Source organism: Palaemon carinicauda, chromosome 31, assembly GCF_036898095.1.
Source record: "Palaemon carinicauda isolate YSFRI2023 chromosome 31, ASM3689809v2, whole genome shotgun sequence".
NCBI classification, from domain to species: Eukaryota; Metazoa; Arthropoda; class Malacostraca; order Decapoda; family Palaemonidae; genus Palaemon; species Palaemon carinicauda.
In genome coordinates, this window is record NC_090755.1 from 30,463,930 (window position 1) to 30,536,018 (window position 72,089).

The following is a 72,089-nucleotide window of genomic DNA, read 5'->3' on the forward strand; positions in this document are numbered from 1 at the left end:
CAAGGTCAGTCAGATTTCCAAGACGCTAACAGGGAGAAGCTCTGAACTCTCCCCAAGAGCCTGGAGAAAATACGCATCAAACCCTTGAAGAGATCTAAAGAGACCGATATCGGTCCCTCTTTAATCGCTTCTCTAACAAAAGTCATAGCTCGAAAGTCCCATGACTATGCTGGTCCTGTCATGAGTGAGGAAGCTCTCTCCACACAGATCAGACTTCCTACGACTGATCTGGGACACCGAAGCGATAATGAGACAATGCTAAGGAACGTCTCATACAGTCTAGGTGAAGTTAACCATCCCTTTCTTAAAGTGACGGCACCTGTCAGCAGTTCATGTACAATTGATCCACAATGTGACAGTGGATGCTCTATTTCGGTTCAAGCCGATAAAGTTGGAATGGTCCATGGACGCAGACCTATTCCCTCCCAGATGGGAACAAGTCCCGGAACTGCAGATCGACCTCTTCATCATGAGCGTCTTCAAGAAACTACCTTGATATGTAGCCCCATACGAGGATCCTCTAGTGGAGTTTATAGACAGCATGTCTCTAGTATGGAAGGGATGGACTCTGGTATTCCCGTTCATCCCATCCAATCACCTGCTGAAGGTCCTCAACAGGCTCAGATACTCCCAAGAGGGAGTAGCTCTATTGGCTCCCAAGTAGCCCCAGAGCAATCTGTCCTCCTAAATGAAGGAACTGAAGCTGAGTCTGGCCCTAGTTCTGAACCTAGGTCTATTTCAGAAGTTTCAGAAATTAATTGCCTTCGTTTTATCACAGAGAACCCGAACCCTTCATTTCATGATTTTCTTCCCCCAGCGGTTAGAAAAAGATTTGGGATCTCAGAAGGCAATATGGAATTCTTAAAAGAATACAAGTCCAAGTCAACTAGAAGACAATATGAGTCTTCTTGGAAAAAGCGGATTGTGTTTGTGAAAGCAAAAAGACCGAAAGAAATTTCAATTAACCTCTGTCTGTTCCTCTTTGTCCACCTTCATAATCAAGGTCTGGCGGCCAACACGATAACTACGTGCAATTCAGCCTTGACTAGACCTCTTCTGTATACCTTTCAAGTGGAGCTGGTGAATGAAATCTTTAATAAGATTCTGAAGGCATGTGCAAGGCTTAGGCCTGCAGCACCACCAAAGCCCATCTCTTGGTCTTTGGACAAGGTCCTACATTATGCCTCATCGGTGAACAATGAAGATTGTTCCCTTGAGGATCTAACCCAAAAGGTTATCTTTCTGTTCGCTATAGCCTGCGGGGCTAGAGTTAGTGAAATATTGGCCCTATCTAGAGATGAGGGCCACATTCAGTTCACAGAAGTGGGAGAACTGAATCTTTTCCCTGATCCAACCTTTCTTGCTAAGAACGAGCTACCCACTAAGAGGTGGGGTCCCTGGAGAATCTGTCCTCTGAAGGAAGATGTCTCTCTATGTCCTGTAGAGTGTCTAAAGGTGTATCTTCGTAGAACTTCAGACTTCAGGGGAGGACAGCTCTTTAAAGGAGAAACATCTGGATCAAACTTATCCCTGAAACAACTGAGGGCGAAGCTCACCTACTTTATTCGTAGAGCGAATCCTGACAGTACTCCCGCAGGTCATGATCCAAGAAAAATTGCTTCATCACTGAATTTTTTTCAGTATATGGACTTCGAGCGTCTTCGCTCACATACTGGATGGAAATCATCCAGAGTGTTCTACAAACACTGTGCTAAGCAGGTCCATGAACTGAAGCATTATGTGGTGGCGGCAGGTAGTGTTTTAAAACCTGCCGTTTAATTCTGCGATGAACAGGTAATTGATTGGGACTGTCAATTAAAGGGAGAAGGGGTCATCACTTTTAGGGTGACCTCCTTTAAATGAGTGTTACCATGGTGACACTAATTCTCTTCAAATTCCCAGGTGTGGAATTATACGGATAGCACTAGTGCCGTGTGTACGTAGTACACAGTGTCGATAGAATGTAACCGGTACAGAGATCATGAAGAGAAATTTTTCAATATTAATCTTACCCGGTGATCATGTACTGTAGCTGCAGCTCTGCTGCCCGACAGAAAAAACCTACGGGCGGGATACGCCAGCGATCGCTATACAGGTGGGGGTGTACAACAACAGCGCCATCTGTCGAGCAGGTACTCCAGTACTTCTTGTCAACAAAGAACCAATTTTCTCTCTGTCGTGCCACCGGCAAGACCTACTTGATACGCTGTTGTTTCTGGAGTTGATTTTCACGCTATTTGGTGATGTATTCTCTCTAGTTATTAGCTTTCGCTGTACAGGAGTTATCATCAATACTTATCAAGCTTTCATTGATTAGATTTTGGATTATTTGTTGACGACTTGGATAGATTTTGGATTTCCCCCTTTGACTAATTCAAGATGTCTGACCCTACTCAAGTCCCCAAGTACAGGCAGTGTAGCGCTAGGGACTGTTCTAGGCGTCTTCCGAAGGCCTCTATAGATCCTCACACCGTTTGTTCCAATTGTAGGGGTAAAGCCTGTCAATTGGAAGATCGATGTGAGGAATGCGCTGGGCTTTCGGAATTCGATTTTCAAGAATTCCTTAAGAATGCACGTAGGCTAGAGAAGGATAGGATCAGGAGGAGTTCGTCTCGCTCTTTTGATTTTTCCTCTCCCCATGCCCCTCAACCTATTCCTTCCCCTGTAGTGGTTACACCCGACCCTTCTTCTAGCTCTCATCAACCCTCGATGGCGGATATGATGCGTGCCATTCAGGCTCTTGGTGACAGAGTTGAGTCATTAGCGAATGACCGCAATCAACTCTTGGCCGACGTCAAAGAGTTGAAGGAGAAAAGTGCAGTGGGAAGTGTAGTGAGTGCAAGTGCAGTGAAAAGTGTCAGTGTTACGCATGAGGGTGCATCTGTTCGTGCCAGTCGTCCTCCCAGTCCGGGACCTCTTGCAAGCTCCCAAGCCCAGGGGAGAAGCAATGTCGAAGGACCAAAGGGTTCGACAGGCCTTGATCAGCGTACAGATGTACCCTCAGTGGTTGAGGACGTATCTTGCAGAGATCGTCCCACCCACAAACAGACGAGTGAGCCCATTCATTCCTCGTCTGCGGAAGAAGTTTCTCGTCAGAAACGCTGGACCAAGGTCTCACGACCTCTCAAGCGCAAGGTCCCTTCCGAGCGAGTCCAACGGCCCAGGTGTAGCCACTGGGTCAGTTCGGACTCGCCGCAGTCTTCCGAAGACTGCACACCTCCCAAGAGAGGTAGAGTGGTTCCGCAGCAGGCAATCACTCCGTCTGTTGCCGCACCAACCGCTGTAGACCCTAAGTGGTCTTTGCTGCAGTCTATGCAGACTCAGCTAGCTTCCTTCATGCAGGAGTATCGTGCTGAGAAGGTTGACGCTGCACCCGTTAACCTACAACCTGCCACGGTTGTGCGCTCAGCTGACACTGCGGCTGCCTGCTCCCACACTCCGGCTGTGAGAGCTCCACCACCGATGCGCAGTCGACCCTGCCAGACGCATGTTGACGTTAGCCGACGTGCAGCACCCTCCGTTGACATGCGTGAGCTACCGCATCAGCAGTGGGAAGGTGCAGTCAAGCTGCCGTGTTTTGACGCAATGCGGCAGTCTCCGCAACCCACGGCAGTCCCCACCACGCACCACCACTCCGCTTTTGTTGTTGCCAGCTCTCAGACTGACCAGCAGCGGCATGATGTTGGATCCAGTGCAGCTACGCATGCACCCGTGCTGCCGGATTCAGCCGTTCAGCTTTCTTCTCCTCCTTTGCCGCTTCCTCCTCAGCATTCGGATGAAGGAATCTCTGATGACGACGAAGCTGCGCATTTGGACGATCAACACTCCGACATAGATGAACCCAAGACTACGCCTCCCTCCTTAGACTTTAGGAAAGTCCTTGCCCTGTTTAAGGAGTTGTATCCGGACCAGTTTGTGTCTGCAGCTCCACGCTCACCTCCCTCTGAGTTCGCTTTAGGCATGCAGTCAGCAGCTCCTGCCTTTACGAAGCTCGTACTCGCTCGCTCATCCAAGAGAGCTTTTAGGGTACTGGGAGAGTGGTTGCAGGCCAAGAAGCAACTTGGGAAGACATCCTTCATCTTTCCCCCGACCAAGCTTGCTTCCAAATCTAGCGTCTGGTATGCCACGGGAGAAGTTCTCGGCTTGGGAGTTCCTGCCTCTGCCCAGGGCGACTTCTCAAGTCTGGTAGACTCTCCCCGCAGACTGGCTATGAGACGCTCCAAGATTTGCTGGACCTTTTCGGACATGGACCATCTTTTGAAGGGAGTTTTCCGTGCGTTTGAGATCTTCAACTTCCTGGACTGGTGTTTGGGAGCGTTGAGCAGAAAGACCTCCCCTTCGGATAAGGACTCTGCCATGCTCATCATGTCCTGCATGGACAAAGCCATTCGGGATGGGTCTGGCGAGCTTGCGGCTTCTTTTGTGTCTGGAGTTCTTAAGAAGCGAGATCACCTTTGCTCATTCTTGTCGGCGGGGGTCACACCAGGTCAGAAGTCAGAGCTGATGTTTGCTCCGCTATCCAAGTGTCTCTTTCCTGAAGAGCTGATCAAGGGGATTGCCGCCTCGTTGATCCAGAAAGACACCCATGACCTGGTGGCGTCATCCGCACGTAAAGTCACAGCTTTACCTTCCGTGCCTAGACCTAGGATGGACACACCAGCGTCTAGGTTCATTCCGCCCTTTCGTGGCAGAACCTCCAGCAGAGGAGGTACCCGTGCCGATAGTCAACGTGGCAAAAAGAAGAAGGGTTCCAAGTCCTCAAAAGGCAGAGTCTGACTGCCATCTTCTCCAGACAGCAGTGGGAGCCAGGCTCAAGAACTACTGGCAGGCCTGGGAGAACAGGGGTGCAGACGCACAGTCTGTGAAGTTACTCAGAGAGGGGTACAGGATTCCATTCTTGCGCAAGCCCCCTCTAGCAACAACTCCCATCGACCTCTCTCCCAGGTACAGAGAGGAGGACAAGAGGCTAGCTTTACAGCAAGAGGTGTCTCTCTTGCTACAAAAGGGAGCGGTAGTCATAGTCCGGGACCATCAATCCCCGGGCTTCTACAACCGTCTCTTCTTAGTAGCGAAGAAGACAGGAGGGTGGAGACCGGTGCTGGACGTCAGTGCTCTAAATGTCTTTGTCACCAAGCAGACGTTCACCATGGAGACGACGAAGTCGGTGCTAGCATCGGTCAGGAAGGAAGACTGGATGGTCTCGTTAGACCTAAAGGACGCGTACTTTCACGTCCCCATCCACCCAGATTCCCAACCTTTCCTAAGGTTCGTCTTTGGGAAGGTGGTTTACCAGTTCCAAGCCCTGTGCTTTGGCCTAAGCACGGCACCTCTAGTGTTTACCAAACTGATGAGGAATATTGCCAAATTCCTGCATTTAGCAGACATCAGAGCCTCCCTCTATTTGGACGACTGGCTTTTAAGAGCTGCGTCAAGTCGTCGCTGTCTGGAGAATCTCAAATGGACTATGGATCTGACCAAGGAATTGGGTCTCCTGGTCAATATAGAAAAGTCCCAACTCGTCCCATCCCAAACTATAGTCTATCTAGGTATGGAGATTCAGAGTCAAGCTTTTCGGGCTTTTCCGTCGGCCCCCAGAATCAGTCAAGCCCAAGAATGCATCCAGAGCATGCTGAAAAGGAACCGATGTTCAGTCAGACAGTGGATGAGTCTAATAGGGACGCTTTCATCGCTGGACCAGTTCATCGCGTTAGGGAGACTCCACCTCCGACCCCTTCAGTATCACCTAGCTGCTCACTGGAGAAAGGACATGACGCTAGAAGCGGTCTCAGTTCCTATATCCGAGAAGATGAAGTCTGCACTGACTTGGTGGAAGAACAACATTCTTCTCAGGGAAGGTCTACCACTGGCTGTTCAGACCCCCGACCACCTTCTCTTCTCGGACGCATCGGACACGGGCTGGGGTGCGACACTGGACGGTCGGGAATGCTCGGGCACGTGGAATCCGGATCAAAGAGCACTACACATCAACTGCAAGGAGCTACTGGCAGTTCATCTGGCCTTGAGAAGCTTCAAGTCCCTCCTTCTAGGCAAGGTGGTGGAGGTGAACTCCGACAACACTACAGCCTTGGCGTACATCTCCAAGCAAGGAGGGACTCATTCGATGACGTTGTTCGAGATCGCAAGGGACCTCCTCACCTGGTCAAGAGATCGAAAGATATCGCTTGTAACGAGGTTCATTCAAGGCGACATGAATGTCATGGCAGACCGCCTCAGCCGGAAGGGTCAGATCATCCCTACAGAATGGACCCTTCACAAGAATGTTTGCAACAGACTATGGACCCTGTGGGGTCAGCCCACCATAGATCTGTTCGCTACCTCGATGACCAAGAGGCTCCCAAATTATTGCTCACCGATTCCGGACCCAGCAGCAGTTCACGTAGATGCCTTTCTTCTGGATTGGTCCCATCTAGACCTTTATGCGTTCCCCCCGTTCAAGATTGTCAACAAGGTACTGCAGAAGTTCGCCTCTCACGAAGGGACAAGGTTGACGTTGGTTGCTCCCCTCTGGCCCGCGAGAGAATGGTTCACCGAGGTACTGCAATGGCTAGTAGACGTTCCCAGGACTCTTCCTCTAAGAGTGGACCTTCTGCGTCAGCCGCACGTAAAGAAGGTACACCCAAGCCTCCACGCTCTTCGTCTGACTGCCTTCAGACTATCGAAAGACTCTCAAGAGCTAGAGGCTTTTCGAAGGAGGCAGCCAGAGCGATTGCCAGAGCAAGGAGGACATCCACTCTCAAGGTCTATCAGTCAAAATGGGAAGTCTTCCGAAGCTGGTGCAAGGCGAATTCAGTATCCTCAACCAGTACCTCTGTAACGCAGATAGCTGACTTCCTTTTACACCTAAGGAAGGTAAGATCCCTATCAGCTCCTACGATCAAAGGTTACAGAAGCATGTTGGCAGCAGTCTTCCGCCACAGAGGCTTAGATCTTTCCAACAACAAAGATCTACAGGACCTCCTTAAGTCTTTTGAGACCTCAAAGGAGCGTCGGTTAGCCACACCAGGTTGGAACTTAGACGTGGTTTTAAGGTTCCTGATGTCAGCAAGGTTCGAACCGCTTCAATCAGCCTCTTTTAAAGATCTCACTTTGAAGACTCTTTTCCTCGTTTGCTTAGCAACAGCTAAAAGAGTCAGTGAGATACACGCCTTCAGCAGGAACATAGGATTTACATCTGAAACGGCTACATGTTCCTTACAGCTTGGTTTTTTAGCTAAAAACGAACTCCCTTCTCGTCCTTGGCCCAAATCGTTCGAGATTCCAAGTCTGTCCAGTTTGGTTGGAAACGAACAAGAGAGAGTACTATGCCCAGTAAGAGCTCTTAAGTACTATTTAAGACGTACGAAGCCATTACGAGGACAATCAGAAGCTTTATGGTGTTCTATTAAGAAACCTGCTTTACCGATGTCGAAGAACGCAGTTTCTTATTACATCAGACTTTTGATTAGAGAAGCCCATTCTCATCTGAATGAGGAAGACCATGCTTTGCTGAAGGTAAGGACACATGAAGTTAGAGCTGTCGCTACTTCAGTGGCCTTCAAACAAAACAGATCTCTGCAGAGTGTAATGGATGCAACCTATTGGAGAAGCAAGTCAGTGTTCGCATCATTTTACCTTAAAGATGTCCAGTCTCTTTACGAGAACTGCTACACCCTGGGACCATTCGTAGCAGCGAGTGCAGTAGTAGGTGAGGGCTCAACCACTACATTCCCATAATCCCATAACCTTTTTTAATCTTTCTCTTGAAATGCTTTTTATTGTTGTTTTTGGGTTGTACGGAAGGCTAAGAAGCCTTTCGCATCCTGGTTGATTTGGCGGGTGGTCAAATTCTTTCTTGAGAAGCGCCTAGATTAGAGGTTGTGATGAGGTCCTTTAGTATGGGTTGCAGCCCTTCACACTTCAGCACCTAGGAGTCGCTCAGCATCCTAAGAGGATCGCGAGGCTCAGTAAGGAAGACGTACTTAAAAAGGCAGAGTAATGGTTCAAGTCGACTTCCTTACCAGGTACTTATTAATTTTATGTTTGTTATTTTGAATAACTGCTAAAATGAAATACGGGATACTTAGCTTCTAATGTTAACATGTATGCTGGTCTCCACCCACCCCCCTGGGTGTGAATCAGCTACATGATCACCGGGTAAGATTAATATTGAAAAATGTTATTTTCCTTAGTAAAATAAATTTTTGAATATACTTACCCGGTGATCATGAATTAAAGGACCCTCCCTTCCTCCCCATAGAGACCCAGTGGATCGAGGAGAAAATTGGTTCTTTGTTGACAAGAAGTACTGGAGTACCTGCTCGACAGATGGCGCTGTTGTTGTACACCCCCACCTGTATAGCGATCGCTGGCGTATCCCGCCCGTAGGTTTTTTCTGTCGGGCAGCAGAGCTGCAGCTACATGATCACCGGGTAAGTATATTCAAAAATTTATTTTACTAAGGAAAATAACATTTTTGAATATACTTACCCGGTGATCATGAATTAAAGGACCCTCCCTTCCTCCCCATAGAGACCCAGTGGATCGAGGAGAAAATTGGTTCTTTGTTGGCAAGAAGTACTGGAGTACCTGCTCGACAGATGGCGCTGTTGTTGTACACCCCCACCTGTATAGCGATCGCTGGCGTATCCCGCCCGTAGGTTTTTTCTGTCGGGCAGCAGAGCTGCAGCTACATGATCACCGGGTAAGTATATTCAAAAATTTATTTTACTAAGGAAAATAACATTTTATTATAAAAATTTTTCTTCAATCTGAGAGTGGCACTCATCATTTCTTTCCCTTTCAAGAAAGAAATAGTCTGTATTCGTTACGTGTATAATTCCATTGTCATGCTACATTTGTTTTACTGGTTAACTCATTTAGTCATTTATTAGGAATAAATGTCTATTAGAATGTATTGCGTCCGAATTCACCCGACAATTGCATGTATAAAATGCCAGAGTTCTTTGACTTACTAAAGTAAGTATTCTTCATATAGTTGTATGCTCACAAACAATAGATATAAGAGACACTGATATTGATTCGGCAATATATACAAACTATGAGACTGTTTGTATATTTATTAGTGTGCTACTGTTATTAACACACATTGAGTATGTGTTGTTTGAGATGTTGAGTCTTGAATTAAAGTCAAGCATGGTAACTTTAATATTTTTTATTCTCTAAAAACAACAGTGTTAAACATCTCCATCACAGGAGTATAGCTGGTTTGGTCGGATGACCAATTCAGGTGAAGTATAGATAAGAACTGCCTAAAATATCAATATCACAGATATCGTATATTTAGTTGTCTCAGCATTTAAACACAATATGTAAACTTTACATTAGTCTAGGAAGACACCTGCATCCGGTGGCGACACAATCTTTCACACGGTATGCATTTGTGTTTATGCTTCAGAAAAATGTTACATTGCTGAGAGATGCAAAATGCATCCTGTTATGATTTTGTCTGACTACAGCAAATCTCACGCTAGCTTCTTCTTCCACAATGACATATTACGTCATGTGTTTTAAACATGTAATAACTAACTATTACATATTCAGTGTATACTTATGTTTGTTCATACAATATTTGTTAACCTTGAGACCCCTTTTCTACTGGCTAGAATAACTCTTCCCTGTAGGGGGCAGGAAACACGAACATCGTTTATGATTAGTGATGATGACGGATAACGGTGACAACTTTTGTCCCAATTGGTCCACATGACTATAGAAATGTTGTCCCAAGGTTAAGGCACTGATGAAAATCCACAGATACATTAATACTCTAGTATGCTTCCATCGGGATGACATGGCTCGAGCCCAAAAAACGTATTTTGAAGCAAAGCGAAAATCTATTTTTGGGTGAGATGGCCATGTCGTCCTGATGGACCCACCCATCTTCTCTAAAAAAAAAAAGATCTTCACAGTATCCCTCCCGAAGTACTGTATCTGTAGCACCATGCTCAATGCTACAAGGAATGTCCGCCATCTTGGAGATGGCGCTGTTGTCATACCCAATAGTAGTACGAGAACGGGGGTAACCTTGATACAGCTCCCCTTCTATTCTGCCACACCCCCTTGAAGCGTAAACGCTATTAGGGGTGCAGATTGCTATGTGGCATGTCAAGAATACGTCCTCTGATATTATGCGATATCCTTGAGAGAAAATTTAAGGATATTCGCGCCAGGAGTTAGAATTCTGGATACCTAAAGGTAAAATTCTCTGGGAATATCACTGTAGTACATATATCCCTTAGGAAGCTACTTAAAGGAACTTCCATCAGGATGACATGGCCATCTCACCCAAAAATAGATTTTTCGCTTCGCTTCAAAATCCGTTAATTATACAGTCGCCAGTAATTTGCAATGCAGTATAGTATATACTGCAAACAGAAAACTATAGTATGATCATACAGTAGTTGATTTCTAACATATCTTGGGTACCCTTGTGCGAGCTTCTGCTGGTACCGTTCCTATATTGAAAGATTGGTATTCCTTCAATATTCTGGTTGAGAAATCAGTCATCTTTACCCCACAGTGTTAAAAATAAAAAGGGACAGTGACTTGTACACTTCTCTGCCCCTAGGGGTTAGAACCCTTTTAGTTGGAGTTCCCTTGATAGAGGAATCTCCTTATAATAATACTGAGGGGAGGGAACAGAATTTGCTTGCAGGGGATACACAGGTATGTGTCTCCCACTATCCCTTTATAGCTTACTATCCTAAGCTATTTTGTCAAAAGATGACTTTTATATATTGCTTATCAGTGAGATAATCAATTGTATACTCATCCTGTTTTCCTTTCTTTACAGGAGGAACACCAGATTACATGTATTGCAGTCTTCTGCAAGATCAAGAGTAAGTGTTTTTACGGTCATAATACATGCAGGTTTCATGCCCCCTGCAATATTATTCCCGAATCCCTGCATTATTGGGACCCGCAGGTTTGCAATCTATGTCGGACCTTAGTGTCCGAGGGTTTCGAGAATCCCAGTCGATAGAGTCTAGAGATGCAGCTCGTAACAAATTATGCAATTGAGTGAGAGGTTTCCAGAAAATCTCTCCGGGACCATACCTACCTAATGATAGGTTGCGTAACCTACTATTCCTGAAATCAAGTAAGGAAATAGTGGTGCCCCAGGCACGATTCACACCTCCCCGCAGCCTGATAGCCTTTGGGATGGAGGGCAGGAAGCCCTCACGGGAAGAGGGGGAGAAGGTCGTGTTGGAACCGTCTGTGCCGGCTCTAGAGCCATTGACATCGACATCTTCACCCCCTACCCCTCCATTAGATGGAATGGATCAATTATGGGCCCAAATGAAAGGTTTAATAGAAAACCTTCACAAACAAGATGAAAAAGGGTCATACAAATGACCCATAGACCAAGACCTTCTGACATGCTCCAAAACCAATCCCTGGAGGTTTGCGGAGCTTATACTGATTTTAAACGGCAAACTCTACATCTCGGAGAAGATGGATGCTGTTCCTTTGGACAAAATCCAATTTTGGCCAAGCTTTGATGCTTTCCCTAATTGCTTCATTCGTCTGAGACATGAACCAACGTCAAGAAAAGATACGGAACTTAAGGAAGTCATGGTTCTTGACCATGATAAGGCACAGGCTATTTTGTCAAATAGCCTGAGAAAGGCGGGTTACTCGGTGTTGAAAGTATTCACACCAGGTAACAAACACTCTTCCTTCTCAATAGGAAGATTAGATGCAGATGTTGCTAGTTGACAGTTTAGTGGGAATCTCCCTAAACTACCGGAGTTTCTTTTGTATAACGAACAAGAAACAAAGGAGAGACATTGCAGCCTCCCTATCCTTACAGAACTGCATAGAGTTGTGTTCAACCCACCAAACTACCCCAAACATGCTCATGGTCTTGGCCAAAATGCATATGGCCACCTTAGTAAAAGACCTTTATGCCTTTATGAAGGCTAGGAGAGCCTGTAGAGAGTTTGTATTCGCTGCCTCGACAGTGAAACACGAAACTAGGAAGCTAATATCTTCCGACATCTGGGGTAGAGACCTCTTTCCAAACGAGATAGTTAGAAAGACGATTAAGGAGGCCACCACGGAGAACATAAGGCTTCTCCAAAAGTGGGGCATCCTTTCAAAGAGAAAGTCTTCCGCAGTTGTGGGTAGTTTTCCTCGGGCTGTTCATCAACATCCCACAGTCACAATGACCGCGGTGCCACAGGCAAGCGGTCGCATATGTAAACCTTCTGATCATGCGAAGCAAAGAGATGCTTCTGGTAGGAGGGATGTTCCTTCAGGATCGCTGGACCTTAGATCCTTGGGTCCAAGGCCTAATCAAGATGGGACTAGGGCGGGAAGTAGACATACCTCCACCATCATTTCCTCAACTCTTCCTACATTCCAAAACCCCCCTAGAAGAGTATACCTTAGAGCTCTAGAGCATAGAAGCGGTAAGGAAAGTACAGTCCATCGAATTCCGGGGAAGGCTGTTTGGTGTTCACGAGGAGGACGCAAGAAAACTCAGAGTCATTCTGAACTTGTTGCCAATCAACAAGTTCAAATAAAACAGCAAGTTCAGAATGTTAAACCTTCTGAACATAAGGACCTTATTTCAATGAGGGGTGTTCGCAGTCTTGTCAGACCTGAAAGATGCCCGTTGGCAACTTCCAGTCAGTCACTCCCTCCCCTCCTACCTATAGTCCATTTCTTTTAGCGATGCATATTTGCACCGACTTGCAGCGGTGCCCTTTTAGCTCGGAAAAGTTTCCGGATCGCTGATTGGTTGAACAAGATAATTCTAACCAATCAGCGATCAGGAAACTTTTCCGAGCTAAAAGGGCACCGCCGCGAGTCGGTGCAAATATGCATCGCTAAAAGAAATGGATTATAGGATCCAACTAACAGAAGATAACGTATATCCTAGGCAAGATACTTGTCGGACTAGACACAGTCCTAAGTATCTTCACGGGATTAGCAGACAGTCAAGCAAAAACCAAGCCTAGAAATGGTTCAGGCAACAACGTACCTGGACGAAAGGCTGGGGTAGGCAGCACCCGAAGTGGCTGGTCTATGAGCATCCAAGGGAGTGATCCAGTTCCCGGAACATCGGGGATGCAAGATAAGCTTCAAGAAGTCTCGATTCTCTCCAGCTGAAAGGCTTCAGTGGTTAAAAAACCATTGAAACCTGTGGTCACCCCAACTATCCTTTCCCTTGGGGATATAAAAGGAGATCTCAGGGTCGGTCAAGAGACTAAGATAATCAGTCAGGATTCCAAGACGCTAACAGGGAGGAGTTCTGAACTCTCTCCAGCTCGCGATAATGACAAACCCAGTGCTAAAAGCACAGCTGAAAGATGTGTTAAGAGTCTGGAGAAGATATGCATCAAACGCTCGAAGAGATCTAAAAGGACCGATATCGGTCTTTCCTTATTCGCTTCCCTAACAATGGTCAAAGGCCAAAAGCCTGTAGGCCATGTTGGCCCTGTCATGGGTGGGGAAACTCTCCACGCAGATCAGACCTCCTCAGGCTGATCTGGGTCATCGAAGTAATAATGAGACGTCGAACCCGACGAGGCTAAAGAGCTTCTCATCTAATTTAGGTGATGTTAGCCATCCCTTACCTAAAGGAATGACACCTATCAGCAGTTCATGTATAACTGATATGCAAGGTGACAGTGGATGCTCTATTCGGGCTCAAGCCAATAGAATTAGAATGGTCCACGGACGCAGACCTATTCTCTCCCCGATGGGAATAAGTCTTGAGCTGCAGATCGACCTCGATATGTAGCCCCATACGAGGATCCTCTAGAGAGTGGAGATAAGACATCATGTCTAGTGTAGAGGGGATGGACTTAAGAATTCCTGTTCATCCCATCCAATCTCCTGCTGAAGGTCCTCAACGTGCTGAGATCCTTCTAGGGAGGAGTGGCTCTGTTGGCTCCCAAGTAGCCCAAGAGCAACCTGTTCCCTTTAATGAAGGAACTGAGGCTGAGGCTGGCCCTAGTTCTGAACCCAGGGCTATCTCTGAAGGTTCAGAAGTTGATTGCCTTCGGTTTATCACAGAGAACCTGAACCCTTCATTTTATGATTTTCTTGCCCTAGCGGTTAGGAAAAGGTTTGGGATCTCAGAAGGCAATATAGAATTCTTAGAAAAATACAAGTCTAAGTCAACTAAGAGACAATATGAGTCTTCTTGGGGAAAGTGGGTTGCTTTTGTAAAAGCAAAAAGACCGAAGGAAATTTCAATGGACTTCTGTCTGTCCTTCTTTGACCACCTTCATAATCAGGGTCTGGTGGCCAACACGATAACTACGTGCAAGTCAGCCTGGACTAGACCTCTTTTATATGCCTTTCAAGTGTATCTGGCGAATGAAATCTTTAATAAGATTCCGAAGGCATGTGCAAGGCTTAGACCTGCAGCACCACCAAAGCCCATCTCATGGTCTTTGAGAAGGTCCTACATTATGCCTCATCTGTGAACAATGAAGATTGTTCCCTCAAGGATCTAACCCAAAAGGTTATTTTTCTGTTCGCCATAGCCTCTGGGGCTAGAGTTAGTGAAATATTGGCCCTATCTAGAGATGAGGGCCACATTCAGTTCACAGAAGTGGGAGAACTGAATCTCTTTCCTGATCCAACCTTTCTCGCTAAGAACGAGCTACCCACTAAGAGGTGGGGTCCCTGGAGAATCTGCCCACTGAAGGAAGATGTCTCTCTATGTCCGGTAGAGTGTCTAAAGGTGTATCTTCGTAGAACTTCAGACTTCTGGGAAGGACAGCTCTTTAAAGGAGAAACCTCTGGATCAAACTTATCCCTAAAACAACTGAGGGCAAAGCTCACCTACTTTATTCGCAGAGCAGGTCCTGACAGTACTCCCGCAGGTCATGATCCGAGAAAAATTGCTTCATCACTGAACTTCTTCAGTATATAGACTTTGAGCGTCTTCGCTCATATACTGGATGGAAATCATCCAGAGTGTTCTACAAACACTATGCTAAGCAAGTCCATGAACAGAAGCATTATGTGGTGGCGGCAGGTGGTGTATTAAAACCTGTCGTCTAATTCTGCGATGAACAGGTAATTGATTGGGACTGTCAATTAAAGGGAGAAGGGGCCAGTACTTTTAGTGTGACCTCCTTTTGAATGAGTGTTACCAAGGTAACACTAAATCTGTTAAAAAATCTCAGGTGTGAAATTATACAGATAACACTGTGTGTACGTAGTACACAGTGTTGATAGAATATAACAGGTACAGAAATTTTGAAGAGAAATTTTATTAAAAAACTTTTCTTCAGTCTGAGAGTGGCACTCATCATTTCTTCCCTTTTCAAAAAAGGAAAAATAATTTCTGTATATCTCTCATGTATAATTCCTTTATCATGCTACATTCGTTTTACTTGTTAATCCATTTAGTCATTTATTAGAAATAAATGTCTATTGAAATGCAGTTGCATCCTAATTCGCTCGACAATTGCATGTTTAAGATGCCAGAGTTCTTTGACTTACTAAAGTAAGTATTTTTCATATCATTGTATGAAAACATATAAGGACATATGGATATAAGGACACTGATATTGGTTTGGCAATATATACAAACCTTTAGACTGTTTGTATACTTAGTGTATACTTATGTTTGTTCATACAATATATGCTAACCTTGAGGCCCCTTTTTCTACCGTCTAGGATGACTTCCCTGTAGGGGGCAGGAATCACTAACATTGTTTATGATTAGTGATGATGATGGATAACAGTAACATCATTTGTCTCAAACGGTCCAAATGACCATAGAAATATTGTCCCAAGGTTAAGGCACTGATGAAAATCCACAGATACATTAATTCTCTGGTATGCTTCCATCAGGACGACATGGCTTGAGCCCCAAAAAAGGATTTTGAGCGAAGCGAAAAATCTATTTTTGGGTGAGATGGCCATGTTGTTCTGATGGACCCACCCTTCTTTTCTAAAGAAAAGATCACAGTTTCCTTCCCGAACTACTGTATATGTAGCACCATGCTCAATGCTACAAGGAATGTCCGCCATATTGGATTGTCAGCCATATTGGATATGGCGCTGTTGTGATACTCAATAGTAGTAGGAGAACTAGGGTAACCTTGATACGGCTCCCGTTCTAATTCTGATACTTTCCCCCTCGAAGCGTAAACGCTATTCGGGGTACAGATTGCTATGTGGCGTGTTAAGAATACGTCCCCTGATATTATGCGATATCCTTTAGAGAAATTTAAGGGTATTCGCGCCAGGAGTTAGAATTCTGGAGACCTAAAGGTAAATTCTCTGGGAATATCACTGTAGTACATATATCCCTTAGGAAGCTACTCTTAGGAGCCTTCCGTCAGGACGAACATGGTCATCTCACCCAAAAATAGATTTTTTGCTTCGCTCAAAATCCGTTTTGTAGAAACTTTAAACTGCTTGCAACAACCTTCCACCAATTACATATAACCTCATCACATTCCACATCGCTGCCCTATCAACACTATCATATGCTTTCTCCAGGTCCATGAACGCAACAACGTACACCTTACCTTTTGCTAAATATTTCTCGCTTATCTGCCTAACTGTAAAAAACGGATTTTGAGCGAAGCGAAAAATCTATTTTTGGGTGAGATAGCCATGATGTCCTGATGGAAGGTTCCTTCAGTAGCTTCTTTGGGTATATTTAACTACAGGGATATTCCCAGAGAATTAAACTAAAGGTTATCACAGAATTCTAACTTCTGGTGCGAGTACCCTAAAGGTTTCCCTCTAGGATATCGTATATCAACAGGGGACGTATGTATTAACACGCCACATAGCTATCTGCACCCCATATATAGTTAACACTTCGATATGGAAAGATGGAGAATAACTGGGGAGCCGTTCCACAGTTACACTCGTCCGTGGCTGCTTTTGGTACTCGAAACGTAAACAAACGGGCGCCATTGCTAAATGACATCACGTCCGTCCTCATCCTGAGGCCAGCTCCTTGCTAATCTCCATGATACAGCAGGACAGGGCGGGGCCTGAAAGGCTGGACTAGAATAGACGGGAGGGTCCATCAGGACGTCATGGCTATCTCACCCAAAAATAGATTTTTCGCTTCGCTCAAAATCCGTTTTTTGGGCTTAAGCCATGACGTCCTGATGGAAGTGTACCAGAGAATTAATGTATCGTGGAAAATTTTCCCTTTTTAGTAAGTGCCAAGGGCTCCGAATAGAGGTATGTAATGTGTCCTCGCTAGAGTTTCCGTGGGGATCCAGCTTCCTGCCCCCCTGGCAGAGAAGTCCCGGCGGATCATACCAAAATCCGAAGTGATCATTGAAGGGCTACTCACCCTGCGGAGAGTTCGTGCAGGACTCGGAGAAAAAACAGAAGGTTAATATTCGGGTATGAATATTCTCAAGTATAGACAAGTGATAATTAATCACTACACTCCTTGGAGGAGAGATCAATCTGGTCTCGAAGGCAGGACGAAGGTAAGTATTCAAGTAGGAACATTACACAGCATGAGTGAGTATATAATACAGGTAAATTTATATTATTCTTCTCATTCCAAAGGGAAGGGGTTAAATGAAACTATGACAATCATGTATTTCATAATAATAATAGGAGCGGAGAGAGAGACGCACATGTAATAAAATACATTTTATTTCATAGATTGCAGATTATAGTGATAACAATTGCAATAAAAGTGTAAAGTTAATTTACAATAATAAAGAATAATGTACATAGAAAATAAAAGACTTCAATCTTGAATCTGAAAGAAATTTCACTTTTAGAAACACAAGTTCCGGAGGAACGTCAGTCTTTTTCAAAGAAAAACACATCATGCCCTAGGGCATGTGGCACTCATGTGAAGTCTATGACATTTCACCTTGATAAGAACAGTCTATTAGAAACTCTAAGTGTCCATGAAATCACTATGTATCACACAAGGGTCAACACAGGCACCCGTAGAGTTAAAGTCCCAAGTACAGTGAACCCTCGTTTATCGCGGTAGATAGGTTCCAGTCGCGGCCGCGATAGGTGAAAATCCGCGAAGTAGTGACACCATATTTACCTATTTATTCAACATGTATATTCAGACTTTTAAAACCTTCCCTTGTACGTAGTACTGTTAACAAACTACCCTTTAATGTACAGAACACTTAATGCATGTACTACAGTACCCTAAACTAAAACAGGCACAAATATTAAAGGTGATTTTATATCATGCATTTCCTAAACATGCTAAAAAGCACAATAAAAAATAGCAACCAATGTTTTGTTTACATTTATCTCTGATCATAATGTAGAAACAAACTGGAGGTAGAGCTTTGCTTATTACCCAGACATATTTCCCATACTTTTCCCTTAGAACTACATCACATCTTCCTACTTTAGATATATAGATATATATATATATATATATATATATATATATATATATATATATATATATATATATATATTTTATATGTATACACATATACATACCTACATATATACATAAATACATGCATACATATATATATATATATTACTGTATATATATGGGTTATGGAAAAAATCCGCGAAGTGGTGAATCCGCGATGGTCGAACCGCGAAGTAGCGAGGGTTCACTGTAACTCGCTGTTCTATGCAGAGTTAAACAGCAGGTTTCATAACACTACCTGGGGCTACCACGAAATGTTTAACTTCATGCACTTGCTTCGCGTAGTGCTTGAAGAAAACGCGCAACGATTTCCACCCTGTGAAGCTCTTGAGGCTTTCGAAATTCACGCTCTGGAAGAAATTCAGAAAAGACGCGACTTTTCTAGGATCATGACCTGTGGGTGTACTGTCAGGATCCGCTCTGCGAATGAAGTAGGTGATTTTCGCTCTTAGTTGTTTCAGTGACAGGTCACTACCCGATGTTTCTCCTTTGAAGAGTTGACCTCCACCGAAGTCTGAAGTTCTTCGAAGATAGACCTTAAGACTCTCCACTGGGCATAGAGAGACATCTTCCTTCAGGGGGCAGATTCTCCAAGGGCCCCATCTCTTGGTGGGTAATTCATTCTTTGCGAGAAACGTCGGATCAGGGAAGAGGGTAAGTTCTCCTGTATCTGTGAACAGGATATGACCCTCGTTTCTTGACAATGCCACTATTTCGCTGACTCGGGCTCCTGAGGCGAGAGCAAAAAGGAAGATAACTTTTTGAGTCAGGTCCTTTAGAGGGCACGAATCATTGTCCAGGTTAGAGGCAAAATGGAGCACCTTGTCCAGGGACCAGGAGATAGGTTTTGGCGGAGGTGCTGGGCGTAGTCTAGCGCATGCCTTTGGTAGTTTATTGAAGATATCGCTGGACAGATCAATCTGGAAAGCGTACAGTAGTGGTCTAGTCAAAGCCGATTTGCAGGTAGAAATCGTGTTGGCTGCTAAGCCTTGTCCATGAAGGTGAATGAAGAAGGACATGCAAAAATCAATGGTGATTTCCATAGGATTTTTTGCTTTGACGAACGAGACCCACTTTCTCCAGGAAGATTCGTATTGCCGTCGTGTGGATTCTGTCTTGTATTCCTCGAGGAAGTCTAGACTTTTCTTCGAGATCCCAAACCTTTTCTTTGCGGCCAGGGAGAGAAAATCATGAGATGAAGGTCCCTGACTTTCAGTGATGAAGCGAAGACAGTTGACTTCTGTACTTGTTGAGAGAGAACTGGGCCCGGGAGGGGGATCAGCGTGGGCTGCAGCTCCAGGACCAGAGGGTACCAATTGCTCCGGGGCCACTTGGGAGCCACTAGGGCCGCTGTCCCTTTGAAGGTTCTCAGTTTGGAGAGGACTTTCAGCAGAAGGTTGGGGGGAGGGAACAGGTATATCCTGGACCATCTGTTCCAATCCAGTGACATGGCATCCACTGCTTCTGCCTTGGGGTCCTCGTACGGGGCCACATATCGAGGAAGTTGATTGTTTTCGCTCGTTGCGAAGAGATCGATCTGAAGTTCCGAGACTTGGCGAGAGATGAAGGAGAATGATCTTGCGTCTAGAGACTATTCCGACTCTATTGGGCTTGTCCGTGATAGAGCGTCCGCCGTCACGTTGCGGAATCCTTGTAGGTGAACTGCAGACAGGTGCCATTTCTTCTTTTCTGCCAGACGAAAGATCGGAAGAAGTAACTGATTTTTCTGGGGCGATCTCGAGCCCTGACGATTGAGACATCTGACTACCACCGAGTTGTCCAGAGTCAGAAGGATGTGGATCGAGGGAGGCGGGGAGAGTTTCTTTAGGGTGAGAAGAACCGCCATGGCCTCCAAGATGTTGATGTGAAACGTCTTGAATAGGGGAGACCATGTTCCCTGAACCTGTCGTTGGTGGGAGTGACCTCCCCAACCCTCCAGTGAAGCGTCCGTGTGGATGTTGATCGATGGAGGCGGGTGTTGAAGAGGAATGGACCTTTTCAGGGCCTTTGCTTCCGACCACGGCTTTAATAGTAAGCGAAGTCTGTTTGGAAGCCGTCTCTTGAGGTCTCTTCGAGCGATGGATGCGGAACGTCTCCAGACTCCCGCGGCATCCTTTAGCTGTGCGCGAAGCACTGGGTTTGTCACTGTAGAGAGCCTAGAACTTGTTCCTGCTGTCGTCTGGAGATCCGTTTGGATTTCAGCAGTCTTCTGACAGACCCTGCTATTTCCTTCCTTTTCTTCTGCGGGATGGAAAGGCGGTGTGACTGAAGATCCCAATGGATTCCCAACCATTGGAACTTCTGAGCGAGAGAGAAGCGAAATTTCTCGGCCTTTATCTTGAATCCCAGATGTTCTAGGAACTGGGTGACTTTATTGCAGGCTCTTACACAATCTTCGGGCGATGTCGCCGAGACCAGCCAGTCGTCTAGGTAAGCCATCACTTGGACGCCGCGAAGGCGAAGCTGTTGGACGATGGCGTCTGCCAGCTTGGTGAAGATCCGTGGAGCCACGTTGAGCCCGAAGGGCATGGCCCTGAAGGCGTAACTTTTCCTTTGGAGTCGAAATCCTAGGTAGGAGGAAGCGTGATGATTCATTGGAACGTGCCAGTAGGCATCCGCCAGGTCTATGGAGACCGTGTAGGCCCCTTGAGGCAGAAGGGTCCTTATTTGTTGGAGAGTCAGCATCTTGAACTTGCTGTTCGCAATGAACTTGTTGAGAGGGGATAAGTCTAGAATGACTCTGAGTTTGTCGGAGTCCTTCTTGGGAACGCAAAATAGTCTCCCTTGGAACCTGGTTGACTTTACCCTCTTGATCACCTTCTTGTTCAAGAGTTCTAGGACGTATTCTTCCAGGAGGGAGGTTGACTGTTGGAAGAATTGCTGGAAGGCTGGGGGTGGTTGCGTCCAGCTCCAGCCTAGTCCCTTCTTGACGATGCTGTGTGCCCAGGGATCGAAGGTCCAACGATCCTGGAATTGGCGAAGTCTTCCTCCCACCGGAAGCACTTCATTGCTTCTGGTGTCCCGAGGGTTTGCCACCTCGGCCGCTAGCTCCCCTTCCTCCTCTGCCTCTGGAGGGGCGGCGAGACGAATCTCTGCCGGAACCTCTGCTTGAGCCCCTACCTCTGGGACGAGAGGTAGTAGCATGTTGCTCGAATGCAGGGGTAAAGACCGGTGACTGCGACACCACCGGCTGGATGACCAACTGAAAGGTCTGCTGTGGCTGTCCTGCCACTTGGGGAGTAGCGGAACCCGGAAACTGCCGTCTCTGTTGACGTTGCTGGGGTTTCGGTTTCTGGGACTTCCTCTTAGGTTGAGGGCCATCGTCCTGAGAGGATTTCCTTTTCCTTGACATGCCCCACTTGTGGAGAAGGTTCCTGTTCTCCGTGGCGGCCTTGTCAGCAATCTCTTTCACCAGGGAGGAGGGAAAGAGATATTTACCCCAGATATTGGAGGTAATCAGCCTCCGGGGTTCGTGTTTTACCGTCGCACTGGCAAACACGAATTCACGACAGGCTCTGCGAGCCTTAGTGAAGCTGTACAGGTCCTTAGTCACCGTTGCCAAATGTGTTTTGGCTAGGACCATGTAGAAGTCCGGGACTCTAGTGTCCCCGGCCATGAGTTCGAGCTGTACCTGGAGGGACAGCGATGCGGCAAGCCTCTCCTTCGTATCCTGTTCCCTACGAAGGAGGTGATCATTTAGCCTTGGGAGGTCCTCATTGAACTGACGACCGGCTACGTCAGGCTCTAACTTCCCCACCGTGAAGGTTGACTGGACGTCTTTCCAGTGTCTATCATCGGGAGGGACAGTAAGGGAGAAGGGTCTGCACTCCTCCAGTACAGGGCAAGGTTTTCCTTCTTCCACTGCTTTCAAGACCGCTGTGAAGGCCTTTTCTATAAAGGGGAAGGTCGCAGCATTCGGCGCAACGAAGGTTGGGTGCTTCTTGCTGAGCGCCGGCATCTTGGAGTTGGGGAAACCCCTACTCTTCACCGCATTGGCTAGCATAGCCTGGGCCTTCGCGAGATCGAACACGATTACTTCCTTCGGTTCGGTCTCTTCCTTTGAGGCTGGTTCGGACCTGAGCCGGACGTAACAGTCCGGATAAGCCTCGAAATTCGGGAAGAATTCCACTTCTTCCAACAAGATCGAGCCGACCTTCTCACTGATGAAGATCTTACCAGTTGTGATCAGCATATGCTCGGCATACCTCCATGGGTTAGTATCCGAGCAAGAGGGGAGGTCCTTAACCGAAATCCGTTTCGGTTGTTTAAAACTCACTAGGGTAGACCGGAATTGCTCATGGGTCTCACGAAGTTTTCTTTCCATGAGGGCTTCAAGCATCTTGAAGACCTCCTGAGTGCCTGATGGAAGAGGGTCCGGGGTGGCGGAAGTCGAAGGAACAGGTTCCTCGGACGGTGCAGGAGTCGATGCGGGAGTAGGAGTTGGAGCGACCTCAGACTCCGAATCAGGGTATTCCACCTGATCTTCCTCATAGTCGAGCTCCTCGCCCATGAGGTTCTTCTCCGTCTCTTCCGACACTTCCGACATACGTTCCACGTTATCGGAATCTAAGTGGCACTCATGCATGGACTGGGCCATGACGATATCAGGCTCCACCACGAGCTGGACGGTGGGGATCTGATCACTGGGGACCACGGAGTCTTTAGATGCCTTTGGAAACAGCAAGACCCTCAAATCTTCGCTGGCGAGATACGGTCTGGTGGCATTCTTCTGGAAGCTACGCACCCACTTGCGTAGCTTCTCTCGAGCGTTGTCCCTTGCCTCCGCTGAAGGAGGATCGTCGAACGCTTCGACCAGACGACTCTTGCAGACTGTACAGTGCTGCGGGTCCCAGTATTTCAGGTCGCCTCTCTTGGCGGCGCAGGGGGCGTGGGTCCGGCTCGCCTTGTGCACGTAGAAGTCCGGGCGCTTCACCCCACAAAAGTTGCTTTCGCACTTCATATACTCCTCCTGTAAAAGAAAGAGATCATGAGTACATGGAAGGCATAAGAATGACTTACATTACTCTAACATTAAGATAACTTAATCTAAGTTTTTTAAGCATTACAGTGAACCCTCGTTTATCGCGGTAGATAGGTTCCAGACGTGGCCGCGATAGGTGAAAATCCGCGAAGTAGTGACATCATATTTACCTATTTATTTAACATGTATATTCGGACTTTTAAAACCTTCCCTTGTACGTAGTACTGTTAACAAACCACCCTTTAATGTACAGAACACTTAATGCATGTACTACAGCACCCTAAACTAAAACAGGCACAAATATTAAAGGCGATTTTATATCATGCGTTTCCTAAACACCTAAAAAGCACGATAAAAAATGGCAACCAATGTTTTGTTTACGTTCATCTCTGATCATAATGAAGAAACAAACTCATTTAGTGTACACATATATGTATAGGTTAGTTTTTGCATCAATTATATTGATTATACAGTACTGTATGTTGATTTTTTTATTACCAATGTTTTAGTTTACGTATTTTTCTTAGGACTTCCAAATGAAATGTTTTTCTTTATGACGCCGCCTGAAACGACGGCGTCATAAAGTACTGTACGCTCAGTAAACAACCACGCTCAGAACAAACAAGGCATTTAACGCGCATGATGATAGTGATAAATAATGATACAGTACAGTAGTTACAGTAAAAGCATTTACAAAATATGTTACCTTACAAATATAATTTACCGTATCTACTGTATATAAAATCATACAGTACTGTACAGCACATACAGTATTGTACGTAGCAAAGCAGGAAAACAATTTACGAGAGAGAGAGAGAGAGAGAGAGAGAGAGAGAGAGAGAGAGAGAGAGAGAGAGAGAGAGAGAGAGAGATTGTATTACGTACGTACAGTAAATGTAAATTTTAAACATAAAAAATCAATTTACGAGAGAGAGAGAGAGAGAGAGAGAGAGAGAGAGAGAGAGAGAGAGAGAGAGAGAGAGAGAGATTGTTTTACGTACGTAAATGTAAATTTTAAACAAAAAAAATATGATAGGTTACAACATGTAGACTTTTAAAACCTTCCCTTTAACTTAATGCATACAGTACGTACAGTACTAAACTATAAAACAGGCACAAATACAGTTTTAGAATGTAAGAATATTAAAGTAAAAAATAAAGATTGTTACTGTACTCACCACGAAAGAAGTTGAAGAAAAACTTGAATGATGATGGCGATGAATTTGCTGCACAGTAGAAATGATGATGATGAAGCTGATGATGTGTTCTACTGGGCAGCCAGGTAGTATTTTACGTCTCTTCAGACGGAGGTGTCTTTTCCTGGGACACCTCTTCAACTTCTTCCTGGGAAACTTCTTCAATTTCTTCCGAAGGCGTACTAGCAGGAGGAACTGGCTCTTTTTTGCGAGGCTGGAAGAACATTGTGATCGGAAGTTGTTGCCGCTGCTTCTTTTTTCGATCCAAGAGCATTTTGTAGGGAGTCATGTCTTCATCGATCTTGTTGCAGAATTGCATCGAGCGAACCATATCCTCGTCCCACTCTTGCAACATTTCTTTCAACTCCTTCGCATGGTTGCAGGCCTTGGCAAGCCGTTCTAATGTTAAGCCCGTTTCTTCGACATTTTCTTGGGTCTCTTCCTGGGTTTCACTCTCTTCTTCGCTTGCCGATTTCGTCAGGTCTTCGAGGTCTGCGTCAGTTATGGGCTGGGAATGGCAGTCCAACAACTCGTCGACGTCTTCAGTCGTCATGTCGCCAAACCCGTCACCTCCAATTATGGCAGCTAACTGCACAGATTTGCGTATTGCAGAGTGTTGGATTTCCGACGGAGTAAATCCCTTGTCGTCGTAAACAATCTCGGGCCACAACTTCTTCCAGCTCGCATTCACGGTTGCAGGTTTCATCTCTTGAAGTGCCTTCTGAATATTCTGCAGGCACGTGGCTATGGTGTACTGCCGCCAGTACGCCTTCAAGTTAAAATCTTCATCCTCATCATCTTGGGCAGCATCCACACACGCAACGAGGTCCGCCAAGGTGTTCTTCGTGTAGAGGGCCTGGAACGCCCTGATAACCCCCTGGTCCATCGGTTGAATTAATGACGTGGTGTTGGGTGGCAGGAACTCAACCTGAATGCCCTCATGCGACAGGTCAGTTGCGTGTCCACCAGCGTTATCCATAAGGAGAAGGATCTTGAATGGCAAGCCCTTCTCTACGAGATATTTGCTGACTTGCGGGATAAAACACTGATGGAACCAGTTGGAGGTCAGCATCTTCGTAATCCATGCTTTTTGATTATGCATCCAGTACACGGGAAGGAGATTCTTATTTTTATTTTTCAAAGCGCGAGGATTTTTCGACTTATAAATAAGCCCCGGCTTTAGCAAAAATCCAGCAGCATTGCCACACATCACGAGGGTAACGCGATCCTTGAATGCTTTAAAGCCAGAGGCTTTGGCTTCCTCTTTGAACAGGAAAGTTCGCGACGGCATTCTCTTCCAAAACAAGCCGGTCTCATCCATATTAAAGACTTGTTCCGGCTTGTATCCACCTTCGGCGATAATATTCTTGAACGTCTGGTTCACGTAAGTTTCAGCAGCGGCAGTGTCAGCGGAAGAAGCCTCCCCATGCAGGGAAACGCTTTTCAGGGCGAAGCGTTTCTGAAACTTCGCGAACCATCCTTTGCTGGCGGAAAAACGTTTCTGAGGCTGGGAATCAGTGGATGTCCCTGGTTGAGGATCATCTGCATCATCATCATCTTCAGCATGGTTGCCGTCGTCGTCTTTAGGTTCCTTTGCAGCAAAATTCTCATATAAGCTCAAAGCCTTTGTTTGGATGGTGTTCGTATCCAACGCTATCTTCTTCTTCCGGCAGTCGGCAATCCACACAGCTAAAGCACCTTCCATGCGTACGATCGTTTTATTACGCGTTGTAACGACTCGCTTCGCTGATCTGCTAAAGGTGATTGCAGCCGTCTTTCTAATGTTCGCCTCGTCCTTCTTGATATAGCGAACAGTAGATTCGTTGATGCCAAAATGGCGCCCAGCGGCCGCGTAACTTCTACCATCTTTTAACATATCGAGAAGCGTAACCTTCTCAGCTATCGTCATCATCCTTCGGTGGCGTTTAGGCTCACTACCAGCCTTAAGAGAAGCAGAACGCTTGGGAGCCATTACAGTAGGATTTGACTAAAAGTTCAACTTAAAAAAGTCGCACACAGCACAGATTCACAAACTTAAGAACGTCTACTCAGCGATACGCGGGAACAGAGAGTGGACGATCCGTGCCCGCGAGAACCTAGATGCTGCGGGTTGGAGATGATGGCAAAACACCAATCACAGGCTAGATAACAAAACTTGAGTTCTGATTCGTCATCTATCAGCGCTTGAACCAATCACAACCCGTCTTACAGTATATGATGAGTAGGTTACCAACTCATAGAAGATGCCCCGCGCATACCGAACGTACGTAGATTAATAATACCGTAATACAGTGAACCCTCGTTTATCGCGGTAGATAGGTTCCAGACGCGGGCGCGATAGGTGAAAATCCGCGAAGTAGTGACATCATATTTACCTATTTATTTAACATGTATATTCGGACTTTTAAAACCTTCCCTTGTACGTAGTACTGTTAACAAACCACCCTTTAATGTACAGAACACTTAATGCATGTACTACAGCACCCTAAACTAAAACAGGCACAAATATTAAAGGCGATTTTATATCATGCGTTTCCTAAACACCTAAAAAGCACGATAAAAAATGGCAACCAATGTTTTGTTTACGTTCATCTCTGATCATAATGAAGAAACAAACTCATTTAGTGTACAGTACACATATATGTATAGGTTAGTTTTTGCATCGATTATATTGATTATACAGTACTGTATGTTGATTTTTTTATTACCAATGTTTTAGTTTACGTATTTTTCTTAGGACTTCCAAATGAAATGTTTTTCTTTATGACTCCGCCTGAAACGACGGCGTGTACACTCAGTAAACAACCATGCTCAGAACAAACAAGGCATTTAACGCGCATGATGATAGTGATAAATAATGATACAGTACATACAGTATTTACAGTAAAAGCATTTACAAAATATGTTACCTTACAAATATAAATTATACAGTATTGTACGTAGCAAAGCAGGAAAACAATTTACAAGAGAGAGAGAGAGAGAGAGAGAGAGAGAGAGAGAGAGAGAGAGAGAGAGTGAGAGAGAGAGATTGTTTTACCTACGTAAATGTAAATTTTAAACAAAAAAAATATGATAGGTTACAACATGTAGACTTTTAAAACCTTCCCTTTAACTTAATGCATACAGTACGTACAGTACTAAACTATAAAACAGGCACAAATACAGTTTTAGAATGTACAGTAAGAATATTAAAGTAAAAAATAAAGATTGTTACTGTACTCACCACGAAAGAAGTTGAAGAAAAACTTGAATGGTGATGGCGATGAATTTGCTGCACAGTAGAAATGATGATGATGAAGCTGATGATGTGTTCTACTGTGCAGCCAATGATAGTATTTTACGTCTCTTCAGACGGAGGTGTCTTTTCCTGGGACACCTCTTCAACTTCTTCCTGGGAAACTTCTTCAATTTCTTCCGAAGGCGTACTAGCAGGAGGAACTGGCTCTTTTTTGCGAGGCTGGAAGAACATTGTGATCGGAAGTTGTTGCCGCTGCTTCTTTTTTCGATCCAAGAGCATTTTGTAGGGAGTCATGTCTTCATCGATCTTGTTGCAGAATTGCATCGAGCGAACCATATCCTCGTCCCACTCTTGCAACATTTCTTTCAACTCCTTCGCATGGTTGCAGGCCTTGGCAAGCCGTTCTAATGTTAAGCCCGTTTCTTCGACATTTTCTTGGGTCTCTTCCTGGGTATCACTCTCTTCTTCACTTGCCGATTTCGTCAGGTCTTCGAGGTCTGCGTCAGTTAGGGGCTGGGAATGGCAGTCCAACAACTCGTCGACGTCTTCAGTCGTCATGTCGCCAAACCCGTCACCTCCAATTATGGCAGCCAACTGCACAGATTTGCGTATTGCAGAGTGTTGGATTTCCGACGGAGTAAATCCCTTGTCGTCGTAAACAATATCGGGCCACAACTTCTTCCAGCTCGCATTCACGGTTGCAGGTTTCATCTCTTGAAGTGCCTTCTGAATATTCTGCAGGCACGTGGCTATGGTGTACTGCCGCCAGTACGCCTTCAAGTTAAAATCTTCATCCTCGTCATCTTGGGCAGCATCCACACACGCAACGAGGTCCGCCAAGGTGTTCTTCGTGTAGAGGGCCTTGAACGCCCTGATAACCCCCTGGTCCATCGGTTGAATTAATGACGTGGTGTTGGGTGGCAGGAACTCAACCTGAACGCCCTCATGCGACAGGTCAGTTGCGTGTCCACCAGCGTTATCCATAAGGAGAAGGATCTTGAATGGCAAGCCCTTCTCTAAGAGATCTTTGCTGACTTGCGGGATAAAACACTGATGGAACCAGTTGGAGGTCAGCATCTTCGTAATCCATGCTTTTTGATTATGCATCCAGTACACGGGAAGGAGATTCTTATTTTTATTTTTCAAAGCGCGAGGATTTTTCGACTTATAAATAAGCCCCGGCTTTAACAAAAATCCAGCAGCATTGCCACACATCACGAGGGTAACGCGATCCTTGAATGCTTTAAAGCCAGAGGCTTTGGCTTCCTCTTTGAACAGGAAAGTTCGCGACGGCATTCTCTTCCAAAACAAGCCAGTCTCATCCATATTAAACACTTGTTCCGGCTTGTATCCACCTTCGGCGATAATATTCTTGAACGTCTGGTTCACGTAAGTTTCAGCAGCGGCAGTGTCAACGGAAGCAGACTCCCCATGCAGGGAAACGCTTTTCAGGGCGAAGCGTTTCTGAAACTTCGCGAACCATCCTTTGCTTGCGGAAAAACGTTTCTGAGGCTGGGAATCAGTGGATGTCCCTGGTTGAGGATCATCTGCATCATCATCATTTTCAGCATGGTTGACATCGTCGTCTTTAGGTTCCTTTGCAGCAAAATTCTCATATAAGCTCAAAGCCTCTGTTTGGATGGTGTTCGTATCCAACGCTATGTTCTTCTTCCGGCAGTCGGCAATCCACACAGCTAAAGCACCTTCCATGCGTACGATCGTTTTATTACGCGTTGTAACGACTCGCTTCGCTGATCTGCTAAAGGTGATTGCAGCCGTCTTTCTAATGTTCGCCTCGTCCTTCTTGATATAGCGAACAGTAGATTCGTTGATGCCAAAATGGCGGCCTGCGGCCGCGTAACTTCTACCATCTTTTAACATGTCGAGAAGCGTAACCTTCTCAGCTATCGTCATCATCCTTCGGTGGCGTTTAGGCTCACTACCAGCCTTAAGAGAAGCAGAACGCTTGGAAGCCATTACAGTAGGATTTACAGTAACAAGAAGTTCAACTTAAAAAAGTCGTACACAGCACAGATTCACACACTTAAGAACGTCTACTCAGCGATACGCGGTAACAGAGAGTGGACGATCCAGCCCCGCGAGAACTTTGATGCTGCGGGTAGGAGATGCGGGCAAAACACCAATCACAGGCTAGATAACAAAACTTGAGTTCTGATTCGTCATCTATCAGCGCTTGAACCAATCACAACCCGTCTTACAGTACTATGATGCGTTGGTTACCTACTCATAGAAGATGCCCCGCGCATACCGAACGTACATAGATTAAGTAAATACCGTAATAATAATAAATAATGATAATAATACTGTACAGTAATAATAATAATAATAATGATAATAATAATAACAATAATAATTTTATTAACAACAACAACAATAATAATAATAATAACAATAATAATAATACAGCTTTACGTACGCTATTTTACGCCTCTCTCTCTCTCTCTCTCTCTCTCTCTCTCTCTCTCTCGTACGCTTATTCGAAATGTGATTTTTGCAACAAAGAATATTATTGGATGCAGTACTACGTACGTATACATACAAAAGATTCATGGAAAAGAAGCACATCCATTACAGTACACACTATTCTAATATGGTATGACTGCATCTGATTTGCGTTTCATGGTCGATTTAATTTTACTACGTACTGTATACAGTACTGAATTATCGTATGATCACATTCTCTTTTCGTGTTTTATTTCTTTCTGTGCTGAATTATATATCATATGTAATGCAATGAACAATCAGTAAGAACAGATATTACTAATTACAGTATTAATGGAATTACAGGTAACAAAATATCGTATTTGGTTGTCTTCAGATTTCGCGGTATTTTCGAATTTTCCGGAAAATCCGCGATACGTATATATATATGGGTTATGGGAAAACCCCGCGAAGTGGTGAATCTGCGATTGTCGAACCGCGAAGTAACGAGGGTTCACTGTGATAATAAATAATGATAATAATACAGTACAGTACTGTAATAATAATAATAATAATGATAATAATAATAACAATCATAATTTTATTAACAACAACAACAATAATAATAACAATATTTAATAGCTTTACGTATGCTACAGTGTTTTATTCTTTTGTAGGATGTGTGTGTCTCTCTCTCTCTCTCTCTCTCTCTCTCTCTCTCTCTCTCTCGTACGCTTATTCGAAATGTGATTTTTGCAACAAAGAATATTATTGGATGCAGTACTGTACTACGTACGTATACATACAAAAGATTCATGGAAAAGAAGCACATCCATTACATTTGTAGTACTGTACGTACAGTAGTAGTCAACAGCAGCCTTACACCATTCTAATATTGTATGACTGCATCTGATTTGCGTTTCATGTTCGATTTAATTTTACTACGTACTGTATACAGTACTGAATTATCGTATGATAATACAGTACAGTACAGTAATACAGTAATAATAATAATAATAATGATAATAATAATAACAATAATAATTTTATTAACAACAACAACAATAATAATAATAATAACAATACAGTACTGTAATAATAATACAGCTTTACGTACGCTATTTTACGCTTTTGTTGTACTGTAGGATGTGTGTGTGTCTCTCTCTATCTCTCTATCTCTCTCTCTCGTACGCTTATTCGAAATGTGATTTTTGCAACAAAGAATATTATTGGATGCAGTACTACGTACGTATACATACAAAAGATTCATGGAAAAGAAGCACATCCATTACATTTGTAGTACTGTACGTACAGTAGTAGTCAACAGCAGCCTTACACCATTCTAATATGGTATGACTGCATCTGATTTGCGTTTCATGTTCGATTTAATTTTACTACGTACTGTATACAGTACTGTATTATCGTATGATCACATTCTCTTTTCGTGTTTTATTTCTTTCTGTGCTGAATTATATATCATATGTAATGCAATGAACAATCAGTAAGAGCAGATATTACTAATTACAGTATTAATGGAATTACAGGTAACAAAATATCGTATTTGGTTGTCTTCAGATTTCGCGGTATTTTCGAATTTTCCGGAAAATCCGCGATATGTATATATATATGGGTTATGGAAAAAACCCGCGAAGTGGTGAATCCGCGATTGTCGAACCGCGAAGTAGCGAGGGTTCACTGTAAAACGATTCATAAGGTATTATAATGCCTGAGAGTAGAGAGAGGGAAAGGAAGTAGATAGACACATACTTGTGAATCCCGCCCAGTCGGTTACCGTAACCTTATCAGTAGGCAATTCCTTTTGTGGCCGAAGGCCACAAAACGGATATCCATATGGATAAGCCGTGGTGGGTAGAAGCTAGGCCTCTAGCAGAAATTGCCTGCGAGGTGTAGCAGGGACTGAGACCACTCAGATCCCTGGTTAGAAGGGGAGTAGGGAACACCCCTTATTAGATATAGGTTCCGGCAATCGGCTGCGCGAAGACACACAGAGTATGCTGGAATATTGTAATGTGCAATCAGACAGCACAGCCACAATTTCAAAGGTAAGACAATACCTGTATGTGTAAGTGCCTAAGCCCTCTGGCTGCAGTATGTTGGCTGTCAGCATATTGTCGGCAGGTATGAGAAGGGGTGCATGTCCCTTAACATCTCCAGGGGGTGCCGGCAGACCGACGGCACGCCGGAGGCCGATCCTGCAGGGTGGAAGGCTTCAAGACAGACACATTGAGTATCTAAATTGTAATACCATCTTGGCGACCGCCAGCACAGCAGCAGGTTGCCGGCAGGAGGCGGGGGCTCCGGCAGCCGACGGCTGACGTCCTGGTGAGCTTGGATCAGTTCATGAGACGGATAAGCATATGGTTGTATACCTAGACCGCCGGCAATCAATGCCGGCACCCAGGTGGCCGGCACGGGGGGTCAGTCAGCTGTTACTAGGTAAAAGGAGGGGTGGGGCGACGGCTGTATGCCGACGGAAGGCGGCAGCCTCCGGAACACGGAAGGCTGACGTCTTAGAGGAGGGAGGGGATCTTATGAAAGAATGTCACCAGAGGTAAGGCGGTATCGCCGGCAGTGGAGGCGGCAAGGGACCGGCACCAGGATAGACGGAGAGAAAGGTAAGGAGGGATGGGAGGGGTAAGACCACATACCCCTCCGGCATCCCTCCGGAGAGAGTGCACTCATGATAGGAGTAGATACTCATAGCATCCGGCGGCAGGGGGCCGGCAGTCGGCCGGGTGCCTGGGGTAACCCAAGGGAGGGTTAGAGGGCACTCAAGAGGGGGAAACCCCCGCCGGCCGGACCGCTGCCGGCGACTACCCCCATAGAACGCTATGAAGGGTATGTGTACCAGAGCGGCCAGCTCAGCAGGAGAACAAGTTAGCCCTACCACTCCACCCAAGGGAGGAGTTGTAGGACTAAGGACAGATGTGTATAGGCAAGCCTACACCAAAGGGATAGGTGGGGAGGGAGAAGAAGAGGTGTCTTTCATAGGGGAGGCTCTGTACAAGAACGGCCACCAAGGAGAGGGAGAACGCTCCCTAACCTAGGTTAGGTAACCAGAATGTACCGTCTCAAACTATAAAAGTACAGAATCAGCCCCCAGAGCCTAACCTAGAGAAGGAGGGTTAACTCCTAGGCTAGGTAGGCTGAAAGACACATCGCAAGTTGCAGGGAGGGAGGAGTAACCCAACCGGATGCAACTGAGGAAGGGCAGAGCCGTTCCTTATTTCTCAGTCACAACCCTAAGGGGGGATCATTCCTTTAGGGTAGACAGAGAAGCGATAAATACTCTGATTGTAGACAAGATTCCCCTATATAGAAGTGAAAGCATGGCCACACAGAGGGAATGCCCGCAGGCAGGGGATTAGGGAGCATATAGGGGTTCCTACATTTAGGTTAGGGTGGAAAGATACGCAATCAACCCGGTCCCCTATATGGTCCCCGAAGGCGAAAAACACTTACATCACAGTTAACAGTATGTTTAATAATGCCACAATCTTCATAACTTAACCTAGGATCACTGGTATATATCATGCATGAACACAAGCACTAGGCTATCTAGCCTAGGGGCTAAGCTAGCTATCTAGTATGGGGTCAAACGACGACCGAGTAGATGAGCGCTAAAATACGATATAAGTAATTCCTAGCTATGAAGACTAAATAACTAATAATATAAATTAGTTAAGAGACCGGATAAGGCTGTTCTGGCTAGCTAAATAAGGCATGCAATAGAGCAGAGACGCCATAAAATGGCGCGTCCGGGATCGGCACAGCTCCGCCACAAAACACAATATTTTACGAAAAGTAGAAGTTACTATACGGCTAGAGCTTGTTTAAACAATACTGGGACCTGGTACTCAACTTTCCAGAAGAAGGCGAGGCTGAAGGTAACGACATAACGGCGATGTAAGTCGATGAAAATTGCACAAAGGGAAATCCGACCAAAGCAAGGGGCTACAGGCTGAAGGATGAGGACGGACGTGACGTCATTTAGCAATGGCGCCCGTTTGTTTACGTTTCGAGTACCAAAAGTAGCCACGGACGAGTGTAACTGTGGAACGGCTCCCCAGTTATTCTCCACCTTTCCATATCGAAGTGTTAACTCTATATGGGGTGCAGATAGCTAAGTGGCGAGTTAATACATACGTCCCATGTTGATATACGATATCCTAGAGGGAAACCTTTAGGGTACTCGCACCAGAAGTTAGAATTCTGTGATAACCTTTAGTTCAATTCTCTGGGAAAATCCCTGTAGTTAAATATACCCAAGGAAGCTACTGAAGGAACCTTCCATCAGGACGTCATGGCTTGAGCCCAAAAATCTGATTCATACACCCCCTACCTCTTCTAAAACCACGAATATGGTGAAAGTTGATGTTTGAAACCCTAAATGTTAATACGGTTATCCCAATGGGGGGGGGGGTGTCATTGCCCTATTTCTCCATAAGTTTAAATTCATTCCATACATTTAGGTAACACCATACATTTAAAAGAATTAATTCAATAAATCGTTAGATTTAAAACTAGAAGCTCGAGGATTATAGTAAGCTATGCCTTCAATTCCTTTAATATCAACTACCATGATAGGAATTGTTTACCCTGCAGATAATTTGGGATTCAAATGCATGCCCCACACTGGAAATGGTTAAGATACTGCTCCATTAATGAACTAAAAAAACATATTTTTGTAACATGGACATCAGTTGGTCTCATTCCTATCAACTTGTTCACAGCAATGCTGTAAGTGGTGCTGTTTCTTGGATGAAAGGGTTTAAATGAATTTAGATCGGCTGCTCTGCAGTTCCTTTTTTGGGCTCAAGCCATGGCGTCCTGATGGAAGGTTCCTTTTTGGTAGCTTCCTTGGGTAAATAACTACTAAGATATTCCCAGAGAATTTAACCACAGGTTATCACAGAATTCTAACTTCTGGAGCGAGTATCCTAAAGGTTTCCCTTTTAAGACATCGTATATCAACAGGGGACGCATGTATTAACGCGCCACATAGCTATCTACACCCCGAACAGAGTTAATGCTTCGGTGTGTAAAGGCGGAGAATAGCTGGGAGCCGTTCCATAGCTAATCTCATCCGTGGCTACTTTTGGTACTCGAGACGTAAACAAACGGGCGCCATTGCTTAAATGACGTCACGTCCGTCTTCATCCTTTGTACAGTAGCTCGCCTTACTTAGACGGATTTTCCCTGTGCTATCTTTATCGCCTTGCATCTTTATCATGTCGCTACCTTCGGCCTCGCCTTCTTCTGGAAAGTTGAGTACAAGGTTCCAGTATTGTTTAGTTAAGCTCTGACCGTAAAGTAAATTTTACTTTTCGAGATAATTGTTGTTTTGTGGCAGAGCTGTGCCTCTACCGGACCCGCCATTTTATGGCGTCGTTGTTGTTCTGCATGCCTTATTTAGTTAGCCACAAGAACGCTTCCGGCCTTATTTACTAATCGATAACATTAGTTTATTTAGTCTTCATAGCTAGGAACTTTTATATCGTGTTTTGACGCTTTTTTACCGGTCATCGATTGACCCCATACCAGTTGGCTACTATAGGCCCCAGGCCAGAGCGCCTATATATTAGTGTTCATGCATGATTTTATCAGTGATCCTAGGCTTACTTATGAAGATAGTGGCATTATTTTACAATACTATTGACTGTGATGCAAGTGTTTTCGCCTTCAGGGACCATATAGGGGATAGGTTAGTTAGTGTGCCTTCCTAACCTAACCTACATGTAGGACCCCTATATGCTTCCTTCATCCCCCTGCCCTTGGGCATTCCCTCTGTGTAGCCTTGCTCCCCTTACCACGTAAGGGGATCAAGCTCTTACCAGAGTATATTATCGCCTCTCTGTCCTCCCTAAGGGAATGAACCCCCCTTAGGGTTGCGCCTGAGAGTGAGGAACGGCTAGTCTTTCCTCTATTGCTAGGACTAAGTCTACGACTGTCCTGCGATAGCGATATGTCTTCTATCCTTCCTAGTTCAGGAAGTTAATCCCTGCTCTAGGTTAGGTTTTGGAAGGGTCATTCTGTTCCTTGCTGAAACTGTACCCATGCACCGTTTCAGTCAGGCTGCCTTACCTTAGGTTAGGGAGTGTCCTCCCTTCCTTAGTGGCCGCTCTGGTACAGAACCCCTTCCATGGAAGACTCTTCTCTTCTCCCCTCCCCACCTATCTCTTGTATAGCCTAGCCTATACTTAGGTTAGTCTATACCCTTCTGTCCCCTGTCCTACAACTCCTCCTTAGGGTGGAGTGATAGGGCTACCTTGAGCTTCTGTGTACAGTCCGCTCTGGTACATATACCCTTCATAGTGTCCTATGGGGTTAGCCACTGGATGTGTTCTGTATACAGGGGTCTCCCCCTCTTTGGGTGTCCCCTAGCCCTCCCTTGGGCTACCCTAGCTCCCGGTCCTCTGCGGCCCCTGCTTCTGGGTGATAGAGCCAGCCTCTATCATGGGTACACCCTCTCAGGGGGGGATGTCTGGGAGTCCATGGCTGGACTCCTTACATCCCTCCCTCTGTCTCTTTCACTATCTGGGTGCCGGTCCCTTGCCGCCTCCACTGTCGGCGATACCCACCTCCTACCTTGGTGACTCACCCCATACCCCCATGGCCGCCAGTCCTCTGTGTGCCGGGGGACTGCCGCCTGCCGCCGGCTTCCAGCCGATGGCTCTCCCCCTTCCTTATAGCTTGGCCGTCCGCCTGCCGGCCGGCCCCCGGAGTGCCGGCATCCACTGCCGGCAACCCGGTTCTGCTATAACCATCCTTGTTCCTGTCACCAATCTGGCATCCTCCGGCTGCCGGAGCCGCCGCTCCCTCTGCCGGCGTGCCGCCGTTGTGCCGGCGGCCGCCACCCTGGTATTACTCTTGACTTATATTGTCTGTCCTAATGCCAGAAACTCTGCTGGAGCGGCCTCCGGCGTGCCGGAGGTCTGCCGGAACCTTCCGGAGGCGTCAAGACGACTTGCACCCCCTTCTACTAGCTATCATCTGATACTGATAGCCCTACACTGCAACCAGATGGCCTGTTTACGTTAATGGATCAGTACCTTGGTACTGTTCTACTGGTAATCATGCTGTCTTTTTGCATTCTTCAGATTTCCAGCATGCTGCGTGTATCTTAGCGCGGCTGGTTGCCGGAAGCAGTTACCCTTGGGGATCCTTTAGCCCCCTAATTTGGGACTGAGTGACCTCAGTCCCAAACTTATCCTTGGCAATTCCCATGGAATTCCATTGCCCTATGGACTTCTACTGGAATTCTATCCTGCGCCTTCGGCCACCTCGGATTATCCAAGGATGAAGCTTACGGTAACCAGCCGGGCGGGATGCACGGAGTATGTTTCTTTACTATCTCAATCCTCTGTGCATCACACCCTTTATCAAGTTAAAATTAATGATTAATATTAACTTAGCTAAAGAGCCATTCTTATGACTCCCCCCATACTCATTTTCTCTTTCTTCCACAGGAGGAGCAGATGAAGTGTGACTTCGACTTCTGCGCTGTGAAACGCCCGCACTTCTACGGGCATACGGCTTGCAGGACTCACGCCCCTTGTGCTAACAAGAAAGGGGATTTGAAATTCTGGGACCCGCTGAACTGTACGGTCTGCCCGGCTCACCTAGTTGATGCCTTCCATAACCCTCCCTCAGCGGAGGTCAGGGACACTTCTCGGGAGAAGCTACGCAAGTGGGTGCGTGGCTTCCAGAAGAATGCCACCGGACCGTACCTGGCCACTGAAGAATTGAGGTCACATCTGTTCCCAAAGGCCTCCCCTGATTCTGTGGTGCCCAAGGATTTGATCCCCACTGTCCAAATTACGGTGGAACCAGATGTAGTCATGGCCCAGTCCATGCACGAGTGCCGCCTGGATTCCGAAGATGATGAACACATGTCGGATATTTCGGAGGACATGGAGAAGACCCTTATGGCTCAAGGTGCTGAAGATGATGAGGACCAGGTGGAATACACCGAGTCGGAGCAAGAGGTCGCTCCTCCTTCCATCACCGCCCCTACTCCTACACCGACGGAAGTGTCTCTCCCGTCTACCTCCACTACCCCGGAACCCATGCCATCCACCCAAGAGATGCTCCGGATGATCAAAGCCATCATGGACGACAGGCTGAAGGAAAATCAGGAGTTCATCAGGTCCATGATAGGATCCAAAGAACCGAAGAAGATCTCGGTTAAGGATCTCCCCGCTTGCTCACATGCCAACCCATGGAGGTATGCTGAGCATATGGTTATCGCGACCGGCAGGATCTTCGTCAGCGACAAGATCGGCACGGTCCCCCTGGAAGACGTGGAGTTCTTCCCAAACTTCGAGGCCTACCCGGACTGTTACGTCCGGCTTCGCTCTGAACCTGCCTCTAAAGAAGAGACCGAACCAAAAGAGGAGATAGTGTTCGATCTCGCGAAGGCCCAGGCTATGCTAGCCAACACGTTTAAAAGTAGGGGTTTTACCTGCTCTAAGCTTCCGGCCCTGAGCAAGAAGCACCCTACCTACGTCGCACCCGAGGATGCAGTCCTTCCATTCATGGAAAAGGCCTTCGCTGCGTGCCTCAAGGCTGTGGAAGAGGGAAAAGCCTGCCCTGCACTGGAGGAGTGCAGACCCTTCTCCATAGTGACTCCCCCCGACGCTCGACACTGGAAGGACATCCAGCATACTTTCGTGGTGGGAAAGCTAGATCCTGACGTCGCCGGACGTCAGTTTAATGAAGACCTCCCGAAACTCAACGATCACCTCCTTCGTCGGGAACAAGATACGAAGGAGAGGCTCGCAGCATCCATGTCCCACCAGGTCCAACTGGACATCATGGCCTGTGACACCAGAGTACCAGACCACTACATGGTACTTGCCAAATCCCACATGGCAACCCTGGTGAAGGATATGTACCACTTCATGAAGGCTCGGAGAGCCTGTCGTGAATTCGTGTTCGCAGGTGCCACTGTGAAACATGAACCCCGGAGGCTGATTTCCTCCAACATCTGGGGTAAACACCTCTTTCCTTCTGACCTTGTGAAGGAGATCACCGACAAAGCCGCCACGGAGAATAGGAACCTTCTCCACAAGTGGGGCATGTCAAAAAAGAGGAAATCCTCTCAGGACGACGGACCTCAACCTAAGAGGAAATCTTCCAAACAGAAACCCCAGCAACGTCAACCAAGACGTCAGTTTCCGGGACCCGCTACCTCCCAAGTGGCAGCTCAGCCACAGCAGACCTTTCAGCTGGTCACCCAACCGGTCTTGTCACAGTCACCGGTTTTCACCCCTGCTTTCGAGCAACAGACGACTACCTTTCGTCCCAAAGGTAGAGGCTCAAGCAGAGGTGCAGGCAGAGACGCGTCTCGCCGTCCCTCCAGAGGCAGAGGAGGAAAGGGAGCTAGCGGCCGAGGCAGTAAGCCCTCGGAACACCAGAAGCAATGAAGTGCTTCCGGTGGGAGGAAGACTCCGCCAATTCCAGGATCGTTGGACCTTCGATCCCTGGGCACACAGCATCGTCAAGAAGGGTCTAGGCTGGAGTTGGACTCAACCACCCCCAACCTTCCAGCAATTCTTCCAACAATCAACCCCCCTTCTGGAAGAATATGTCCTAGATCTCTTGAACAAGAAGGTGATAAGGAAGGTAAAGTCCACCAGGTTCCAAGGGAGACTGTTTTGTGTCCCCAAGAAAGACTCCGACAAACTCAGAGTCATTCTGGACTTATCCCCCCTCAACAAGTTCATAGCGAACGACAAGTTCAAGATGCTGACTCTTCAACAGATAAGGACCCTTCTGCCTCGAGGTTCTTACACGGTCTCCATAGACCTGGCGGATGCCTACTGGCACGTTCCAATGAACCATCACGCTTCCTCCTACCTAGGATTTCGACTCCAAAGGAAAAGCTACGCCTTCAGGGCGGTACACGGACGGGATGCCGAATGCATTTTTGCCGAAGGACAAGAAGCAGAAGCCAGGAAGCTGAACGGACAGAATGCCGAACAGACATAATGCCGAAAGGACACAATGCCTAACAGACGTTAAGTCGAACGGACAAAATGCCGAATAATGACTATATCTCTTTTTATATACTCTATATAAATATCTCTCTTGCAAATTGATAAATGATTTCTTTCATTTATCTATTCATTCTTTCAATCACTTAATCTTTCAGCCATAAATAAAAAAGAAAATTATTATGTAAATGATAAGTATCGTTAATGGATAAAAGAATAAGAAAATACCGTATTTAAGATTGTTTTCTTCTTCCAACTTTAACTTTTAACTAATTTGATAATTACTATTTAACTACTTCTTTAAGTAACAATATGCTAGTTTACTATTCATGCTCTGTAGTTATTTATATTTATATTTTTTTCCTTTACTCGAATTTCACTATGGAATTTATTTGTTTAAAAAAGCCAGTTTAACCATGGAATTTACCAAGACAGGACGTGGTGGCCGAAAGTTACTTCATAATGGATATTCATACGTTGTCGATAAAACTGTTAAAGCAACTACTTACTGGAGATGTGAGAGACGAAAAGAGTGCAATGCAAGAATTAGAACGATTAGTGATGTCGAACATGGACAGGCTTCAGAACATTCACATCCTCCTGACGGTGCTCATAATATAATTTTAAAATCTTTGGATGTAATGAAGAATTCAGCAGAACAAACAGAAGAGGTAACAAGCCGCATAATTAATAAAGTCTGGGAAGAACTGCCACTCAGCATTGCTGGTTCTATACCTAAAAGAGAAACACTTGCAAGAATGGTAAGACGAGCAAGAAAGAATGAAGAAAGTGAAGACTTGGATAAGACAAGCCGTGGCGAGAATTTTCGTCTTTATGAAACCACCTCCGTTACAATTTTATCGACAGAAACTAACTTGGAATTATTATCTAAAAAACGAGCATGGTTTGCCGATGGCACATTTGACTCCGCTCCTTTAGGCAAGCAGCTTTATACTTTACATGCCATTGTTTCAAAAAGTAAAACCTTGCCACTGGTATATTGTATTGCTAGTAACAAAGAAGAAAAAACGTATGACGAAATTTTTGGATTTTTAAAAAGCAAAGGTGTTCAGGATCCTGATTCAATAACTGTTGATTTTGAAAGAGCAACAATAAATAGCATTAAAAAAAACTTTCCTAATACATTTTTATCAGGTTGTTTTTTTTCATTTTGGCCAATGTTTATGGCGAAACATCCAGTCTTGTGGTCTACAGCAGTGGTATGTTGAACCCAATAACGCACTTTTTATCAAGCAGTTACAAGCACTTGCCTTCGTTCCACCCGCAGATGTACATGAATTATTTAACGAATTGGTAAATATCTTAGATGCTGAAACGGATGAATTGTTAAGTGATTTTTTGGTTTACTTTGAAAGTACATGGTTAGGGATAATCCAGCGAGGTCGAAGGAGGAAACCACTGTTTGATGTTGATTTGTGGTCTGTTCACACTCGCGTTAATAATGATTTACCGAGAACAAACAATTCCCTTGAAGGCTGGCATCAGGCATTTAAAAAGAGAATCAACATAACGCATCCAACATTCGCCAAATTACTAAAGGTTATCAGAAATGAACAAGCATGTAATGAAATTCTAATTGAACAAGCTTTTGCAGGGATTGATATAACACGACTTAACAAGAAATACGATGCCATTAACGATAGGATAAAATCCATATTTTGTTCTTATGATAAGGATGAAGGATTAATTTTTTTACGGTCTTTAGCTCACAATTTTTAAATATTCTTTTTTTCTCTTATACATTATACTATGTAGGTTTTTAACTTTTTTTTAACCCAGCCGACACATTTTATCTTTTAAATAAACACATATTATATGTAGTATATTGTAGAAATAAAATGATTATCAAGCATTTTACTTTTATTTCAGGCCTACGTCCTTTTGTCTTTTACAGGTGTTCTGAATAAAAAAAAATAATCATTGATTTTCTTACTGGACTAAAGGAAAAAATATGTATATATTTGCTTATAATTACATTTAGTCGTAGCAGTATTCGGCATTTTGTCCGTTCGACTTAACGTCTGTTAGGCATTGTGTCCTTTCGGCATTATGTCTGTTCGGCATTCTGTCCGTTCGGCTTCCTGGCTTCTGCTTCTTGTCCTTCGGCAAAAATGCATTCGGCATCCCGTCCGCGCACGTTCAGGGCCATGCCCTTCGGCCTCAATGTGGCCCCTCGGATCTTCACAAAGCTGGCGGACGCCATAGTACAACAGCTCCGCCTCCGAGACATCCAGGTGATGGCCTACCTCGACGATTGGCTAGTTTGGGCTCCATCGCCCGAGGATTGTGTAAAATCCTGCAGCAAAGTCACCCAGTACCTAGAACACCTGGGATTCAAGATAAACGTGAAGAAATCTTGCCTCTCTCCAGCTCAGAAGTTCCAATGGTTAGGAATCCAATGGAACCTTCAGTCACACCGCCTTTCCATTCCCCAGAAGAAAAGGAAGGAAATAGCAGGGTCTGTCAAGCGACTACTGAAATCCAAGCGGATCTCAAGACGCCAGCAGGAACGAGTTCTAGGCTCTCTACAGTTTGCCTCAGTAACAAACCCAGTGCTTCGTGCACAGCTAAAGGATGCCGCGGGAGTCTGGAGACGTTCTGCATCCATCACTCGAAGAGACCTCAAGAGACGGCTCCCAAACAGACTTTGACTTCTCCTCAAGCCGTGGTCGGAAGCAAAGGCCCTGAAAAGGTCCATTCCTCTTCAACACCCACCTCCATCACTCAACATCCACACGGACGCTTCGCTGGAGGGTTGGGGAGGTCACTCCCACCAAAAACAGGCTCAAGGCACATGGTCTCCCCTGTTCAAGACGTTTCACATCAACATCTTGGAGGCCATGGCGGTCCTTGTAACTCTGAAGAAACTCTCCCCGCCTCCCTCGATCCATATTCGTCTAACCCTAGACAACTCGGTGGTAGTTCGATGTCTCAATCGCCAAGGCTCAAGATCGCCCCAGATAAATCAGATGCTTCTCCCAATCTTCCGTCTGGCAGAGAAGAAGAAATGGCACCTGTCTGCAGTTCACCTACAAGGATTCCGCAACGTGACAGCGGATGCTCTATCTCGGACAAACCCGATAGAGTCGGAATGGTCTCTAGACGCAAGATCATTCTCCTTCATCTCTCACCAAGTCCCAGAACTTCAGATAGATCTCTTCGCAACGAGCGACAACAATCAACTTCCTCGGTACGTGGCCCCGTACGAGGACCCCAAGGCAGAAGCAGTGGATGCCATGTCACTGGACTGGAACAGATGGTCCAAGATCTACCTGTTCCCTCCCGCCAACCTTCTGCTGAAAGTCCTCTCCAAGCTGAGAACCTTCAAAGGGACAGCGGCCCTAGTGGCTCCCAAGTGGCCCCGGAGCAACTGGTACCCCCTGGTCCTGGAGCTGCAGCCCAAGCTGATCCCTCTCCCGGGCCCAGTTCTCTCCCAACAAGTACAGAAGTCGACTGTCTTCGCTTCATCATCGAAAATCAAGGACCTTCATCTCATGATTTTCTCTCCCTAGCCGCAAAGAAGAGGTTTGGGATCTCGAAGAAAAGTCTAGACTTCCTCGAGGAATACAAGACCGAATCCACAAGACGGCAATACGAATCATCTTGGAGAAAATGGGTCTCTTTCGTCAAGACAAAAAATCCTAAGGAAATCACAATTGATTTTTGCATGTCCTTCTTCATTCACCTTCATGGACAGGGATTAGCAGCCAATACGATTTCAACTTGCAAATCGGCCTTGACTAGACCACTATTGTATGCCTTCCAAATTGATCTGTCCAGCGACATCTTCAATAAACTGCCGAAAGCATGCGCTCGTCTACGCCCAGCACCCCCACCGAAACCGATCTCCTGGTCATTGGACAAGGTGCTCCATTTCGCCTCCAACTTGAATAATGATTCATGCCCTCTCAAGGATCTGACTCAGAAAGTTATATTTCTCTTTGCTCTTGCCTCAGGAGCCCGAGTCAGCGAAATAGTGGCATTGTCAAGAGAAGAGGGTCATATCCTGTTTACTGATTCAGGAGACATTACCCTCTCCCCGGATCCGACGTTTCTCGCCAAAAACGAATTACCCACCAAAAGATGGGGCCCCTGGAGAATATGCCCCCTGAAGGAAGATGCCTCTCTATGCCCAGTAGAGAGCCTCAAGGTCTATCTTCGCAGGACTTCGAACTTTGGTGGAGGTCAACTCTTCAAAGGAGAAACATCGGGCAGCGACCTATCACTGAAACAACTAAGAGCGAAAATCACCTACTTCATTCGCAGAGCGGATCCCGACAGTACACCCGCCGGTCACGATCCTAGAAAAGTTGCATCGTCTCTGAATTTCTTTCAGAGTATGGACTTCGAAAGCCTTAAAAGCTTCACAGGCTGGAAGTCCTCGCGTGTTTTCTTCAAACATTATGCGAAACAAGTGCACGAAGTCAAACATTTTGTGGTAGCCGCAGGTAGTGTTATGAAACCTGCACCTAACTCTGCATAGAACAGTGAGTTACTTGGGACTCTAACTCTTCGGGTGCCTATGTTGACCCTCGAGCGATACATAGTGATGTCGAAAACACTTAGTGCTTTCTTATAACTGTTCTTATCCCAGGTGAAATGTCATAGTCGTCACACAAGTGCCACATGCCTAGAGCATGATGTGTTTTAATTAAAGACTAACGTTCCTCGAGAACGAGTGCCTACTAATAAATTTGAAATTCCCTTTCAGATTCAAGAGCAAGTCTTTATTACTATGTACATTATAATTACTGTAAATTAACTTTACTTATTGCTGCAATTCATTTAATTTCTGCAACTGTGAAATAAAATTCCTATTTTATTACTTGTGCGTCTCAATCCGCTCCTACTTACTATGAAATACATGCCTGTCATAGTTTTATTATCCCCTTCCTTATGGTTCATGGAGATTTTAAGGTCCTAACCCTTATTTTATATTCACTCTTACAACGTAATATTCCAATACGAATACTTACTCTTCATACCCTGGAGACGAAACCAACCTTCTCAGCACACAGTGTCCAACCACCACTTGTCTGCCTTCCAGAATGTTCCGATACGAATGCCAACCATTCAGTCTCGTCTCCAAGTTCTTCAGGTTCTTCTAACAAGGTGAATAGCCCTTCAATAACCACTTTGATCTCGGCATGGCCCGTGGGAACTTCACTGCCAAGGGGGGCAGGAAGATTCTTCCCTACGGTTCTTTATTAAGATTACTATGCTATATTGTTCAAAGCCCTTGGCACTTACCAATAGGGGAAAATCTACCACGATACATTGATTCTCTGGTATTCTTCCATCAGGACGCCATGGCTTGAGCCCAAAAAACGGATTTTGGCTATTTTTGGGTGAGATAGCCATGGCGTCCTGATGGACCCTCCCTGCTACTTCGTCCAGTTTTTAGGTCCCACCCTGCTCTGCTGTATCATGGTGATCGGCAAGCAACTGGCTTCAGGATGAAGACGGACGTGACGTCATTTAAGCAATGGCGCCCGTTTGTTTACGTCTCGAGTACCAAAAGTAGCCACGGATGAGATTAGCTATGGAACGGCTCCCAGCTATTCTCCGCCTTTACACACCGAAGCATTAACTCTGTTCGGGGTGTAGATAGCTATGTGGTGCGTTAATACATGCGTCCCCTGTTGATATACGATGTCTTAAAAGGGAAACCTTTAGGATACTCGCTCCAGAAGTTAGAATTCTGTGATAACCTGTGGTTAAATTCTCTGGGAATATCTTAGTAGTTATTTACCCAAGGAAGCTACCAAAAAGGAACCTTCCATCAGGACGCCATGGCTATCTCACCCAAAAATAGATTTTTCGCTTCGCTCAAAATCCGTTTTGTTGTGCACTTGAGGAGGGTTGGGGGTTGAACTGAACAAAGGGCCTTATTTATATTGGAAACCACCAGGTGAGATTAATGTTTCTGGCATTGTGCTCAGGCCAAATTCCTTTATAATGCCAGCGCTAGGATTCCAAGTTTTTATATATACATATATGTGCTAATACGCGTGTATATATACATTCACATACATATATATACCAAGGCACCTCCCCCAATTTTGGGGGGCAGCCGACATCAAACAAATGAAACAAAAAAGGGGGTCCTCTCCTCTCTACGTTCCTCCCAGCCTGACAAGGGACTTAACCGAGTTTGGCTGGTACTGCTAGGGTGCCACAGCCCACCCTCCCCTGTTATCCACCACAGATAAAGCTTTATAACGCTGAATCCCCTACTACTGCAACCTCCACGGTCATCCAAGGCACCGGAGGAAGCAGCAGGGGCTACCGAAACTGTGTCACAATTGCTCGCCATTCATTCCCATTTCTAGTACGCTCTCTTGCCCCTCACATCTATCCCATCACCCAGAGCTTTTTTCACTCCATCCATCCACCCAAATCTTGGCCTTCCTCTTGTACTTCTCCCATCAACTCTTGCATTCATCACCTTCTTAAGCAGACAGCCATTTTCCATTCTCTCAACATGGCCAAACCACCTCAACACATTCATATCCACTCTAGCTGCTAATTCATTTCATACACCCGTTCTCACCCACACTACTTCGTTCCTAACCCTATCTACTCGAGATACACCAGCCATACTCCTTAGACACTTCATCTCAAACACATTCAATTTCTGTCTCTCCGTCACTTTCATGCCCCACAACTCCGATCCATACATCACAGTTGGTACAATCCCTTTCTCGTACAGAACTCTCTTTACATTCATGCTCAACCCTCTATTTTTTACTACTCCCTTAACTGCCCCCAACACTTTGCATCCTTCATTCACTCTGACATACATCTTCTTCCACTCCACCATTTGCTGCAACAACAGACCCCAAGTACTTAAACTGATCCATCTCCTCAAGTAACTCTCCATTCAACATGACATTTAACCTCGCACCACCTTCCCTTCTCGTACATCTCATAACCTTACCTTACCCACATTAACTCAACTTCCTTCTCTCGATACCCTTCCAAATTCTGTCACTAATCTGCCAAGATTCTCTTCCACGTCTGCAACGAGTGCAGTATCATTCACCTCTCTCACCACTCCATCAACATATAAGTTAAACAACCATGGCGACATCACACATCCCTGTCTCAGCCACACTCTCACCGGAAACCAATCGCTCACTTAATTTCCTATCCTAATACATGCTTTACTACCTTTGTAGAAACTTTAAATTGCTAGCAACAATCTTCCACCAATTACTTATAACCTCGTCACATTCCACATCGCCGTGGCAGTGCCTGTTCTATGTCTGCAGCTTCACTTCCTGAGTTATATCCTTCTTGCTATGGAGTCTTGACTCTCTTGCCGTGTTAGCCACCTACTTAATGTACATACTCTGACAGCTGCTGTTCCAGTCCAATACAGCAGGGGAACCCCACTCTCTACAGGATCCTTACTGTTGTTATATCTTGTTCTTTCAGAATATTCAAAATTTCATATCAAGTATAGTTCATTTACTGTTAAATCTTCACTGTCATACGACTCGCAGAATAAGAAAATCTTAGATTTACTCGAGGGCCTTAGTCTTCAATCATTCGGATGTCTTGGTGGAGCTTATTGCATAGTCACGGTGCTGCATATTTAAAGGCTCTGGAGCCTGCAGTAGACATATATATATATATATATATATATATATATATATATATATATATATATATATATATATAGGTTCCAATAGTTTGAAACCATCCGTAACTATTCTCGTGTCGACACGATTTGTTGGGTGCGCAATATGTAGCAATTCTCTTAAGTATTCTGGATGACAAGTTCTGATAACTTTGTGGGTTATTGTACATGTTCTAAATTCAATTCTTGCTTTAATTGGCAGCCAATGTAAATCAATTAGTATAGGGTTAGCCTCACACCGTGTATACATAATGCTCTGGTACACTTCCATCAGCACGACATGGCTTGAGCTCTAAAAAGGGATTTTGACAAGGGAAAAATCTATTTTTGGTTGAGATAGCCATGTCGTCCTGATGGCCCACCCATTACATCCTACTTCCCCCCCCCCCTTTTGCTCGTTGGAGGCATCTATTTCACAGTCGCGCAGCAGCGTCGTGCAATGAGAAGCGGGACCGTATTTGGGCATTGGAAAGTGATAGGATGTGGACTAGACTGGGAAGGGTCTGTTTCGGGTGCAGATATCTATGGTTATCTTAGGATACGTTCCTAATTATACACGATATCTTCGGATAGTCGTTTCCGGGGGTTGGAACCCCGTGATACCTGACAGTAATTCTCTTGTAATATCAATTGCAGAAATATTATACTGTAGAAGTTGCTAGAAGGAACTTCCATCAGGATGACATGGCTATCTCACACAAAAATAGATTTGTTCCAACACGGAGTACTTACCTCAAACTACTTTCTTAGGAGTATCGGGGATCTCCTCCCTAACCGACCAAGAATTTTGCGTAGTTCCCCCTATCTCTGTTTATCCTTGTCGGGTCCCTCTGTGGCGGATGGATACTCGCCGAGGCGACCCGGGGTCAGTGTGCGAGAGCGCGCTGCTAGGTCTGTGTCGCCAGTAAGCATCTGGTCGCGGCGTAGATAACACCTCTCCGCTCTCTCTCACATCCCTTCCGACCCACCATTGTGTTCCACGTGTTCCCTTTGTGCTTTCCCTTCCACATCCTTTCCTTGTGTTACTTGTGTTGCTTGTGTATTAGTGTATTCCCGTATGAAATCTCAACGTCGTTGTCCCGGGCCCAAGGCCGGTAAGTCTTGCCGGGCTTTGCTTTCTAAGTCCGATGTCGACCCGCACACGTTGTGCTCCTCGTGTAGAGGCAGAGTGTTGTCGCCTGCCTCCACGTGTTCGGAGTGTGCGTCCTGGCCGGAGTTGCAGTGGACCTTATACGCAACAAAGAAGAAAAAGGCGTCGAAGCAGTCTCCTAGGAAGCCGGGTATCAGCTCGCCCTTGACGTCGCCTTCAGCTCCTTCAGAGAGGGGTTCTCCTTCCCCTTCCCCTACCTAGAGAAGGGGACGAGGTAAGTCCGTTGCGCGGAAACGGCCCATTGCCGTTCCCCATGAGTCTGATGTCATTGATGCTAATTGTATTGTGCCTACGCAGACGAGTGGGGGATCTGCCAGTGTGGCGGAAGTGTGTTCCGTAGACGAGGTTCTGGTGCCCGCAGGACCTGTCTCGATTGAAGACCCGGTGTGGGGGAGGTCAGGAACAGCTCCTTCCCCCCATCGGGGCAGTGCTTTTCAGGAAGAGCGGTTTCCGGGGGCGGGCTAGACAAAGAAAGGCAGGCCATGTGCTCTTCAGACCCCAACTCCATTGTGTGGACGGCGCCAAGGACGTCCTTCAGGTCACCCATGCGCCAAGAGGAGGAGTTTGCGGACTGGTTTGCCTCTCGAGGGGCACTATGCACGCCCCTGGCGCCTTCGGCTTCTCTACCGCCGTACTTCATGCAGTCTGTCACCCCGGTAGCACAATTACAAGCCCCTAGGTTAGTGGCAGAGGACTCAGATAGCTCCTCTTCCTCTTCATCTACCTCGGACGTTTCCTCGTCCTACAGTTCGTCATCGTTGGAGGACTCCAGCGGCTGGGGGACGAGAAGGAAGAGAAAGAGGTCTAAGAGGAAGAAGTCGAGCTCATACGCAGGCCCTTCGAGGAAGAAGGCCAAGGTTACGAGGAGGAAGAATAAGAAGAGGAATTCTTCCAAGAGAATGTGGGTTAAAGTGGCTTTTCCCCCTTGCGGGTCGAACAGGGCTCCTGCCGCTTCAGTGCCTGCCTCGTTGGCCGCTGGAGCCGCTCCCGCGCCCTTGCCCAGTGTCTCTTTGGCTCCGTCCGCCCGTCGGATGCAGCTGTTGGCACACTTCAACTTTCCCTTGCCTTTGCCCGGCAAGTCCCCAGCTCCATCCGTCCAGCGGAGGCAGCCACTAGCTCGGCCCGGCAGCATGGTGCCCACGCTCATAGTCTCACCGGCTCCATCCAGGCATCAGATGCAGCCGCTGGCACAACAGGACAGTTACTCTCCGCAGATTCCCCCGGGAGGGGGTAGACCCATGATGGCTACCTACGCCCCGGCGGCTCCATCCGTGATGGAGGCAGCCGTTCCATCGAGCCGGCCGGAAGTAAGGGATACGGCCCCCCCACGGATCCATCCGTGATCCAGGATACAGCCGACACGGAGGATCAAGTGGTAGAGGGCTTATTGGACACTGGCGAGTGTTCCCCCGATGAAGTGTCCTCCTACAGGAAGGTCCTAGCACTGATCCGGCACCACCACAGGTTGGACGAGCCTAAACCGTCGTCAGAGCAGGCTTGGCTTTTGGGTTTGGGAAGGATGGTAGACAATTCGGTTCAACAGAAACTATCCTTGACCCTAGCTCTAGCTCTGGACGTGGCCCTGGGCATGGACCACGTTGACCGGTTTGTCGCAGGGCACAAGAACTCCCTAAGAGCCCAAGGGTCCTTCAAGCTCCTACCTTGACTGAGGGCCCAGAAAAAGTTTCATGTGCCGAACGGGCGTCATGCGGGACCTCGCACGTTAGAAGAAGCCGTTGCGACATTAAACCAGGGCAGTGCAGATGACAGGAGCCTTACTGCCCCAGTGGTCTTCTCTCAAGCGGAGGCTGCTATGATGGAGGACACTTCACAGCACATCATAAATGTGACCTCCTGGCTGGACTGGTGGGCGTGCACCCTGGCAGGGTTCCAGCTCTCCCACGATCTCTCAGTGCCGGAGAATCAGGCCCTACTACAGGAACTCATTCGTTCGGGAAGGAAGGCAATGAAGTTTCTTACTTTCCAGTCACTGACCCAGACGGCAAACTGGGTGTTAAGGAGGAGGGATACGATTCTTAACAGGCTCCCCCGTAGACTTCCAGAACGTAAGGCAAAGTTCCTAAGAAATGCTCCAGTGTGGGGTGAGACCATGTTCCCCCTTCAGGCAGTAGCAGAAACGATGGAGAGAGTGGGGAAGCTTAAAGACTCGACGGAGCCCAGACAGTAAGTGGCAAGACGTCCTCTCCATAGGAGACCATTGGTGGATGGGGCCTACCCACCTATGCCACCAGCTAGACAGGAGGCCCCCTCCCCTTCCTGGCATTAATCCCCACGGCCCTCCCGCAGAAATACGCTGGCTCAAGGCGAGGTCGCTCAAACCGTCTCCCCAGAAGGAGATAGGAAGGGAGGCCCCCTACACCTTCCCACGCCTCAGGTGGGGGGATGCCTCAAACATTATTGGAAAGCATGGCGGGACAACGGTGCGGACCCATGGTCTGCGACAGTCCTCAGGGAGGGATACAGGATTCCCTTCCTGACAGACCCGCCCCCTCTGATTCCCGATCATCAGGCAGAATGGCTGGCACCCAAGGACCACAAGAAGAGAGCAGCCTTGCCGGGAGAGGTGTCAGCCATGTTGAACAAGGGAGCACTGCAGCCCGTCCAGGAATCGTCCCCGGGGTTCTACAGCAGGCTCTTCCTGGTAGAGAAAGCTACGGGAGGTTGGAGACCAGTCATCGACCTCTCGGCCGTGAACAATTTCATCAAGAAGACGTCCTTCATGATGGACACGCCGAAGTCGGAGCTGGCAGCCTTGAGAGAAGGGGATTTCATGATGTCCCTGGATCTCAAGGACGCCTACTTTCAGATCCCCGTACACCCCTCCAGCAGGAAGTTCCTCAGAGTGACGTGGGGATCCCAGTCTCTGCAGTTCAGGACCCTCTGCTTCAGCTTGTCAACGGCCCCTCAGGTGTTCACGAGGGTGTTCATAGTAGTATCAGCCTGTGCACACAAGCAGGGCATCAGGCTGATCAGGTATCTAGATGACTGGTTGCTGCTTTCAGCCTCAGAGGCAGCCTTAAAGGAGCAGGGGGCGAAGCTTTTGCAGTTCTGCAGAGAACAGGGGGTCACCATCAACTTAGAGAAGTCCCAGTTAGTCCCCAGCACCAGGATGACGTACCTAGGGATGGTCCTGGACTCCCAGTTAGCGAGGGCATTCCACTCTCAAGAGAGGCTGAACAACCTGGATCATGTTATACGACCATTCCTGACAAATGCACCAATGAGAGCCAAGGATTGGCAGAGACTCGTGGACCACCTGGTCTCGCTGGAGAAGTTAGTTCTTCAGGGGAGGCTCAAGCTGAGGCCAGTCCAGTGGAACCTGAAGGACCTCTGGTCACCGGGAGACCCTCCTCAGAACTTAGTCAGGATGACTCCGACCTCCAGGAACATGCTCCTCTGGTGGTTCGACAGGGCGAACACCCTAAGGGGGTTACCATTCGCTTCCGCTCCTCCAGAGATGTTGCTCTTCACAGATGCATCAAAGGAAGGGTGGGGAGCCCATCTGCTTGAAGAGACAGCAGAGGGAAAGTGGTCCCCGGAGGAGAAGCCCCTCCACATAAACCTGCTCGAGCTGCTGGCAGTTCAAAAGGCCCTTGCAACATTCGCCCATCACCTTCAGGGAAACTCAGTAGCCCTCATGTGCCACAATGCCACCGTGCTGGCATACATAAAGAAACAGGGAGGCTTGAGATCAAGGGAACTGTGCGAGCTCACGTCTCAGATCCTGGAATGGGCCGAGAGGAAACACATCTTTCTCACAGCCAGGTTCATTCCGGGGAAGAGAAATGTTCTGGCCGACGTCCTCAGCAGGGCAGGGCAAGTAGTGGGGTCGGAGTGGTCCCTACACCCGCAAGTTGCACAGGAGGTCCTCCAGTTGTGGGGCTCACTGGTAATAGACCTGTTCGCCACGAGGCTCAACGCTCAGCTCCCCGTGTTCTGTTCTCCTGTGCCAGACCCGGCAGCAGCGTTCGAGGATGCCTTCCAGCGCTCGTGGGACGGACTCGACGCATATGCCTTTCCCCCCTTTGGGATTCTTAGGCAGGTGCTCAACAGGCTCAGACAATCAAGGGCTACAATGATGACTTTGGTAGCGCCCTGGTGGCCAGAGAGGGAGTGGTTTCGCGGATCTACAGGACCTGGCCACCCTTCCTCCACGGCCCCTGCCAGTAAGGGAAGATCTGCTGCACCAGCTTCACTTTCGAAGGTTTCACAAAAACCTTCAGTGCCTTCAGCTACATGCGTGGAGGTTATCGAGCGCCTATTAAGGAAGGAAGGATTCTCGGAGAAGACAGCTACGAGGATGTCAGGGTATCTTCGGAAGTCCTCGAGCGTGGTGTACCAGACCAAGTGGGCCACATTTGTGAAGTGGTGTGCCACACAGAACCTGAGACCCTTGGATGCATCAGTCCACAAGATTCCAGACTTCCTGGTCCACCTGAGGGTCTCCATTCCAGCTATCAAGGGGGTCCAAGCGGCCCTGGGGCAGGTTTTTCAACTCAGAGGCATCGACTTGAGGGCCTCTCGCCAGATCTCCATGCTCATCAGGACTTTTGAGCAATCTTGTTCCCCACGCGCCTCTAGGGACCCGCAGTGGGACGTGGACAAGGTTCTCAAGGTTTTGACAAGGCCTCCCTTCGAACCCCTTAAGGACATCCTGGATAAAGACCTCACTCTCAAGACAGTGTTCTTACTAGCTCTAGCCTCAGCCAAGCGTGTGAGTGAGCTCCACGGCTTGTCCTTCGAGGTCTCGCACTCGAAAGGGTGGAAGGAACTGTCCTTCAAGTTTCTGCCTGAATTTGTGGCCAAAACCCAGAACCCGGCAGTTGCGGACCCAAGGTTCGAGGAGTTCCGGCAATCCCTCACTCAAACAACCCGGAAGATTTGCTCTTGTGCCCAGTGAGAACAGTCAGGAAATACCTTAGTAGGACAGCCAGACTCAGGCCAGCCATCAAAAGTCTGTTTTTCTCTTCAGGCCCAGTAAAGAGGGCAGTGTCTAAGAACACGATCTCCTTCTGGCTTCGGCAAGTCATCAGGAGAGCTTACGACAGTCATCTGAAGGGCCCTGGTACCCCGCGACCCCATGATATTAGGGGCCTTAGCATTTCTTTGGCATTTGATAGCAACATGGCAGTGGGCCAAATCATGCGAGCAGGTACATGGTCCAGGCAGTCCACCTTTACAGCTCACTACCTGAAAGACTGTACGAGGAAATCCCTGGACTCCTTCTCCATTGGGCCAGTGATTTCTGCCATGCAACAAGTTTAAAGCTAAAAGCCCCGGGTAGCCCGAGGGAAGTAATCGCAAGCGACACAAGTTTCCTCCTTACTCTTCCTTTTCCTTGCTACCCTTTTTCCCTTTCCTTTCCTCCTCCCATGTGAGAGATGGATGCTGTGGAAGCCCATGTCCGGATTATGCATAAAGGTGAGTTATACAAAGGTAGACTTTTACGTACTTCCCCCGACTCTCCTACCCTGTCCACTGTGCCGTCTAGACCTAGCTGCCTATCTAGGTCTCGTGTCCTGGGATGGTAATGGGGGTCTTCCGGCCTGTAAGTACACCCCCTCCTCCTAAAGTGTAAGTCGCCTAAGAAAGTAGTTCGAGGTAAGTACTCCGTGTTGGAACAAATCACAAATTTTAAGTAATTTGTATTTTTCCTAACAGTACTTACCTCGAACTACTTTCGGGTTATTGCTCACCCATCTTGCCCCGAGTGTCTTACAGGAGTTCGAAAGAGTACTTAAACATATGCTTACGGGCGACACAGACCTAGCAGCGCACTCTCGCACGCTGACCCCGGGTCGCCTTAGGGCGAGTATCCATCCGCCACTGAGGGACCCGACAAGGGAAAACGGAGATAGGGGAACTATGCAAAATTCTTGGTCGGTTAGGGAGGAGATCCCAGATACTCCTAAAAAAGTAGTTCAAGGTAAGTACTGTTAGGAAAAATACAAAATACTTAAAATTTGTGATTTTTTCTTCGTCAAAATCTCTTAATTATCCTTTAGTTGTACTTTTGGTAAATTGTAATGGGAGTTGCAGTAGTCAATCCTAGTACTAACAGTTTATCACAAGTTTCTTTACAGAATTTTCATCCACAAACATTCTTATAAAAGCAATTTTTTCCAACACGGAGTACTTACCTCGAACTACTTTCTTAGGAGTATCTGGGATCTCCTCCCTATCCGACCAAGAATTTTGTGCAGTCCCCCCTATCTGCGTTTTCCCTTGTCGGGTCCCTCCGTGGCGGAGTGATACGTGCCCTGAGGCGACCAGGGGTCAGTGCGTGGGTATGCTACTGGGTCGTTGTCATCAGTAAGCATCTGGTCGCGGCGTAGATCACATCTCGCCGCTCTTTCTCACATCCCGTCCGACCCACCACGTGTTCCTTTGTGTTTTCCCGTTCTCCGATAACGTCTCCTTCAGCTCCTTCTGAGAGCGGTTCCCCTTCGCCTTCCCCTACCCAGAGTAGGGGACGAGGTAAGTCCGTTGCGGGGAAACAGCCCATTGCTGTTCCCCATGAGTCTGATATTGATAAATCCAAATGCATTGTGACTACACAGACGAGTGAGGAGTCCGCTAGTGTTCTGGGAGTGCTTTCGGTAGACGAGGTTCTGGTGCCCGCAGGACACGTCTCGAGTGAGGATCTGGTGTGGGGGAGCTCAGGGACACCAGCTCCTTCCCCACCACTTTGGCAGTGTTTTTCTGGTGCAGCGACTTTAGGGGGCGACCAGGACAGGAAAAGACAAGCCACGTGCTCTTCTGACCCGGATTCCATTGTGTGAACGGCGCCAAGGACACCCTTCAGGTCACCCATGCGGCAAGACAATGAGTTTTCTGGCTGGTTTGCCTCACATGGGTCACTGCTCACGCTTCCAGCGCCTTCTGTTTCGCTACCTCCTGATGTTATGCAACCCATCACCCTGGTAGCACAATTACAAGCCCCCATGTTGGTGGCAGAGGATTCAGGGTCCTTGGATAGCTCCTCTTCTTCTTCGTCTTCCTTGGACGATACCTCGTCCTCCAGCTCTTTGTCGTCGGAAGACTCCAGCGACCAGGAGATGAAGAAAAAGAAAAAGAAATCGAAGAGGAAGAAGTCAAGCGCGAACTCAGGCCCGTCCAGGAAGAAGGCCAGAGTTGCTAAGAAAAAGAGCAACAAGAAAAAGAGTTCCAAAAAGAAGAGGGCAAAATTGGATAAGTTAGTTTTTTCCCCTTGTGGGTCGAACATGGCTCTTGCCGTTCCAGTGCCTGCCTTGGCGGCTGCTGGAGTCGCTAACGTGCCTTTCATCATACATCATTTCAACCTTCAAAAATCCTTTGTTGGATGTAGGCCTTCCCCAGGTTTCTCCACAGACTTCTATCGCAAGCTATTCTGTGTCATCTCGCCAGTGGGTTTTTTGTCTTCCTCGGTTTCTTGTGTATCCTCGGGGTGTCCAGAAGGTTGTTCGTGATGTCCATCGGTTGTCTGTCATCCAGGCAATGTGCCCTGCCCAGTGGCATTTGAGCTTGCTAATGGTTTCAAGGATATCCATTACTTTAGTTTTTTGATGTATCCATTTAGCTGTTTTTCTATCCTTTCATGTTAGATTTAGCATAATTCTCTCATGTGCCCTCTGCATTGTTCGTAATTTAAGGGAAAGCTTTTTCGTTAGATTCCAAGTTTCGGCCCCATAGGTGACAGTGGGGAGGATACACTGATCATAGACTTTCCTTTTCAAGATGATAGGAATATTCTTATTTTTTAACACTGTACTGGCTCTTCCAAACGCTTGCCAACCGAGGGTTATTCTTCTTTTTATTTCGCTCTTAGAGAGATTCGTTGTCCTAGGTAGATGTAGTGGTCCACTACCTCAATTTGTTGATTTTCAATTTCAAGTATGTCATCTGCATTTTCAGTATATTTATTGCTCATGATTTCTGGTCTCTTGGAAGTTCATGTGGAGGCCTATTGATTTGCTTGGTTTATTTAGCTCCATGAGCATATGTTGAAGCTCTTCTTTGGTGTGAGCAATGATAATGATGTCATCAGCAAATCTTAGGTGACTTAGATATTCTCCATCTATTTTTATTCCTTTTTCTTGCCAGTTGAGTTGTCGGAAAGCTCTCTCCAGTCAGGCAGTAAACAGTTTGGGTGAGCTAGTGTCACCTTGTCTGACACCTCTCTTGAGTTGGAATGGTTCAGAGTCCTTGTGGAGGCGAATAAATGATGTTGCATGGTCATAGATGTGACAGAGTACATTAATGTAAACTGAGTCAACTCCATGTTCTTCCAGCGCTGACATGACCTCCTCAGTTTCAACCGAGTCAAATGCTTTGGTGTAATCTACATGTGCTACTACTAGTGGTATCTTATATTCATTTGTTTTCTCAATGATTTGGTTTACTGTTTGTAGATGGTCAATTGTGGAGTAGCCTCTTCTAAAACGGATTTTGAGCGAAGCAAAAATTCTATTTTTGGGTGAGATAGCCATGTCGTCCTGATGGAAGGTTTCTTCAGTAGCTTCCTAGGGTATATTTAACTACAGTGGATATTCCCAGCAAATTAAACTAAAGGTTATCACAGAATTCTAACTTCTGGTGCAAGTACCCTAAAGGTTTCCCTCTAGGATATCATATATCAGCAGGGGACGCATGTATTAACACGCCACATAGCTATCTGCATCCCATATAGAGTTAACGCTTCGATATGGGAAGGTGGCTGAGTAACTGAGGAGCCGTTCCAAAGTTACTCTCATTCGTGGCTACTTTTGGTACTCGAGACGTAAACAAACGGGCGCCATTGTTAAATGACGTCACGTCCGTCCTCATCCTGAGCTCAGCTCCTACCAATCTCCGCGATACAGTAGGTCAGGGAGGGGCCTGAAAGGCTGAACTAGAATAGACGGGAGGGTCCATCAGGACGACATGGCTATCTCACCCAAAAATAGATTTTTCGCTTCGCTCAAAATCCGTTTTTTGGGCTCAAGCCATGTCGTCCTGATGGAAGTGTACCAGAGAATTAATGTATCGTGGATTTTTTTTCCCCTTAATCCAAGTGCCTAGGGCTTCGAGCAATATTCCTATGGTCTGGAGACCGTAAAGACTATGACAATTTTAGTAATTGTCCTTACCATAGATTCTACGATGAACTGGCTTCCTGCCCCCCCCAGGCAGGAATATCTCGAAGTGATCGGTGAAGAACTACTAACCTGGTGGAGAGATCATGCAGGTCTCGGAGACAGATCAAAGGTTAATATTCGAGTAGGAATATTATCAAGACATAGGCGAGTATATAATATAAATACTTATATTATTCTTGTAATCAGATAGGAAAGGGGTAAATGAAACTATAACAATCGTATATTTCTTGATAAGGAATAGGAGCGAAAGGAGATGCACATGGTAAATAAAATGGACATTTTATTTCTAAGATTGCAAGTCATTATAAAAGTAATTACAATAGTGATTATAGAATTTATTTACAATAATAATAAATAATGTACATACGAAATTAAAGACGGTGATCTTGAGTCTGAAAAGGAAATTTTGCTTTTTAGAAACACAAGTTCCCAGGGGGAACGTCAGTCTCTTTATAGACCAAAAAACACTCCACGCTCGAAAGCATGTGGCACACGTATAAAATTTCTATGACATTTCACCTTGATAAAGAACAGTCTATGAGAAAGTGTCCATGAAATCACTATGTATCACGATAGGGTCAACACAGGCACCTGTAGAGTTAGAGTCCCGAATAACTCACTGTTCTATGCAGATTTAAGCAGCAGGTTTCATTACACTACCTGTAGCTACTACAAAATGCTTCACTTCGTGCACCTGTTTTGCGTAGTGCTTGAAGAACAGGCGTGATGATTTCCAGCCTGTAAAGCTCTTGAGGCTTTCGAAATCCATACTCTGGAAAAAGTTCAGAGAAGAGGCGACTTTCCTAGGATCGTGACCTGCGGGTGTACTGTCAGGATCCGCTTTGCGAATGAAGTAGGTGATTTTCGCTCTTAGTTGTTTCAGTGACAGGTCGCTACCCGATGTTTCTCCTTTGAAGAGTTGTCCTCCACCGAAGTCTGAAGTTCTCCGAAGATAGACCTTAAGACTCTCCACTGGGCATAGAGAGACATCTTCCTTCAGGGGGCAGATTCTCCAGGGGCCCCATCTCTTGGTGGGTAGTTCATTCTTGGCGAGAAACGTTGGGTCGGGGAAGAGGGTAAGATCTCCCGTATCGGTGAATAGGATATGACCCTCTTCTCTTGATAATGCCACTATTTCACTGACTCGGGCTCCCGAGGCAAGAGCAAAAAGGAAGATAACTTTTTGAGTCGGGTCTTTCAGAGGGCACGAATCGTTGTCCAGGCTAGAAGCAAAATGGAAGATAACTTTTTGAGTCAGGTCTTTCAGAGGGCACGAATCATTGTCCAGGCTAGAAGCAAAATGGAGCACCTTGTCCAGGGACCAGGAGATAGGTTTTGGTGGAGGTGCTGGGCGTAGTCTAGCGCATGCCTTTGGCAGTTTATTGAAGATGTCACTGGACAGATCAATCTGGAAGGCGTATAGGAGTGGTCTAGTCAAGGCCGATTTACAAGTGGAAATCGTGTTGGGCGCTAAGCCTTGTCCATGAAGGTGAATGAAGAAGGACATGCAAAAATCAATGGTGATCTCCGTAGGATTTTTTGCCTTGACGAAGGAAATCCACTTTTTCCAGGAAAATTCGTACTGCCTTCTGGTAGACTCTGTTTTGTACTCCTCGAGGAAGTCTAAGCTTTTCTTCGAGATCCCAAACCTTTTCTTTGTGGCTAAGGAGAGAAAAACATGAGATGAAGGTCCTTGACTTTCAGTGATGAAGCGAAGACAGTCGACTTCTGTACTTGTTGAGAGAGGACTGGGCCCGGTAGGGGAATCAGCGTGGGCTGCAGCTCCAGGACCAGGGGATACCAATTGCTCCGGGGCCACTTGGGAGCCACTAGGGCCACTGTCCCTTTGAAGGTTCTCAGTTTGGATAGGACTTTCAGCAGAAGGTTGGGTGTAGGGAACAGGTAGATCTTGGACCATCTGTTCCAATCCAGGGACATTGCGTCCACCACTTCTGCCTTGGGGTCCTCGTACGGGGCCACATATCGAGGAAGTTGATTGTTGTCGCTCGTCGCGAAGAGATCGATCTGAAGTTCCGGGACTTGGCGAGAGATGAAAGAGAATGATCTTGCGTCTAGAGACCATTCCGACTCTATTGGGCCTGTCCTTGATAGAGCGTCCGCTGTCACATTGCGGAATCCTTGTAGGTGAACTGCAGACAGGTGCCATTTCTTCCTGTCTGCCAAACGGAAGATAGGTAGAAGCACCTGATTTATCTAGGGCGATCTCGAGCCCTGACGATTGAGACATCTGACTACCACCTAGTTGTCCAGAGTCAGACGGATGTGGATTGAGAGAGGCGGGGAGAGTTTGTTCAGGGTGAGAAGAACCACCATGGCCTCCAAGATGTTGATGTGAAACGTCTTGAATAGGGGAGACCATGTTCCTTGAACCTGCTGTTGGTGGGAGTGACCTCTCCAACCCTCTAGTGAAGCGTCCGTGTGGATGTTGATCGATGGAGGCGGGTGTTGAAGAGGAATGGACCTTTTCAGGGCCTTTGCTTCCGACCACGGCTTTAGAAGTGAGCGAAGTCTGTTTGGAAGCCGTCTCTTGAGGTCTCTTTGAGCGATGGATGCGAATCGTCTCCAGACTCCCGCGGCATCCTTTAGCTGTGCACAAAGCATTGGGTTTGTCACTGAGGCGAACTGTAAAGAGCTGAGAACTTTTTCCTGTTGGCGTCTTGAGATCCGTTTGGATTTTAGAAGCCTTCTGACAGACCCTGCTATTTCCTTCCTTTTCTTTGGTGGAATGGAAAGGCGGCGTGACTGAAGGTCCCAATGGATTCCCAACCATTGGAACTTCTGAGCTGGAGTGAGGCGAGATTTCTCGGCGTTTATCTTGAAACCCAGATGCTCTAGGAACTGGGTGACTTTGTTGCAGGCTCTCAGACAATCTTTGGGCGATGTCGACCAGACTAGCCAGTCGTCTAGGTAGGCCATCACTTGGACGCCCTGAAGACGTAGCTGTTGGACGATTGCGTCAGCCAGCTTGGTGAAGATCCGTGGAACCACGTTGAGCCCGAAGGGCATGGCCCTGAAGGCGTAACTTTTCCTTTGGAGTCGAAATCCTAGGTAGGAGGAAGCGTAGCGATTCATTGGAATGTGCCAGTAGGCATCCGCCAGGTCTATGGAGACCGTGTAGGCCCTGTGAGGCAGAAGGGCCCTTATTTGTTGCAGAGTCAGCATCTTGAATTTGTTGTTCGCAATGAACTTGTTGAGAGGGGACAAGTCTAGAATGACTCTGAGTTTGTCTGAGTCTTTCTTGGGAACACAAAAGAGTCTCCCTTGGAACCTGGTTGACTTTACCCTCCTGATCCCCTTCTTGTTCAAGAGTTCCAGGACATATTCTTCCAGGAGGGGGGTTGACTGTTGGAAGAATTGCTGGAAGGCTGGGGGTGTTTGAGTTCAGCTCCAGCCCAGTCCTTTCTTGACAATGCTGTGTGCCCAAGGATCGAAGGTCCAACTATCCTGGAATTGGCGGAGTCTTCCTCCAACCGGAAGCACTTCATTGCTTCTGGTGTCGCGAGGGTTTGCCACCTCGGCCGCTAGCTCCCCTTCCTCCTCTGCCTCTGGAGGGACGGCGAGAAGAATCTCTGCCGGAGCCTCTGCCTGAGCCTCTACCCCTGGGACGAAAGGTAGTGGAATGCTGCTCATAGGCAGGGGTGAAGACCGGTGACTGCGACACCACTGGTTGGGGGACCAGTTGAAAGGTCTGTTGTGGCTGTGCGGCCACTTGGGGAGTAGCGGGAGCTGGAAACTGACGTCTTGGTTGACGTTGCTGGGGCCTAGGCTTCGAGGATTTCCTCTTAGGCTGAGGGCCATCGTCCTGAGAGGACTTCCTCTTTCGAGACATGCCCCACTTGTGGAGAAGGTTCCGATTCTCTGTGGCGGCTTTGTCCACTATCTCTTTCACCAAGGCGGATGGGAAGAGATGTTTGCCCCAGATGTTGGAGGAAATCAGTCTCCGGGGTTCGTGTTTCAACGTTGCGTTGGGAAACACGAATTCTCTACAGGCTCTGCGAGCCCTAGCGAAGCTGTACAAATCCTTGGTCACAGTCGCAAGGTGTGACTTTGCAAGGACCATGTAAAAGTCTGGGACTCTGGTGTCCCCGGCCATGACTTCTAGCTGTACCTGATGTGACAGCGAAGCAGCAAGGCTCTCCTTGGTATCCTGTTCCCTACGAAGGAGATGGTCGTTCAGTCGTGGGAGGTCCTCGTTGAACTGACGACCGGCCACATCAGGTTCTAGTTTCCCGACTGTAAAGGTAAGCTGGATGTCTTTCCAGTACCTGTCATCGGGGGGAAGAGTGAGGGAGAAGGGTCTGCACTCCTCCAGTGCAGGGCAAGGTTTCCCTTCCTCCACAGCCTTCATGACCGCTTGGAAGGCCTTTTCAACGAAGGGGAAGGTCGCAGTAGCTGGAGCAACAAAGGTTGGGTGTTTTTTGCTCAATGCTGGCATCTTGGAGTTGGTGAAACCCCGACTCTTCACTGCGTGAGCCAGCATAGCTTGGGCCTTTGCAAGATCGAACACTGTCACCTCCTTAGGTTCGGTCTCTTCTTTTGAGGCTGGTTCGGACCTGAGTCGGACGTAACAGTCCGGATAAGCCTCGAAGTTCGGGAAGAACTCCACTTCTTCCAGGAGAATAGAGCCGACCCTTTCACTGATGAAGATTTTGCCAGTTGTGATTGGCATGTGCTCGGCGTATCTCCAAGGGTTAGCTTCCGAGCAGTGGGGGAGGTCCTTAACCGAAATCCTTTTCGGTTGTTTGAAGCCGACGAGAGTCATCGGGAACTGCTCCTGAGTCTCTCTCAGCTTCTTGTCCATGAGGGCTTCTAACATCCTGAAGACCTCTTGAGTGGCCGATGGAAGTGGATCCGGGGTGGCGGAAGTCGAAGGAACAGGTTCCTCGGATACCACTGGGGCTACTGGGGGAGCTGGAGCGACCTCGTTCTCCGAATCAGGGTATTCCACCTGATCTTCCTCATAGTCGAGCTCTTCGCCCATGAGGGTCTTCTCCGTACCTTCTGACACCTCCGACATACGTTCCACCTCGTCGAAATCGATGTGGCACTTATGCATTGACTGTGCCATGAGACTGTCAGGTTCGACCACCAGTTGGACGGTGGGAATCTGGTCTTGAGGGATCACAAAGTCCTTGGATGCTTTTGGGAAAAGCAAGGCCCTCATATCTTCATTTGGAAGATAAGGTCCAGAGGCGTTCTTTTGGAAGCCTCACACCCATTTGCATAGCTTCTCTCTAGCAGTGTCCCTTACCTCCATGGTAGGAGGTTTGTTGAACGCGTCATCTAGGAGACTCTTGCAGACTGAACAGTTCTGCGGATCCCAGTATTTAAGGTCGCCTCTCTTGGCGACGCAGGAGGCGTGGGTCCGGCATGCCTTGTGCCCGTAGAAGTCCGGGCGTTTAACTCCACAGAAGTTGCTCTCACACTTCATATACTCCTCCTGTAAAAGAAAGAGATCATGAGTACATGGAAGGCATAAGAATGACTTACATTACTCTAGACTTAAGAATAACTTAATCTGTAAAATAGCATATTAATTATATGCTCAGGATAGATGAGCAGGAAGGGAAGTAGGTAGACACATAGTTGTGAAGCCCGTCCAGCCGGTTACCGTAACCTTATCTGTAGACAATTCCTTAGGACCCGAGGGTTCCAAAGGAGGGAGAATCCGTATGAATGAGCCATGCTAGGCCTCCTTATTAGAGGATCTGAGACCGCTCAGAGCCTAGTGAGGGAGAGGGGAAAATAGGATAAACCCCTTAGTAATATGTAGGTTCCGGCAAGAGACTGCACTGAGATGCACAGAGTATGCTGGAAATGTTGTAATGTGCAACCATACAGCATAGCCACTATATCAGATGGTATAATGATACCTATATGGAGGTGGCCAGGCTATCTGGCTGCATCAGATTGACTGCCGGCACGGTGCCGGCAGCCGAGGAAGGGGTGCATGTCCCTTAGTGCCTCATTAGGGGGCGCTGGCAGACTGACGGCACGCCGGAGACCGGTCCTGCAGGGTGAAAACATCAAGGAGGACACACTGAGCAACCGAGATGGATAACATCACAGAGGCGACCACCGGCACAGCGTCGGATCTCCGGCAGGGGCGGAGGGCTCCGGCAGCCGGCGGCTGACGGCATGGTGAACTTTAGTTCAACTCATAAGATGTATATATATATATATATATATATATATATATATATATATATATATATATATATATATATATATATATGTATATAGGGCGGATACCTAGAATGCCGGCAATCAATGTCGGCAGGTAAGGGGGCGGCAGCCTCCGGTAGTCGGCCGGCTGTCGCCAGGTAATCCTTGGGGAAATACGGGATGGGGACGGAAGGCGGCAGCCTCCGGCAGGCGGTAGGCTGACGTCTTAGAGGGGAGGTATCTTATGAATAGAGGTCACCTGAGGTAGTGGCGGCTGTCGCCGGCAGTAGAGGCGGCAAGGGACCGGCACCATAATAGAGAGAGAGAAAGGTAAGGAGGGAAGGGAGGGGTAATATCCTATACCCCGCCGGCATCCCTCCGGAGGGAGTGCACTCATGATAGGAGTAGGTACACCTATCATCCGGCGGCAGTGGGCCGGCAGACGGCCGGGAGCCTGAGGTAACCCAAGGGAGGGATAGAGAGCACTCAAAGAGGGGGAATCCTCCGCCGGCAGGACCGCCGCCGGCAACCACCCTTATAGAACACTATGAAGGGGAAGTGTACCAGAGCGGCCAGCTCAGCAGAAGAACAAGGCTAGCCCTACCCCTCCACCCGAGGGAGGAGTTGTAGGACAGAGGACAGGGGTGTGTAGGCAGGCCTACACCAAAGGGATAGAGTGGGGAGGGGAGTAGGGGGTCTTTCTAAGTGGGCAGACTCTGTATGAGAGAGGCCACCAAGGCAAGGGAGAACACTCCCTAACCTAGGATAGGTAGCTCAGATCAGGTACAGCACTGATGTACTGTCCTAAACTATAATAAAGCAGAATCTCCCCCCAGAGCCTAACCTAGATTAGGAGAACCATTCTCCTAGACTAGGGAGGCCTGGACAGACACATTGCTAGTTGCAGGGAGGAAGGAGTAACCCAACCAAGTGCAAACTGGGGAAGGGCAGAGCTCTTCCTAAGTTCTCAAGCACGACCCTAAGGGGGGTTCATTCCCTTAGGGTAGGCTGAGAAAGCGATAAATACTCTGGGTGAAGTCAAGATTCTCCCCAATATAGAATAATGGAGAAGCAAGGCTACCCAGAGGGAATTACCCGTAGGTAAGGGGAATAGGAAGCATACAAGGGTTCCTACATTAGGTTAGGGGAGTGTGGTACATGAACCAACACAGTCCCTTGTATGGTCCCCGAAGGCGAAAACACTTACAGCACAGTAAGTAGTATGTTTAAAAATGCCTAAATCTTCATAACTTAACTTGGGAGCACTATTATATCATGCAGTAATATGAGCACTAGGCTGTCCAGCCTAGGGGGCTAGCGATCTAGTATGGGGTCGGCCAACGACCGTTGCCTAACGAGCGCTAACACACGATATAAATACTTCCTAGCTATGAAGACTAAATAACTAATAATATTAATTAGTTAAAGGACCGGAGAAGGCTGTTCTGGCTAACTAAATAAAGCATGCAACATGAACAGCGGCGCCGTAAAATAGCGCATCCGGTTTCGGCACAGCTCCGCCACAAAACATAATATATTACGAAAAGTAGAAGTTACTTTACGGCCAGAGCTTATTTAAACAATACTAAGATCTGGTACTCAACTTTCCAGAAGAAGGCGAGGCTGAAGGTTGAGACATCACGGCGATGTAAGCAGATAAGGAAAGCACTTGGGAAAAATCCGAGTAAGCGTAGGAGCTACAGACAAAAGGATAAGGACGGACGTGACGTCATTTAACAATGGCGCCCGTTTGTTTACGTCTCGAGTACCAAAAGTAGCCACGAATGAGAGTAACTTTGGAACGGCTCCTCAGTTACTCAGCCACCTTCCCATATCGAAGCGTTAACTCTATATGGGGTGCAGATAGCTATGTGGCGTGTTAATACATGCGTCCCCTGTTGATATACGATATCCTAGAGGGAAACCTTTAGGGTACTCGCACCAGAAGTTAGAATTCTGTGATAACCTTTAGTTTAATTCTCTGGGAATATCCACTGTAGTTAAATATACCCTAGGAAGCTACTGAAGGAACCTTCCATCAGGACGACATAGCTTGAGCCCAAAAAGCCCGCTTGTTCCCTTGGCTGATTTTCATCAAGCTTTCCTACAATTCGGTAGGTGATAACTTTGGTGAAAATTTTATAAACAACATTAAGGAGGCTGATTGGATGTTGGTTGTTCATGTCCCTGGGGTCGCCTTTTTTGTAGAGTAGAATGAGGATAGCTTTATTCCACTCTTCTGGCATTTTGCTCCTCTTCAGACATTCATTGAATAGTCGCGCCAGTCTGACGTGGATTGGCTCATCAGCATCTGCTGTTAGGTCTAACATGATGTTATCTGGTCCCGGTGCTTTCCCCTTCTTCATTTGCTTGACAGCTAGTCGCACCTCGCCTGCTATCATCTCTGGAAAGTGATGAGATGGGTGTTGATTTGCTCTTTCACGAAGATGGTAACGAGGTCTTTCTGAGGAGTAAAGCTTTTGGTAGTACTCTCTTGCTCGCTTAGCTATTCCATCACGGTTGTTTGTAAGGGATCCGTCTTTTTCTAGCACCCCAGTGAATTGCAGCTTCCCTTGGCCAAGTTTTCTTTTTGCTGTTTTAAACCCTCTGCCTTGTTTGATAACATCTTCAATTGTTTTTGTCGTTCTATTGCGAAGGTCTTCTCGTTGCTTTTTCTGTATAGTTTTGTTTAGTTCTGCTGCTTCAATTTTCTCCCGCACTGTTGATGGGGGCTTGAGATTTCTTCGTTTTTTCATGAGGTTCTTTGTGTCTTCCGAGAATTTGCTATTGTCAGACGGTTTTGTGTCCTGGAATTTCTTTGCTACTTCCTTCAGGGGAATAATGATGTTATTATTCAAGTTTTCAAGATCAGTTTCATTACTGTTTTGGTCTTCTAAATTTCCAAGAATCTCGTAGCCGGTTTTTAACTCTATCTGAAATGTAGATTTGAGAGCTTCAGGTACTTTGATATGTTCTGGTCTTAAGGAGAATAGTTTTTGCCTTTCTTGTTTGATGTTGATTTGGACTTTGCATCTTATCATCTTGTGATCACTGCCTTCATTGACTTGGTTCAGGACATCAACATTTTTAATTACAGTGAGCCCTCGCTACTTCGCGGTTCGACCATCGCGGATTCACCACTTCGCGGGTTTTTTTCATAACCCATATGTATAAATATATCGCGGATTTTCCGGAAATTTCGAAAATACCGCGATATCTGAAGACCCCAAATACGATATTTCGTTACCTGTAATTCCATTAATACTGTAATTAGTAATATCTGCTCTTACTGATTGTTCATTGCATTACATATGACATATAATTCAGTACAGAAAGAAATAAAACACGAAAAGAGAATGTGATCATACGATAATTCAGTACTGTATACAGTACGTAGTAAAATTAAATCGAACATGAAACGCAAATCAGATGCAGTCATACCATATTAGAATGGTGTAAGGCTGCTGATGGCTACTACTGTACTACAAATGTAATGGATGTGCATCTTTTCCATGAATCTTTTGTATGTATACGTACGTAGTACTGCATCCAATAATATTCTTTGTTGCAAAAATCACATCTCGAATAAGCGTACGAGAGAGAGAGAGAGAGAGAGAGAGAGAGAGAGAGAGAGAGAGAGAGAGAGAGAGAGAGAGAGAGAAATATCCTACAACAAAACAAGCGTAAAATAGCGTACGTAAAGCTGTATCATTATTATTATTATTATCGTTATTATTGTTGTTGTTGTTATTAAAATTATTATTATTATTATTATTATTATTATTATTATTATTATTATTATCATTATTTATTATTATTATTATTATTATTACTGTATACGTAGGGTACCTTGTACTTTGAATTGGTAACCTACGTAGCATATAAGACGGATTGTGATTGGTTCAAGGGCTGATAGATGACGAATCAGAACCCAAGTTTTGTAATCTAGCCTGTGATTGGTGTTTAGCCCGCATCTCCAACTTCCAGCATCTTTTCGCAGTCACTTTGTCTCCCGCCGTATCGCTGTGTAGATGTTGTTAAGTTATTGTGAACTTTAATCTGTGCTGTGCGTGACTGTTTTAAGTTGAACTTTTTGTTGAACTTTCTGTTAAAACCTACTGTACAATGCCTCCCAAGCGTTCTGCTTCTACTAAGGCTGGTAGTGAGCCTAAATGCCACCGAAAGATGATGACGATTGCTGAGAAGGTGACGCTTCTCGATATGTTAAAAGACGGTAGAAGATACGCGGCCGCAGCCCGCCATTTTGGAGCCAACGAATCCACCGTTCGCTATATCAAGAAGGACGAGGCGAACATTAGAAAGACGGCTACCATCACCTTTAGCAGATCAGCGAAGCGAGTCGTTACCACGCGTAATAAAACGATCGTACGCATGGAAGGTGCTTTAAGAGTGTGGATTGCCGACTGCCGGAAGAAGAACATAGCCTTGGATACGAACACCATCCGAACCAAGGCTTTGAGCTTGTATGAGAATTTTGCGGCAAAGGAACCTCAAGACGACGATGGCGACCATGCTGAAGAAGATGATGATGTAGATGAACCTCAACCAGGGACATCCACTGATTCCCAGCGTCAGAAACAACGTTTTTCCGCCAGCAAAGGATGGTTCGCGAAGTTTCAGAAACGCTTCGCCCTGAAAAGCGTTTCCCTGCATGGCGAGGCTGATTCCGCTGACACTGCCGCTGCTGAAACTTACGTGAACGAGACGTTCAAGAATATTATCGCCGAAGGTGGATACAAGCCGGAACAAGTGTTTAATATGGATGAGACCAGCTTGTTTTGGAAGAGAATGCCATCACGAACTTTCCTGTTCAAAGAAGAAGCCAAAGCCTCTGGCTTTAAAGGATTCAAGGATCGCGTTACCCTCGTGATGTGTGGCAATGCTGCTGGATTTTTGCTAAAGCCGGGGCTTATTTACCAGTCGAAAAATCCTCGCGCTTTGAAAAATAAGAATAAGAATCTCCTTCCCGTGTACTGGATGCATAATCCAAAAGCATGGATTACGAAGATGCTGACCTCCAACTGGTTCCACCAGTGTTTCATCGTGCAAGTCAGTCAATATCTCTTAGAGAAGGGCTTGCCATTCAAGATCCTTCTCCTTATGGATAACGCTGGTGGACACGCAACTGACCTGTCGCGTGAGGGCGTTCAGGTTGAGTTCCTGCCACCCAACACCACGTCATTAATTCAACCGATGGACCAGGGGGTTATCAGGGCGTTCAAGGCCCTCTACACGAAGAATACCTTGGCGGACCTCGTTGCGTGTGTGGATGATGCCCAAGAAGATGAAGATGAAGATTTTAATTTGAAGGCGTACTGGCGGCAGTACACCATAGCCACGTGCCTGCAGAACATTCAGAAGGCACTGCAAGAAATGAAACCTGCAACCGTGAATGCGAGCTGGAAGAAGTTGTGGCCCCAGATTGTTTACGACGACGAGGGATTTACTCCGTCTGAAATCCAACACTCTGCAATACGCAAATCTGTGCAGTTGGCTGCCATAATTGGAGGTGACGGGTTTGGCGACATGACGACTGAAGACGTCGACGAGTTGTTGGACTGCCATTCACAGCCGCTAACTGACGCAGACCTAGAAGACCTGACGAAATCGGCCAGTGAAGAAGAGAGCGAAACACAGGAAGAGACCCAAGAAAATGTCGAAGAAACCGGCTTAACATTAGAACGGCTTGCCAAGGTCTGCAACCATATAAAGGAGGTGAAAAAAATGTTGCAAGAGTGGGACGAGGATATGGTTCGTTCTATGCAATTCTGCAACACAGGATGCTCTTAGAGCGAAAAAAGAAGCAGCGGCAGCAACTTCCGATCACAATGTTCTTCCAGCCTCGCAAAAAAGAGCCAGTTCCTCTTGCTAGTACGCCTTCGGAAGAAATTGAAGAAGTTTCCCAGGAAGAAGTTGAAGAGGTGTCCCAGGAAAGGACACCTCCGTCTGAAGAGACGTAAAGTACTATCATTGGCTGCACAGTAGAAGACATCATCAGCTTCATCATCATCATTTCTACTGTGCAGCAAATTCATCGCCATCATCATTCAAGTTTTTCTTCAACTTCTTTCGTGGTGAGTACAGTAACAATCTTTATTTTTTACTTTAATATTCTAACATTTTAATATTTGTGCCTGTTTTAGTTTAGTATGCATTAAGTTAAAGGGAAGGTTTTAAAAGTCTGAAGAGTATACATGTTGTAACCTATCATATTTTTTTTTTTAAAATTTACATTTACGTACGTAAAACAATCTCTCTCTCTCTCTCTCTCTCTCTCTCTCTCTCTCTCTCTCTCTCTCTCTCTCTCTCTCTCGTAAATTGTTTTCCTGCTTTGCTACGTACAGTATGTACTCTATGATTTTATACAGATACGGTAAATAATATTTGTAATAACATATTTTCTAAAAGCTTTTACTGTAATATCATTATTTATCACTTTCATCATGCGCGTTAAATGCCTTCTTTGTTTACTGAGCATGGTTGTTTACTGAGCGTACTTTATGACGCCGTCGTTTCAGGCGGCGTCATAAAGAAAAACATTTCATTTGGAAGTCCTAAGAAAAATTAAGTAAAACATTGGTAATAACAAAATCAACATACTGTATAATCAATATAATCGATGCAAAAACTAACCTATACACAGATGTGTACACTAAATGCGTTTGTTTCTTCATTATGATCAGAGAAACGTAAACAAAACATTGGTTGCCATTTTTTATCGTGCTTTTTGGCGTGTTTAGGAAACGCATGATATAAAATCGCCTTTAATATTTGTGCCTGTTTTAGTTTAGGGTACTGTAGTACATGCATTAAGTGTTCTGTACATTAAAGGGTAGTTTGTTAACAGTACTACGTACAAGGGAAGGTTCTAAAAGTCTGAATATACATGTTAAATAAATAGGTAAATATGGTGTCACTACTTCGCGGATTTTCACCTATCGCGGTCGGGTCTGGAACCTATCTACCGCGATAAACGAGGGTTCACTGTATATTATGTTTGTCTACCAGTATGTAGTCTATTTCATTACGTGTTTCATGGTTTGGGCTTCGCCATGTCCATCTCTTGTTTTCACTCTTTTGAAAGAATGTGTTCATGATCTTGAAGTTATGTGCTACAGCAAAATTTATCAAGTCATCTCCCCTTTCATTTCTCTCCCCATATCCGAATTTGCCAATGCAATCCTCATTCCCTTTTCCAATTTTAGCATTGAAATCCCCCATTATGATATTGTAATGGGCTTTGTTGTTATTTAGAGTGGTATATAGGTCATCATAAAAGTTATCCAGTTCCTCTTGGGATGACAATGATGTGGGAGCATATACCTGTATGATAGTTAGTCTGTACTGCTTTGAAATTCTAAGAGTGACACTAGCAACTCTGTCTGATGTGGCTGTGAACTTCTCAATGTTGCTGTGTAAGTTTTTGTTTATGAGAAATCCAACACCATTTTGCTTGCTTTCCTTGCCACTGTTGTAAAGCAAGTGTCCGCATTTGGATTTTCTCACCTGGACTTCTCATCTCGGAGATTCCGATAATATCCCAATAGATGTTCATAATCTCTGTTTCTAGGCTACTCAGGTGTACTTCTTCAGAGAGGGTTTTTACATTGTACGTAGCAATGTTAAGCACTGTTTTAGGGTTGGATAGTTGCTTATACAGCA